This window comes from Medicago sativa, chromosome 5 (genome assembly GCF_051527215.1).
Source record: "Medicago sativa cultivar Bolivia chromosome 5, Bolivia_mono, whole genome shotgun sequence".
Lineage (NCBI taxonomy): Eukaryota > Viridiplantae > Streptophyta > Magnoliopsida > Fabales > Fabaceae > Medicago > Medicago sativa.
Window position 1 is genome coordinate 17,486,357 of NC_140753.1, and position 72,089 is coordinate 17,558,445.

The 72,089-nt window shown below is 35.0% G+C and overlaps 2 protein-coding genes, 2 long non-coding RNA genes and 1 pseudogene across 7 annotated transcripts; 1 reads left to right on the forward strand and 4 right to left on the reverse strand.

Moving 5' to 3' along the window:
* Positions 1 to 10,919: 10,919 nt before the first annotated feature.
* LOC146920647 (putative disease resistance protein RGA3) lies at positions 10,920 to 18,601 on the reverse strand (annotated as a pseudogene). The gene is made up of 2 exons (XR_015011859.1): positions 15,926 to 18,601; positions 10,920 to 11,739 (listed from the first exon to the last, which is right to left on the reverse strand). The product of XR_015011859.1 is annotated as a putative disease resistance protein RGA3 (transcript).
* LOC146920648 (uncharacterized) lies at positions 12,200 to 15,490 on the reverse strand. 3 transcript variants are annotated; one of them, XR_015011862.1, is made up of 3 exons: positions 15,142 to 15,490; positions 12,663 to 14,354; positions 12,200 to 12,553 (listed from the first exon to the last, which is right to left on the reverse strand). It is a non-coding gene; the product is annotated as an uncharacterized LOC146920648 (long non-coding RNA). The 3 variants fall into 3 exon arrangements; XR_015011861.1 differs by having other exon boundaries at positions 12,663 to 14,181; positions 14,284 to 15,490; XR_015011860.1 differs by having other exon boundaries at positions 12,663 to 15,490.
* An 8,854-nt stretch (positions 18,602 to 27,455) lies between the features above and the next one.
* On the reverse strand, positions 27,456 to 38,893 carry LOC146920649 (uncharacterized). Its single transcript, XM_085714092.1, has 10 exons — positions 38,825 to 38,893; positions 38,437 to 38,723; positions 34,779 to 34,991; positions 33,659 to 34,579; positions 32,960 to 33,202; positions 32,677 to 32,868; positions 32,333 to 32,392; positions 31,944 to 32,018; positions 28,718 to 29,151; positions 27,456 to 28,244 (listed from the first exon to the last, which is right to left on the reverse strand). The coding sequence occupies exons 2-10, from the start codon at positions 38,711 to 38,713 to the stop codon at positions 27,636 to 27,638; spliced, it is 3,024 nt and encodes a 1,007-aa protein (XP_085570218.1). The 5' UTR covers positions 38,714 to 38,723; positions 38,825 to 38,893; the 3' UTR covers positions 27,456 to 27,635.
* A 7,207-nt stretch (positions 38,894 to 46,100) lies between these two features.
* Positions 46,101 to 47,123, reverse strand: LOC146920650 (uncharacterized). Its single transcript, XM_085711180.1, has one exon. It carries the CDS (start codon positions 47,121 to 47,123, stop codon positions 46,101 to 46,103), a length of 1,023 nt encoding a protein of 340 aa, XP_085567306.1.
* Positions 47,124 to 62,670: 15,547 nt separating this feature from the next.
* LOC146920651 (uncharacterized) lies at positions 62,671 to 63,649 on the forward strand. Its single transcript, XR_015010729.1, has 2 exons — positions 62,671 to 62,907; positions 63,379 to 63,649. It is a non-coding gene; the product is annotated as an uncharacterized LOC146920651 (long non-coding RNA).
* Positions 63,650 to 72,089: the final 8,440 nt, after the last annotated feature.

A 72,089-nucleotide genomic window follows, 5' to 3' on the forward strand; every position in this document is an offset into this window, starting at 1 on the left:
TTGTGAATATTTATAGGGACTAAAAACTTAATTAACCCTATTTTATTTAACATAAATATCTCAACAACATTTTGATCTTATCTACTCAATATTTTCTTTAAATTTTTATTGAATTTCTAATATTTTATGTAGCGGAGATATCTCAACAAACTACACATAATACTTTCAACAAAGTTTGCATATATGATTAAATTTTTCTTCCTTTTCAATCGATTTTTCTCTCTCATACACATGGGCTACGAAACAAACTCATGACCACATGTTTAAAGGGACCCAAAACTCTTACCACATGGACTAATTCATTATTGATTTTGTTACACTTTTTATTCTTGCATTGGACATTCATCTCATCATTTATATTTATTTTTATTATATTATTATAATTGTAAATTTAAATAAATTCAATCTAACATACTGACACGTGTATTCGTGCATACAAACTTATAAAACTTATTTAATATCTAACCCGGGCAACGCCGGGTCTCTAAACTAGTATTTATAAACAATAGAGGATTTTAGGTTGACTTTTGTTATTCAAACTATACCTTAAACAATTTTGTTTGTTACATTTGAAATTCATAAATATTTATGGTTATAATTTTAATCTATATAAACTTTTTTATATAAAATATCGTTCATAATCTATATGTGTTAGCGTAATAAAAAAAAACGAAAAGACGGCTATGTGAATGCCCGTTTTTCCACACGTTGACATAATGTAAATCAATATTTTTCTAAATTAAAAATAAACAAATTATTACGTGGTGTATCCCGTGAAAATAAAACTATCACATACCTCCCTAAAAATAAAAGAAACAAAAAACTATCACATTCCTTAACAAAAACAAAAAAAAACTATCACACGCTTGAAAAATTCTATAAAAATCCTAACGAATCTTTTTCATTTTTATAACGGAACGAATATCTTAATATATATATATATATATATATATATATATATATATATATATATATATAATGTTAGATATTCTCCAATCAACCTTAATTAACCCTAATCCCGCCCTGGTAAAAAAAAACCCAAATCCCGCCCTTTTTGGCGGGACTAAATATATTTTTTTTTTAAATTGTTTTGGAAGATATATATATATATATATATATATATATATATATATATATATGTTAGATATTCTCCAATCAACCTTAATTAACCCTAATCCCGCCCTGGTAAAAAAAAAAAAACCCTATTCTCACCCTTTTTGGCGGGTCTACACCCTTTTTGGCGGGTCTAAATATATATTTTTTTTAAAATTGTTTTGCAAGGAATTGAACCACCTACACATAACAACACCTTAGAGCTTTTACCACTACACCACTAACATTTTTATTGAAATATAGTTGCTTCTAAAATGGATACGTAAAAAGGCCTTTTTTTTAAGTCACTAACACCCATTTTTATTGTGTTTATTTCCATGTTTGATTAATTTCACATAGTTTAATTTATGACTTTTATTCCAAGTTCATTTTTGTTGATGCAAACTAATGTTATAATTTTTTTTTTTTTGAGATTTTGCATGTCGATCACTCTCAAACATCACTTAGATTCATTGTTTCTATTACTTTGAATGTAACTCTAAAATTAATAATATTGTCACTTTGATGCTTATATAAGAAACTCCACAAAACCCGTACATCGTACGGGTTAGAGTCTAGTTTAAAATAAAATAATTCCACATGATTGTTTAATGTTTTTTTAGGAGTCCTGTTTAAAAATAATGGAAATATTGTTAATCACCGTCATAAGAGCATTTTTTTTTTTACAAACATTATCACAAAAGCATTGTTAAGAAGTTTAAAAGAAAAATATAATTATCTTGAATTTGATGAATTCAATGCCATAAAATTTAGAAGTTTTTTTTTTGTTTTAAGGAAATAAAATTTAGAAGTTAACTTTTTGTACATAGACTATGTCATTTATTTCCTTATTATATATATACTCCATCCGATCTCAAATGTAAGAAACTTTTCACTTTTTAGATTCATTCAATAAATGATGTATGTGGTCTTTATTATAAAACACATACATCATTTATTGAATGAACCAAAAAAGTGAAAAGTTTCTTACATTTGAGACCGGGGTAGTATGTTTCTCTTGACAAAATTTTTCAAACTTAAATTGTTTGAACAATTATTCAAGAGAAACATATATAATAGTTTAAACAATTTTGTTCAAACATTGGTTATCGTTTAAATCCAAAGAAGATTTTTTTGGCAACACCTAAATCTAATAGTTAAGACATATTTCGAGGTTATCTAACTAAACTTCAAATAATTTATAAATTTAGAAACATGTTTCGATGACAAAAAATATGGTCAGTCATTCACATGACAATACAAATACTAGTTCACGCATTTCATCAAAAAAGAAATAAAATACTGGTTCACATGTACACCCTCCGATCACTATTATAAGCAAAAAACTACATTTTATATTCATTCTTTAAATGATGTACGTGGTTCATAATAAAGACCACATACATCATTTAATGAATGAATCTAAAATGTAGTTTTTTTTGCTTATAACAGTGATAGGATGGTGTAATAAACTCCGAAATCTTCAAGAGTTTGATCTAATTAACATAGATATCGATGTAGAAGTTCAAGTTCCACTAATGTCTTCCGAGGAGTGTAAAACTAAATTCATTTGCAAATGTTTTTGTATCATGATTTTTTTCTTCTCTAATTTACAATAATGCATCACAACATTTTCTTTATTTTTTGACTAGAGATAGTTCACACATAAATAGTTCACACATAAAACATCTCTTAGAATAGTCCTTATGAGTTTAGCTCACTTATTCACTTTTAAAATGTGAATTTCTAACAAATAGATTATTTGAAAAGAAAAAAAAAAATCTTTTAGAGTATATCTAGATATTATGACGGGTTTTTGTGCATGCTCGCACACAATTACAACAGTAGTACCAATATGTTTTCAAAACTAAACGTATTTTTATTTCTTTCACAAAAATAAGTATTTTTATTATAGGTTTAAATAAAGTCAGTTTGATATAAAAATTTGGTGTAATTAAAATAAAACGTATTTGGTACAATTAAAATCGAGCCAGATTTATTGGTTTTACCACCAATGTAACTACCCTATGGATGGTTAAATTAAAAAAATACAATTGCACATCAATTTAACTCTTTGGTAGGAAAATCGAGCCAGATTTATTGGTTTTACCACCAATGTACTACCCTATGGATGGTTAAATTAAAAAAATATAATTGCACATGACAATTTAACTCTTTGGTAGGAAATATGACCCTTTAATAATCCTGACAAATCTGTTTAAGTCCGAAGTTATCTATCTAATAAATAAAATCCAAAGAAAGATGGTGAAAATTAAAATAAAATAATTCCACATGATTGTTTAATGTTTCTTTAGGGTATGTTTGGAACCAAAGAGAGTAGAGGGAAAGTGTAACACCCACGACGTGGCTTTCGATATCCCGCCAGTTGGATACGAAAGGTTCCCGCCAGTTGGAACGGGCACTATCCGTAAGGATGACCCCACGTTAATTAGAGGAACCGAATCACATCGGAATGAGAGGGATCCGGAGGCCGTGTAGGTATGGGACTACATGGTTGAAGGAAGACTTATAAGAATTGTTAGGTACTACCCATATCAACAAGATGCATCTTCTTTTCGGTAGCTCATTCCATAAGAACTCCACAGTTAAGCATGCTTGGCTTGGAGTAGTACTAGGATGGGTAACCTACCGGGAAGTTTCTTGGTAAGCATGCGAGTGAGGACAAAGCACGCTGAAAAGACTCGTGTTGGTTTGTGGGGTTAGTCGGCAATCCTAAAAGCAGTCTGAGATGTTACAAAATGGTATCAGAGCAGACCTCTCCCAGTACGGTGTGGTTCGGGGACGAACCAGGCGGAAGCTGGTGGGCATGTAACACCCACGACGTGGCTTTCGATATCCCGCCAGTTGGAACGGGCACTATCCGTAAGGATGACCCCACGTTAATTAGAGGAACCGAATCACATCGGAATGAGAGGGATCCGGAGGCCATGTAGGTATGGGACTACATGGTTGAAGGAAGGCTTATAAGAATTGTTAGGTACTACCCATATCAACAAGATGCATCTTCTTTTCGGTAGCTCATTCCATAAGAACTCCACACGTTAATTAGAGGAACCGAATCACATCGGAATGAGAGGGATCCGGAGGCCGTGTAGGTATGGGACTACATGGTTGAAGGAAGGCTTATAAGAATTGTTAGGTACTACCCATATCAACAAGATGCATCTTCTTTTCGGTAGCTCATTCCATAAGAACTCCACAGTTAAGCGTGCTTGACTTGGAGTAGTACTAGGATGGGTGACCTACCGGGAAGTTTCTCGGTAAGCATGCGAGTGAGGACAAAGCACGCTGAAAAGACTCGTGTTGGTTTGTGGGGTTAGTCGACAATCCTAAAAGCAGTCTGAGATGTTACAGAAAGATAGCTATAAGGACTGAAAGTTTATTGAAATCCGTGCTTCCATAGTTTGGATCCATTTACACCATAGCAAGGAAAGATTGTTTTGGGTGGGGTCCACGCACAAAAGGAAAGGTACAGAAAGGCTGAAAGTCCAATATAGCCATACCATTTTCTATTTTTTTTAATATGTATATACTTTGCTAACAGCAAATCAAAAACATTGTATAAATTATATATTTATTTCTATTGTCTGTCAAATTATATTTATTTCTATTTATTAATATATTCATTTATTTATGTAATAGGTATGTTAATAAAAATATTATATTATTTAATCAATAATGAAATTTATATTCACATATTCCATGTTTATATAGGGATAGTTTTGTTATTTAACAAATATACATCTTTCTTTCCTCTAACTTTCCTTTCACTTTCACTCTTACCAAACAACCCAACAAATCATCTCACTTTCTACTCACTTTCAACTCACTTTCTTTCCTTAACTTTTCATTCCCTATACTTTCTTTCCTTTTACTTTCTCTCCACATCCAAACAGACCCTTAGGGAACCTGTTTAAAATAATGGAAATGTTAGTATTGTTTATTTTTTTTTGGACAAAGTGATAAGAACATTGTTAAGAAGTTTTTAATTTTTTTTTTTATCCTGAATATGAAGAATTCATTGCCATAAAACTTAGAAGTAAAATTTTTCTACCTAATAAGATAACAATAATTTTCTACCTCTAAAAAAAAAAATATAACAATTATTTTCACATTATATTTCTCATGACAGAACTATTCAAACTTTAAATTGTTTAAACATGGTCCGAGGTTATCTAACTAGTACATTTTAAAGAATATTATAAATTTTAAAACATGTTTCGATAACACAAAATGTGGTCAGTCATTCACATGACAATACAAATACTAGTTCACACATAAAGCATCTTTCATAATGAGTAATGATATTTTGACATCCATTTGATGACAACTTTGTTGACAACCTTGTTTTTCTCACTTCTTATTGGTCAAAAACAATGGAGAGAGAAAAAGGAAGAGAGATGATAACAACATCATGTGAGTATGAGAGAGAAAGTTGTCCAAAAGTTGTCAAAAAGTGGTTGTCAAAAAGTCATTTCTCTTTCATAATATACCATGATATTGTATATGACGAATTTTTCTGCATGCGCGACGCATCACAACATTAATATGATTTGTTATTAAAACTAAACATATGTTTATTATAGATTAAAATAAAGTGTCTTCGTACACTTAGCATCATAATATGCAAGGTTCGAGGTTCGAATCCCGACCATTAAAAAAAAATTAAAATAAAGTGAGTTTGATATATCAATAACTCGGTGATTAGTCTTTAAAGATTTTAAGAGCAAAGAAAGTTGAGTAAATTAGAGTATCTTTAAGAACAAAAATATGTAGCTTGTTGCCTACTTACTTTTCATTTATTTGTAATTGTCAATATGTACCACTTAAAAAAAAACTTGCATATTTGTTTCATTTCAAAAAGCATAGCAGTGATATTCACACAATATAAATCGTAAATATAACTTTGAGGGACAAGATTTAAATTCCTCAAGACATTTTCCAACTTATTAAAGATCAATGTTGTAGAAAAAATATATTTATTAGTTATCAAGATATATACAAAAACTGTCCCCCCCTACAAAAAAAAACTTTGTCTCTCTTCAATAACTAAAATAAAAAAGAAAATAGGTAAAGGTTGGTTCTACCATTTTTTTAACGACAAGTGTAAATAACTAGTTTTTAAATTAATTTTTTCTCCTTTGTCCGAATTTTAACCTAGGAGCTCTAACTTCTTATCTCTTACTATCAAAATCCAATTCTCCATTTATTTGTGTAAGTATATTTAAGTTATTGACACTACGTTTATAAGTTAATAAAAAAATAAAATTACTTACAACAACGCAGAGTTTGACTGGAGAAAATTTGAACATCAAAATCGAGCCAAATGCTATAAATCTTCCGTAAAAAAACTCGAGTCAGATTTATTGGTTTTACCACCAATGTGTAACGTATTGATGGTTAAATTAAAAAATAGAGTAGAATTGCACATGACGGTTTAAATTTTTTGTAGGAAACATGACCGTTTAAAATAATCCTGACATTCCTCAAAAAATAAAATAATCGTGACAAAAATGTCCAAATAGTTCGTGGTCCAAAAATGTGAAAAATTAAAATAAAATAATTCTACATGATTGTTTAATGTTTATTTAGGAAACCTCTTTAAAATAAGGGAAACGTTAATGAGAAGAGCAATGTTAAGAAGTTAAAAATAAAAATAAAAATATCTTGAATATGATAAATTCAATGACATAAAACTTAGAAATCAACTTCTTCTACATAAGATACCAATTACTTTCTTCCTTATTAGGTTTCTTGTGACAAAAATGTTCAAACTTCAAATTGTTCAAACATGGTACGAGGTTATCACTAAAATCCAAAGAATTATTTTTGTGAACACCAAATCTAATAATTCAAATATACTATGAGGTTATCTAAGTAAATTCTAAAGAATATTACTCCATCCGTTTCAAAATGAGTGTCGTTTTAGGTGTTTACACACATATTAAGAAATGCAATGATTAAGAGAAAGAGAATGATTATTTTACCAAATTATCCTTATTAACTATTGGTTAGTTTTAAAAGTAAAATTTTGGAAGTAGTGTACAGAGTATTAATTGGAGGGTACAATTGAAAAGAAAAAGTTATTATTGCATTGGAAATTGAAAGCGACACTCATTTTGAAACAAATTTTTTTTACTAAAGCGACACTCATTTTGAAACGGAGGGAGTATAAATTTTAAAACATGCTTCGAAAAAACAAAAGTCAGTCATTCATATAACAATACAAATAATAGTTCACAGATTCCATCAAAAATAAATAAACTACTAGTTCACACATAAACCTCTAAAGTCTTTAATGGTGTGTTTGGATTAAGGGTTTAGGAGGGGAAGGGAGGGTAGTTCATTTTTATTTTTTAAATTACGACCAATGTAAAATGTTTTTTCAAAATAAATTAAGTGTTTTGAAGTATTATACGATCATTTATCATACTGTTAATTCAATTTTCTAAAAATCATTTTATAATGTCCGTAATTTAAAATAGAAAACTAAGCCCTCCGCTCCCTTTCCCTCCTAAACCCTCCATCTAAACACACCCTAAGAGTTTGTTCTACTTTATATAAGACATTACTGTGAAATTTCCAAATTTGAGTTTCCTTAACGTTTTAGATGGACATAAATATAAATTCATTTGTAAGTCTTATTTGAGTCATAAGAGTTTCTCTAATTTGGACTAAATAATCAGATTCTTCTTTATTTTGGACTAGAAGATTATCCACTAATCCTATTTTTTTTTTTATTTTACCAAAAATAGTAGTTCATTAGATAAAGCATTTTTTTTTGCCGGGGTTTGAACCCCGGACCTTACATATATTATGCATTGTCCCTACAAACTGAGTTGAGCGATGCAAACACTTAGGATGGAGTAAAAATGAAGAAAATAAAATGTCATAAAACAAGAAATAAAGATGAAAAAGAAAATGGTATTACTGTAGTATTGATTCGAAAATGTTTTTAAGCCAACAAATAGACTTGAAGAGCAATCTAGGGCTCAAGTAAGGTCATTAAGAGTGTTTGGATAGAGAATATTTTGAGGTTATGTAATTTTTTGAGAGAATTCAAATTCACATGACAAATTCTATTGTTTCAATGATATTTTGAATAAATTTTAAAATGATGGAAATTTATGAAGTATTTTGTTCAAGTTTAATTTAAAGAATTTCAAATGCTAGAAATTTAAATTTATTCTTCCTTATAATTTTCCTGAAGTATGCTTTTTAGTCCTCATATTTTACAAAATTTTCAAATTAATCCCATTAATTTTCAAAGAATTAAAAATTAACCATTAGAGTGTGTTTGGATGAAGTAATTGGAAATTTTACAAAAAATAAAATTTTAAGAAATTAAAAAATGCTTTCATTTTTTAAATATTTTTGTTTACATATAATAGTAAATAATTTCATTGTTATTATTTTTGCGCTACTTTTATAAATTTTGAAATTTTTTACCCAACTTTGAAAAATGAAAAATAGGGTCAATTTGCAAATATCAAACATTTTGAGGAGCATATAAGTAAAAATTTTAAACATGGAGGGGTCAATTTCTAATTTTCAAAAGAATAGGAGTCAATTTATAATACTCTGGAAACTTATTCGGTCAATTTGCAAATTTTAGAAAAAAAATCATAAGAAGGAAGAATTTTGAAATTCCTAGCTCTTAGGTGTTATTTGAAATTCTCTAAATTTAAATTGGACAATGTACTTCATAAATTTCGATCATTTTGAAATTCCCTAAATTTAACTTGGACAATGCACTTCATAAATTTCGATCATTTTGAAAATTCTCCAAATTATCATCCAAACAATGAAGTTACATAAAAGGATTTGAATTCCCACAAAATATTACATTACCTTAGAATATTCCCCATAAAAACACACTCTTAAATATTTTAAATATTGCAAATTAACCCCTCAAAGTTTTAACCTATGAAAATGAGAACTCATAGAAACCTTTACCAAGAAAAATAAGTCAACATTTTTCCAATGATTTGCACAAAACCGATAGTTTGTCAGGCAAGGTATCTGCTTTCAACAAAGGCACCCTTTGGGCCAGATTATTCGGTCATGCAAGTTGTTTTTACATGTTTCAAATCCAGGATTGTGATTGTAATCCTATCCGATTTAACACATAGTCGAGGTAGATCACAAACATTGTTTAGAGCTTGTAAAAAGGTTTTTTTTAGTGTGCATGTGGCTTGAGATTATTTGGAGTAGCGATTGGTTGGATTGATGACTTAAAACTAATACAAGGCAACATGATGATGATAGATTGACCTATGATCCTGAGAAGAAGAAAGGTGGTGGTAGGAAGTCATGGTGGTTATAGAGAATGCTTCTCTCTCAAGGAACTGTCATCGCTCTCTTCCTAATGATTGTAAATTTAAAATATTGAATTATTGTTTTCTTAGCAAAAAACTTAATATTGTTGATTTGAATGCATGTTTTTTTTTTTTTTTTTGAGGAGGCTAAAATGAATTGAATAAACACCAAAGAGGGCCTTCTCAGCACAAGATGTGCTAAAGAAGAAATACCCCAAGTTCAAACAGTTACACGGTAATATTTACATTACAACACCAAACCGCTTCAGCAGAAAAATCAAAAAGAAACACCAATTAACCAATGCCTAAAGTGATGAATGGACAAAGCCACCACCCATGGTAGTTAAGAGGAAGATTGATGAATTTTCCGACTTTATCTTGTCCACAACCTGAAAAATTGTGCATTTTCTATCATTAAATACCCTGTTGTTTCTTTCTTTCCATATTTCCCATACCGTAGCAAACCAAATAGCCTGTAAAATATGTTGCCTCGACTTGGCCACACCACCGAGGAAGCCGAAATGATTAAAATGATTCGGTAACTCGCTATGCATAACTGAAATAATACCTAACCACCTGAGTATACAAATCCAAACAGAACCAAAAAAGTCACAGTGTAAAAACAAGTGGGATGATGTTTCCATTTCCCCACAATCTCCAGTGCAAGTCTGAGCATCAACAGCAATAACCTGACGACGGAAAAGATTGTCCTTGGTAGGAAGTCTATCTCTAAACAGTTGCCAGACAAAAATCACCACCTTAAAAGGAACATTTTTGTGCCACAAAGAAGAGACCGGAACCGGAAGATCAACATTAGGAGTAGCTGATAAAAAATTATAAGCACTTCGAACCGTATAAATAGAAGATGTTTCCAATCTCCACACCCTTTTATCCACCCTATCAACCTGCAAGGAAACATTAGAAAGTAAAATCCTAAGCTCCCCCACCAACTCCTCTTCCCATGCAAACAACCTCCGCCTCCATCTCCACGCACCTCCCTCAACTCCCCACCCCATCGAAAACATACCAAAGATAGTCTCCTCCTTTAATAATGACAATTCAAATAATCTATTTAATCTATCTCCAAGAGTTATTCCTCCTATCCACACATCCGACCAGAAGAGAGTGTTTTTACCATCTCCAACAACCTGAGAGACATTCCCACGTTTAAGACATCTCCTTTATATAAGGATTCTAAAAGGATTCGAACGATTTAAGATAGTACCATGTTTACTTTGGATAACACGATAATGGATTAACTCAAAATGTCTATATCATCTAATATTCATTAGTATAACGGAAACAAGTCTTAATCGATTAATATAAGCGGCCCTAGTCGATTATAAATTGATTTCTATACACTAAAATTCAATTTTTATAACACAGATCGATTTTAACATAGCATAATTTGTAGAAACAACACCAGATCTTATAACATCAACGTCAAACAACACACGAATTACACAAACAAACACATAATCAAACAGATTAACCACAAAGAACACCCAAATAACATACAATCATTCATAACCATAATAACATCAACAATTAAGCAACACACTATTGGAGATGTTCTCATCATAAAAATATGGTCTAATTACACTGTCCCCACAATAGTCTAAGCACAACATTAATGATCAATGGAAAGTAGAACTTGTATTAGAGTCCTTGAGTTGGGTGATCCACAACAAACAAACAAATGATTTGATACACTGTCAACCAATCACTCTTAGAAATGGTGGTTGGGCCTAACACAACCCCACAAAAACGGTGAGGATTGCCCCCACTTATAAACACGATGTCAGACCATCACCTATCCGATGTGAGACTCTTAACAATCACAACTAATTTTTTGTATGACTTTGAAGATATATATAATTAAATTGAAATGTTTTTAATAATTCAAAGATTATGATTGATTGATAATGTAATATTGGGCTCTGCGAACACACAATTGTGGAGAAAATATAGACAGCCATCACCTTTGAGATACTATAGTTGAATGGAATATTGGACAATGCTAGCATCATCTTTTTCCTCTTTGCTTAATTTCACATGTCATCCCTTAAGTCTTGAGGAGTTTTCTTCACCAGTTTATTTTTGATATGAGCAATTTGTGGCCAATCATCACCCGTGAGTGATATGAGTGAGCTCAAAGACTTGAAACCTTGCGGTAGAGACTTTAAAGTAAAACAATCTCTAATGTGAAGTTCCTCAAGTGAAATGAAGTTTTTAAGCCACCTCTCTGGTGGAGTTTGCTCAATACGCTCAATTACCATTGACTTCAATTTGGAAAAGGGTTTTGACACTAGTGCAAATCAGGGATACAAAACCTGTTTTTTTAGAGATTTAAGACCTGTTTTTTGTCGGGGTTATATCAACGGGTGTTGTAAGTTTGAGATACGACACCTGTTTTTTATTAGGTATAATAACTATGTATCATACCTGTTTTTTCTTATAAACAGGTGTGATATGTGTATATGTAACCCCACTTTTGCACAAAAACAGGTGTGAAACCTCACGTATAACACCTTTTTTTAGTAAAAAAAAGGGTGTGAAAAACACAATAGCATGTTAAAAAAAAAACAGCCTACAGCCACTCATCACCTATATGCAAGGGCATAAGGCTATTCGATTCCTATGATTTTTTTTACTTGCAGCAAGTAGCATCTAATAATTCTTCACATTGATTAAAACACCTTTGGTATTTTGATCATTGATTAAAACATAATGAAGAGAAACAAAATTTATTTGTGAAATCAGCATAATAACTTGATAAATTGGTGATCAAATTGACAAGATGAAATTAATAAATTACCAACACAAGCATTAAAGATGAGATATAGAATCTAAGAATAATTTATACAAGTGAAACTTAACTACTTCAACTTTTTGATAATTAAATACCCCATTTAGTAAAAAAAAAAAACTAATTAAAAACCCCACTTAGGTAAAAAAAAAAAAAACCTAAAAACCCCACTTAACCACTTCACTTTTTTCATATACTCCATGAATTCGTATCAGCAAAAGGATCAAATTACTTGTTCGAATCTGAACCTGTTTACTCTAATCATGAGAGCTGGCCATTTGAACATGCATTGTTTACTCTGACACCTTTATTCCTGGTACATTAAGCCATCCAATTACTTATTGTCCGTCATGGTCGATCATGGTTAGAAACTTTTGTTCATTTGGAAGGTGTATGATTTTGAAGCTTATTCAAGAGCTTACCTCAGTTTGTTTTCATTCAACTTTCGGAGCATCGACGGGTTTCTTTTTGTCATCTGTGGATTCAACATTCCTCCTCCTCTTCTTGTCCAGGATCAGAGAAGCACAATGAGAAAAGATCTTGAAATCAAAAAACACAATGAGTCATTCAATGCAAACATCTTTAAATTAAAAATTGTATTAGAATTTCAAGGATTATTTTTTAAGTGTATTTAACATACACAACCGGTAGATTTTGTTCCTTGCATGAAGGATGAGGCATTTGTGTGATTTGGTGAACTTTTCCATCCGTCAATAGACGAACCATTATTTGGTTCAATGACATGATTAGCGTCTTAATGAACACCGCAAAGTGCATAGGACAAGGCAAGTTAGTACCTTGTATGTGATTGAAACAACAAAGGTTGTAAGTAATTGATTCCCACTTAAAGTTAGTACCTTTGAACGTACATAAAGGTGAGCTGCAAATGATTCCACAACATCTTTATCAACATTACTCCAACATTCCAACCCAATGGGCAAAATAATTTATGAAGGAAAATAAATGTATAACAGTTGTGATGGTAAAATCCACTCTCTAATTTCTCACAACCAAAAAGAAAACATATTTTTGTACTATAAATTTCAGCTTTTATCGAGACAATAAGTGATGTATATTCAAGCTCATCAAATTTCATTTGACAAATGAAAATCATACAACATGAGTAAGGGAAAAATATTAATTTGTTTTTTGAAATGTCTTAAAACACAATGTTAAAGAAAGAAAAATCCTAATTCCTAACATTTTTGCATCAATCAAGAGAGAGAAAAATCCTATTCACCAAAAAAATATCAAGAGAAAAAAGATCTAGTGTTTATTTCTTACTTTGTGATTTCGACAACCACATGGCTTCCTACAACCCTGATTAAGAGAATGATATTTAGACCACAATCAGTGATAGAGTTTGACAGTTTTATGAGGGGCCAACATATAAAGAGACATACAATCGTTGAACTAATGTGCAAATCATGTATTATAAGTTGCATGGTATACTATATGTATAAAACTTTGTGGGTGACATGGCAATTTCATTAAACAATCACTTAAGAAGTATACACACTCTCTATAATACAAATCATTTACAAGGAGGGTAACTATATAAGGTAATATATTAGCTACCTGAAAAAGATTGTGGAAGTAAAAAAAGAGCACAGATAAGAAAGTTTAAATAATTTGAAGAGTATGTAACCAAAAAAATAAAAAATAATTTGAAGAGTATATATAGCTTTTATCATGCTATCATGTTTCTATCCATTGGATGTAGTACAAGGATTCATGGATTATGTAACTACACCCAACTTGAAATTTTTATGAAACTTCAATGCAACTTAAACTTAAAAAAATATATATTTAACTTGCAAGATTAAGTGCTAAAATCATAGGAATCTAAAGTAACCACTAATGAAAATCATACATTAAAATTGTATCACCCACCAAATGTAGTGATCGGAATTTATCAAAGCAAAAAAGGTATTCCTGGTTCTGTAAAGACACACAAATGGTTTTCCAAAATCTTCATTAGGATATAAGAAAAACCATATAAATAGTAATTTGAACAATTCATTATGTTGATAGCATGATTACCTTAATATTACTTACTTGTATGCCTCCCTTCTAACATCAGAGATCAAATTTCGAATGTAAATGGCGTGCCACTCAATTATTAAAACAGAAAATGTTCATTAGAAGCAGAATATATCAAACAAAGCAGCAGACAAGTAGATACATGACCACAACAGAGCATGATCCGGAGCGAAGAGGACCGAAGTTGCAAAAAGTTGTGTGTGATTCAGAACTTACGTTTCTTGTGTTTTGTCATTGGATGGATGTGGGTTGCGAGGGCGCACAACTCATAATGATGCCAGCAGAACAAAGGAAAATGCGGCACCAACAAACAAAATCTGAGCATCCGAAGCTTGGAACCAAGAACCACACTTCCACCAACTGAAGAAACACAAACAGCCACACACCTCCCTAACAACATTAAACAAACTCCCTACCAAAAACTAGCAGAAAAAATAAAACACCAAACAAAGCCTACATCTTCAAGCAATCTATCGAATCCCAACACCAATCATGAAACATACAAGGTTACAAGGTGACAAATTCAGCCTAGCCAAAACCATCTCAAAGACAAAACCTTTATCTCCTCAACAACCCAAATCACTCAAATAAAAAAAACTGTTATTTTTCTATGCCAATAAACCAAAAGTTGTGAATTTTTTCACAAAGACATCATTCATAATTGCACAATACAAAGACCATGACCAAGGGAAAACATATAAAGTAAAAAAAAAAAAAACTTGTATAAATCAATTAAAACGTGTAACCACCGAATGAAGAGTAAACTAAATCGTGCATAACAGAATATATAACAAACAAGCACTGATCGGATAAGGAACTTGATCGTTGAATGCAATAATAGATGAATGAATTGAATACCTTAGCTCTGATTGATTGAGGAACTGAATACCGTAGGGACGTGAGATTCGACAGAGGAACTGTAGAATTATTGTGAAATCTGATAGCAATTGTGAAACTGGAGAGTGTGAGAGTTTGATCGAGGAACATTAGACATAGATTGAAGGGTTTGATTGAGAAAGGGGGAGTTCGATTGAAGGCTTTGATGACATGGGAGAGAAAAACCAGAGAAGATCGATTGCTGTGTACATAGAAAAGGAATGAATGGTTGTATCGACTAAAGTTTCTAGGTGAGATTTGGCACTGGGTTTTCCTTCGATCTTTTTTTTTAATTATATAATTATCATAATTATTTGTCATAGTGTTTTTTTTTTTTTTTTGACATGATGAGGGAGTTTGTTATAGATTTTAGTTACAGGAAAATAGTGAGAGTGAGAGAGTTAATGGTGATGACCTGAAATATTAGAGTATAATGTTATTAAGGTCTATGGTTCGATTCTTTCTTGTGTCAATTTTAATTTTTTATTTGGATTTCTTCAACAACAAAAAAAAAGATATAATACTCTTTTTTCTAAAATTAGGTTTGGAATGATATTTACAAGTTTGCCACCTTCTTTTTTCTCATATTTAACACCTGTTTATTTCTAAAATCAGGTTTTGAAGGTTATCACTAAAACTAAATATTTTAATATATTTACAAAATTGCCACCTCAATTATATGTCACACCTTTTTTTAATAAAAAAGGTATGATATAAATAATTCTTATGTCAATTTTGTACTAGTGTGACTTAGTAGTAGTTTCACTACCATCAGCGTGATGCATTGTATCCCTCATTGATCTTACGTTCGACTCCACCAGAACGAGCTCATCATCAAGACCAGGATATAGAGGCATGCAAGCTAATTTAGGACAACATTGGACATTTAGTTTTGAAATGCAACTGAAATATGGTCTATCATTACCCCAAATCTCATTTTTCCACCAACTTTTCAGATTAGGACAATCCGAGATTGCAAGTTCCTTCAAGGATGGAAAAAATAATATTGGTGTAGTAGAGGAAGGGGAATTACAAACTTCATTGTTTTCTGCAATGAATTTCAGAGAGTCCAGTCTTCGAAGTTGGAGAACCTTGAGATGTGGAAGCCGATCCATTGGGGGGAGAAACTCGCATTTGGAACAATCGTTCAAGGTAAACTTAACAAGACACTTGATGGAATGAAGCCAGTTGGACAAGGTTTGACCATTGTACCCCACAATCAATATCGCTCTTAAATTCGGATGTGGCTCAAGACAATCAAGCAACTTTTTGTCTGTATCTTTGACATGGCTTTCCTTCTCCTCCTCCTCTTCCTCGTCATCATGATCCCATCTTAGAGTCAAGAATTGAAGGTGTTGTTTATTTTTCAGAAATTCATCTTGAGCAGCCTTCTAGATGCGATATTTCCAAGTGGCCTCTCAGATTGTTAAGATCCGTGAGTTCTCTTAGTCCTCCAGTGACCATTTGTTTCTTGCTGGCCACAAAGAGTGACAATGTTTGCAAAGAAGTGAGCTTATTTATCCCACTTGGCATGTGAGTTAAGTCCAGGCATCCCTCAATGTCAAGATGGTTGAGGCAAATCAGGCTATTCAAGTCTTTTGGCAATTCCTTGAGGATGTAACATTGTGATAATTTCAATGTTTGCAAGTGGATAAGCTTTGTGATGCAACTAGGTAGCTTCTCTATGTTATTATGGGAAAGATCTAGATACCTCAAGTACTTCACCTCCTCAATAGATGTTGGAACCATCTTGATCCCCAAATCATGTAGATCCAGCACACGCAGGGACTTGAAGGTGTTGAAGATCTTATCGCATGTTGATGTTGTCATCTTCACCTCATGTGGAAGGCGAGGGTTGTTAGTGCTGTACGGCAAAAGAATGGTTCTCAGTTTCTTTGCTTTATCGAACAACAAGTCTAGGATCCCACATGACAGATCCAAAGCGAAATCAAATGAAGCTCGCAACATTCCACCTTTAACTTTATCCCCCATCGAATTCACAGTCATGTTTTCTTCACAGGTGACTAGCCTTGCGAGTTTATGCATTAACCGATTCATTCTATATGAGTGGTTACTTACAACACCTTCTTCGTTTTCTTCCACTTGTTGGAAAACCAACGGAACAAAGTCATTGAAACAAGGTCGACAAAATTGTTGTTGTGGAATGGTGAGAAATCCTTCAGCAGTCCAGAGTTCAATTAATCTCTCAGCATCAATCAAATAATCTCTTGGAAACAATGAACAATATGCAAAACATAACTTGTGAAGCATTGGAAGATCCTTGTAATACATAAACTCCAGCTCTTGTAGAAACTTCCTCTCCACGTCTGATATTTGGTCTGATTCCAAAATTGAAACACCACCACCACTTTGGTTCTTCATCAACATTGCTACGGTCACAATCGCAAGAGGGACTCCACCACAATCCTTCACGAGTTCCCATTCGACGTTGTCTTGTTTGTTGTTGGTTGAAGTTGAAGTTGGCCCACGAATTTGTTGGAATAACAATTGAGATTCATGTTTGTTAAGCCCTTTCAAAACATACCTGGCAACAGAAATATTATCGGCGACATAGTTGCTACGTGTAGTGATGAGTATTGCCCAACCGGTACTGCCAGATTCAGTTAATTTCTGTTTCAACTTTTCAAGATCATGCTTAATCTCAATTCGCAAATCATCAAGCACAAGTAGGCGGCGTATACTTCCGTCAATGACTGTGGTGGTAGCTAGGTTAGCAATGTATTCCACATCAAAGGTTTCATGGAGTGAACGGATCCAAATTGGTTCGAAACCAAAATAAGCTTTGACTTGTTCATCTTCACAAACAAAACTTGCAAGTTTTGTTTTCCCAATTCCAGGAACACCAACAATGACAATAACAGGAACAAAATCATCAGCAGGGTTGTTCAACTTCAGTAGTTGATCTATAATCTCCTTCTTTTCATTTTCTCTTCCAATCAGAGGAATTTTCTCAAAATTTCTTTTGACATTCTTCATGTTACTATTAACTGTTTCTGTTGCTGCTTCTGCTGCTTCTTGAGATATTGACAAACACAATCCCTTTAAATCCACCTCGGTCAAGCGTTTAAACTCCTCCGCGGCTTTCTTGACTTTGAAATGATTGGTTATTTTTAGGCCGAATGCAATGAACGATGTTGTTGAGCCACCGGTAGTACTCTCGTTGTAACGAAGAACCTCCATCAAGTCGTTCAAATCGATGACCACATCTCTAACCTTTTGCAACAAAGGAAGAAGACGTCCTTCACCTATGGAGGAGTAGCTCAGTTTCTGGACTTTGTCATTGATTTCTTTAAGAATATTTTCAAGGTTGTTGATGTGATCTATTCCTGATAGACGATTAGGTAAAGGTTTTAGGGTGCTAATGAGTTGTAGGATGCTGGAGATGAAATAGGCAACCATTGCTACGTTATAGATTGCAGGATGCTAGAGATGTAGTAATGTTCAACAAACGGGGTGGACAAGTGCTGTAATTAGTGGAAGAAGATACTTTCTACTATAGTCACCAAAATTTTCATTTTCAAACCTCTCGATGTAATCAATAGAATACAAAAATATACACGAATTACGATTTTATTACATTACTTCTAGTAGTTGACAGTAAGACAGCAACCTGTAATCAATAGAAGGCACATGGGATGGAGGGAGTACTAGAGATAGTTCACACATAAAGCATCTTTCAGAATAGTACTCGTCGTGAGCGTAGCTCAGCTCGCAGGGACATTGTATAATATATTAAAAATTTAGCATTATAGATGATAGTTCTAAATACTGGGTGATGTGTTTGTTCATTGAGATCTATGATGCATAGGTATGGGCAATTACCGGTACGTAATATGACAAATTTAAAAAAAATGAAGGTACAGGTACGTTGATATAAAACATAAAAAAAAAAAAATTCAAATTCAAATGAATTACTACCATTGTTGTTGTAACAACATGCTTATAAAAAAATCAATTATAATAAAAATATAGTATAATACTATTCTTATTTTGATCATGTGTTTAACCACACTTCTATCATCATGTTGCTTCAAAATCTTACTTTTTTTGTGTACCTCTCTTACTATTTTCATCAAAAGCAAGAGAGAGAATTGAAATACAATCATAAAGAAAAATAATTTTGGTTATTTTTCCACTGCCGGTGCGTTTTTGCTGCATCAACTATAGCGAAACAACTAAGTTAAAATGGGTACGGTTCGGTATGTAAGGTACGAGTGCCATACACGTACCCATTCGGGTGCGTACCCAGTACTGGTACTTTTCCATGTTTGGAGTACCCATGCTTCAGAGATTGAGATGAATTTAAAAACGGCCTTTGATATAATGGTAAGGAATTTGAAGAAACAAGTAAACTTCAATAAAAATATGAAAACGGATTCACTGCCTAGGCAAAGTTTTGTTGCATTCGAGCATTTGGCGCAGTTATTGGATCAACATTAGATGGTCCACATTCCAATTCAATTTTAATTTGAATAAATGATAGTTCACAATCAACATTTTTAAGGTGCATAAGAATGGCTACTGTATATGACATTGCATAAGGTATGTATTTATCCCTTATGTAATTAGGTCTGAGGTTGAAGTCACTCACGGAAATTAAGAAAATCTTATGTATTCTTTTTGTACTATTTTGTTTGTATTTTTGTATGATTTCCTGAATTCTTATAACTGATAAGTAGTTCTATGGACATGAGTTTTGATGATTTGTTATATTATATTATATACTCACTATCCGAATAAAGAACTATAATGTGTTTCATATTTTACTAGATTGTCTTATCTTGCAGAACATAAAGAATTATTGCTCAATAGTATGGATTTAAGTTACTTTACTAGAATGTATTTGTTTTACTTAGGATTTGACTCATAAGATATGAAATCATTCATAAGCTTTCATGCTTCATGACAATTTAATGTTGTAGAATTTGTGCATTAGTATATATAAATTAGATGTTAACTTTTGTAATGGTTAAAACTTAAAATTTTATATTAATCAGAGTATATATCTTAAAGTTGTGAAAGTTATATGTAGGTTCAACATTAAATTGCTGCATACTAGTGTCTATATCACAAAGAGCCATAGATTTTTGGTAACTTCCTCAAATTTCCAATTTCTTGTGCAAGTGGTTTTATTAGTCCCCTTTTGGTGACAGGTCCATAGTAGAAGGGATGGCTGTGATCTTGGTATCAAGAAATTTTGCGGGTTCAGTGTTGTTTTTTGATGCTTGCATTTAAAATCGGTTCTGATTTTTCTGGTATGTTTATGCTCTGTAGTTGTCCTATTTTTTTTTTTTCTTTCCAGATCCTTGCTTCTTTTTTTAAGGAAGGCTTCTAGCTATTTTTGGATATGTACTAGATTTTTTTATAGACTTTGTACTGGATTTGGAATGCAAATGAAAATAAATACAATTATGATACTCTTAGGTTGTTATTTTTAGCTATTTTGTAATTTTACAAGCTTTTAATAATTGGCATGTTCAATATAATTGAAGTTTTATTGTACTATTAAATAAATTCATTTATTTAATGTATTGTATTTAGTTTTTAATTAAATTAATTTTGTAAAATAAAAGTTTATAATGGATGTGGCTAAAAAGTGTGTACTGACATAAAGGAGCCGTAGGTAAAAAAATGTTTTGAATAAGCTCTATACTACAGCTAAAATCCGTAGGTATATATGTCAACTATTGACAACGAAAAAAACAGTCATAGGTATAGGTATTTAGTGCTATACCTATGATAAAATGACATTTACCTACAGTTTCTATGCTGTCACTAAACGTCAAAATTCTTGTATGCTTTGTGCAAAAGATTCACCAATGGAGTTCATTACAGGTGAATGTACAAACATGTTGCAACGGTTTCGAGATTTGAGTGAGCAAGAATCGGAGTCACTGCAACGGGAGAAGCTCCATTGGAAAATTGCACGTAATACGCATTTCAAAGCATTTGAGAGGGTTCCACAATTGAAGGAGAAAAGTTGTTGACGTTTCCACCGACATTACCAACACCGTAAACCATTTTTTCAGTAGCGATGTAAAATAGAGCTAAGAAGAGTTCTAATACCATCTTGGAACAAAATAAGAATCTGGAAAACCCCAAAGAGAAACTCAATCAAGGATAACTCCCTTTTTCCATCATCTTTCCCTCTTTTGAAACAAACACATTGAAAAAGTCCAAGGAACAACAATCTCACAATACATTGAAAGAGTTCTACTTACCCACTCATCAATACATTCATGGCCTAGTGAGAGATCGACAAAGGATTAACGGAGCTTAAGAAGAGAAGCTCAAGGAGGGAGATGCCATTGGGCTTTGAGTTTTTTCAAACGAGTCTTCTTTTCCCTCTTAAATGTCAATAACTTGTTTGTTTGATATGACCATGATTAAATTGAATGAAACTAGGTCATTAGTTGTGAGTTAAATTCTATCATTAAGTTAATTGAGTTATAAATTATGCATGCATACTCTATTTAAAAAAAAACAAAAATTATGGATGCATACTGTTTTGGCACATACTGTATTTTTGGGTTGCATATTGTCAATATTTGCTGAACCTAAGGTTTATATCCCCATATTCATATGCTATCTCTGTCTGTAACTTTGTGTAATGAACCATGAGGAAGAAGAGGAAGCTGACCAGTATGAGCCCACTTGGAACAATGGGCCTCGCCTAAGATCTAAGAGGAACCGGGTTAGGCCCAAGTGGATGAATGACTATGTCAAACCATAAGAGTATTAGGGTAGCAGCTTGCCTAGTCAATAAGAGCCATTTAGAATATGCTTTATGCTTTGTAGTCCTTGTTTGGACAGTTGTAGGAAAAGGCCGTTGGAGGCAGTACATTCCACAGCTGTCATAGTATTATGTTATATGTAATGAAGGGACACTGAAATAAAGGCATTGCTAAAAATTCAGAAAACACTAGAGTCTGCTCCACTCACGGAGTAAAATCCTTTCTTGTTCATTTTAACTCTTTTTACATTCTGCATCCTTACATCTTGGTGCTTTCATTGCTATGGCCTCAATAAACCCACCAGAGCTCCTTGAAACACTTAATCAACTTCTCCTTAACCAACAAAATTTCCAAGCAGATATGACAAACCTAACCACCGAGATGAATCAAATGCGAACAAGACTCGGTCCTCCTGGATTCAACAACATTCCAGGAGAAACAAATCAACAACACAATTTTTCCACCACTGCCATAAAACTCGACATACCCAAGTTCAATGGCACGGATGCACTCAGCTGGATATTCAAAATCAAGCAATTTTTTGAATTCCACCACACTGCAGAAGAACAATGTCTCAGTATTGCTTCTTTCTACATGGAAGGTGAAGCTCTCACCTGGTTTCAGTGGATGCATTCAAATGGTCTCCTTCACTCTTGGACTGCTTTCCTGCATGCTTTGGAGCTGCGCTTTGCCCCCTCCCAGTATGAAGACCCAAAAGGTGAGCTTTTTAAGCTGTGTCAAACTTCCACTGTTAAAGACTATCAAACCACTTTTGAGTCCTTGGCTAACCGTATCACTGGCTTACCCCCCCAATTTTACCTAAGCTGTTTTATATCTGGACTCAAACCGGAAATTCGCCGGGAAGTTCAAGCTTTTCAACCAGCATCCCTATCACATGCTATTGGCCTTGCCAAGTTGCAAGAATCCAAACTCAATGACAAACCTTATCATCCCTACAGCCGTCGTACCGAAACTCCTTCTGGATCTTCTTCCAGATCCACAAACCCTATTTCCCTCACTACTACATCAACTACTCCACCAACCACCACTCCCACACCAGCCACAAAGACACCACAAATCAAACGACTTTCCCCATCCGAACTCCAAGCTCGTCGGGAAAAAGGGTTGTGTTACAACTGTGATGACCGATTCCAACCGGGTCATCGTTGTAAACGCTCATTTTACCTGCTCATTGTGGAACCCGACACATCCGACCCACAAACCGAAGCCCTAACCCAACTCATGCTTCCACCCGAAACCACAATAGATCCACAACCCGAACCCGACCCGCCTCTGCAACCCAATCCACAAATCAGCTTACATGCCTTACTGGGCCATACAATTCCTCAAACACTACGAGTTCAAGGCCATATTAACAACCACCCACTTATGGTCTTGGTGGACAGTGGAAGCACTCATAATTTCATACAGGACCGTGTAGCTAGACAGTTGGGTCTGCCTTTGAGCCCATCCCAAGAGTTTCAAGTCCTTGTGGGAAATGGTGAAGAACTGCGTTGCGCTTCAATTTGTAAACAAATTCCACTGCACTTGGACACTCATGTTTTCCCTGTGGATTTGTTTGTCTTACCCTTGAGTGGTGCTGAAATTGTTTTAGGCGTCCAGTGGCTGAGAACCTTAGGCCCCGTCTTAACAAACTATGATAATCTCACCATGTCCTTCTTCCATAACAATCAGATTATCCAACTAACTGGACAACCCAAACCCATACCTGCTGAAGCTTCTTTACACCAATTCAAAAGATTGGTAGCCACAGACTCTTTAGATACCATCCTTGCTTTACAACTTTACCCCTCACCACCAGAATCTCCCACAAACCAGACAACACAACCCCCCGAAATTCAAGCACTACTGAACAAATATACCCACCTCTTCGCCGAACCGTCAACCCTTCCACCAAAACGACCAACAGACCACCGTATCCATGTCACACCAGGAAGCAATCCGGTGAACGTCCGACCATACCGATACCCTCAATTTCAAAAACAAGAAATTGAAAACCAAATTCAAACAATGTTGAATCAGGGGATCATTCGCTCTAGTACAAGCGATTTTTCTTCTCCAGTTCTATTGGTACGCAAGAAGGATGGCTCGTGGAGATTTTGCGTTGATTACAGGGCCTTGAATGCCATCACTGTAAAAGACAGATTTCCAATACCGGCAATTGATGAATTGTTAGATGAGCTCTATGGCACACGCTGGTTCTCCAAACTGGATCTCCGTTCTGGATATCACCAAATTCGAATGAATGAGTCAGATATACACAAAACAACATTTCGCACCCATCAAGGCCACTACGAGTTCTTAGTCATGCCTTTTGGACTAAGCACTGCACCATCCACATTTCAAACATCGATGAACAGGCTGTTTCAACCGTATCTTCGACAATTTGTCATAGTATTTTTTGATGACATCTTAGTCTACAGCCGTACCTTACCAGACCATCTTCATCATTTGGAATTGGTTTTTGAAAGCTTGCTCCAACAACAGTTTTTCCTTAAGATGTCGAAGTGTAGTTTTGCTCAAACTTCCATCTCGTATCTGGGTCATATTGTGTCAGATCAGGGAGTGGGTCCAGACCCCGAGAAGATACAGGCCATGGTGGATTGGCCGACACCTACCAATGTCAAGCAACTTCGAGGTTTCCTTGGCCTCACTGGGTTCTATAGAAAATTTGTGGAACACTATGCAACCATTGCAGCGCCTCTGACAGAATTATTGCGTAAGGATGCTTTCAATTGGACACCTCAAGCTCAAATTGCTTTTGAAAAATTGAAGAAAGCCATGACGGAAGCTCCAGTTTTGGGTTTGCCCAATTTTGAAGAACAATTCGTGGTAGAGACAGATGCATCAGGTCAAGGAATGGGCGCTGTTTTGTGTCAAGGGGGGCATCCCATCTGTTACTACAGCAGAAAATTCTGTCCCAAATTGTTGACAGCTTCTACTTATGTTAGAGAATTATGTGCCATAACATCAGCTGTCAAGAAATGGCGTACTTACCTTCTCGGCCGCAAGTTTTTGATCTACAACGATCAAAGGAGTTTGAGGGAATTAATGACACAAATCATTCAAACTCCAGAGCAGCAATTCTATCTTGCCAAGTTATTAGGCTACTCCTACGAAATAGCCTACAAACCAGGAGCTCAGAACCGCGTGGCAGACGCACTTTCTCGTATACACACTCCTCCAGCTCAGTGTTTGATAGTTACAATACCTCACTGGGACTTCTTAACTCAGCTCTGTGACTCATTCAAACAAGATGCAGAATTGCAAGCTTTAATTCAAGGAATTTCTCAAGACCCATCAGCTCACCGTCACTTTGAAATCATAAATGATTTGGTTTTCTTTAAGGGTAAACTATATATTCCTTCCTCTTCTCCTTTCAAACAAACATTATTGGAGGAATTTCATGCTTCTCAAATCGGGGGTCATAGTGGCATACACAAGACATTGGGTCGGCTCAAAGAAAACGTATACTGGCATGGCATGAAAGCAGACGTTACAACCTTTATCAACAATTGCCAAACCTGCCAAATCACGAAGCATTCTACACATGCTCCTTATGGTCTTCTTCAGCCGTTACCAATTCCACAAGGTGTGTGGGAAGATGTCTCCTTGGATTTCATAACAGGGCTGCCTTCGTTCCAAAACAACACGGTCATTTTGGTGGTGGTAGACCGTTTCTCCAAATCTGCTCATTTTGGTACACTTCCAACGCACTTTACTGCTGTTAAAGTTGCTGATTTGTTTGCTAAGATGGTGTGTAAATTACATGGCATGCCTAAGAGTATTGTTTCGGATAGAGATCCTATCTTCCTTAGCAAATTCTGGCGTGAATTGTTTCGCTTAAATGGTACCAAACTCAGAATGTCCACCGCTTATCATCCTCAAAGTGATGGCCAAACTGAGATTGTCAACAAGGCTTTACAACAGTACCTTCGCTGCTTTGTTCATTCCAAACCAAAGGACTGGGGTCATTACATTCACTGGGCAGAATGGCATTACAATTCGTCTGTCCACACAGCCACTGGTATCACCCCCTTCCAGGCGGTATATGGCAAACCCCCTCCTTCATTACCAATGTATGTTGCTGGAACGAGTCACATAGAGGCTGTTGATTCGGAGCTCACCAATCGTAACGTCATCTTAGACAAATTGAAGAAGAAGCTCCTCAAAGCTCAGCAAACCATGAAGTTGTATGCTGACAAGCGTCGTATTCCACACACATTTAAGAAGGGTGATTCTGTGTTCGTGAAATTACGACCTTACAGACAGAGTTCCGTAGCAGGGCATCGTGTCCATAAGTTGTCTCAGCGTTATTATGGCCCTTTCAAGATAATCAAGGCAATCAACAAAGTTGCGTTTGAATTGCAACTGCCACCTACCAGCAAGATTCATCCAGTGTTCCATGTTTCAAAACTCAAACACTGTTCAGGAGACCTTACTCCTCCCTTAGAACTGCCTCTGGATGACAAGGACAATCAACCCATTATTCAACCCATTGCTATTCTCAACTGGCAACAGGGGGAAGACACATCGCAGACCAAAGTCTTAGTTCAATGGAGCGGCACTTTCCCAGAAGATGCAACTTGGGAATTGTTGGAGGAGCTGCAGCTATCTTACCCCCAAGTGAACCTTGAGGACAAGGTCCTTCGCGATGGGGGGAGGGATGTAATGAACCATGAGGAAGAAGAGGAAGCTGACCAGTATGAGCCCACTTGGAACAATGGGCCTCGCCTAAGATCTAAGAGGAACCGGGTTAGGCCCAAGTGGATGAATGACTATGTCAAACCATAAGAGTATTAGGGTAGCAGCTTGCCTAGTCAATAAGAGCCATTTAGAATATGCTTTATGCTTTGTAGTCCTTGTTTGGACAGTTGTAGGAAAAGGCCGTTGGAGGCAGTACATTCCACAGCTGTCATAGTATTATGTTATATGTAATGAAGGGACACTGAAATAAAGGCATTGCTAAAAATTCAGAAAACACTAGAGTCTGCTCCACTCACGGAGTAAAATCCTTTCTTGTTCATTTTAACTCTTTTTACATTCTGCATCCTTACACTTTGTTAATGGGCTCAATAGTTAATCGATTAGCACTGTTGTTCATAATCAATTTAAGTATTCTTTCTCAATAATTGATACTGATTTGTGTTTCATCCCAGCAATCAATCAATTAACACACATTTTTCCTAGATTAGCTGAATTTAAAATATATTTCCAATTTATTCCAATATATTTTTTCTCTTGGTTTTCAATGACGTTTTGTAATGTACACCTTGAATCAAGAATGAGAGAGCCAGAAGTTTTGAGATTGAGAATCTTTGTAGGTCATGATCAAAATCCAATTTGTTTAAGAGAAAATCTTAAATCACTAGATTTGGTACAATGTGGTGGACTGCTATTTTAAGTTGTAAAAAGTGAGGAAACTTTTATCCGAAAAGGACTAATATCGAAAGTGACTTTTCTTATTACTTGCTGAAAGGGCTACCACACTCCCTATGTCAGTTTGTCATTTGGGTGTCAAACCAACATAGTATGTAATATTTTTGACAATGAGAAGTACAAGATTATTCTTTCTTTAATGAAAAATTACAAATTCATGAAACAATAGAAGGAAAAACTGTACAATTTTCTGCAATTGCTAGAATCTCTATCGTTCTCATGAGTAAGTATGAATTTTTTAAAGCATACATATTCCTATGCTTATTTTTTTATAGAACGAATGGGATTTTTCCATGTAGAGAGGAGTATTTCATACATGAATCTCACTTGTGATACTACAAGAACGATAATCGGAATACTCCCAAGTGACATGGTTGGTCCTACAATGAACCATTTATAAGTTCGATATCCCTTTAAGATCATTATAATGGCAGCACAAAAAACAACTATCATGGAGCAAACAGAGAGGAAAAGGAACCAAAGAGCGAAAAATAACTTCCAAGGCAAACTCTTGAGGAAGTCTTTCTCAGCATAACGCGATGTGAGGATCCCGATGAAAATCAACACTGAAGTGGCAGATGTGAAGAGAGATGCTGCATCTGCTATGAGAAATATAGTGAATGCGTTATCATGCAAGAAGATAGGCAAACCCGTGTCTTGATTGTTTCCTCCCGGGACTGTAAATGCTGCAGCAAACATGATGGTAGTGATGAGAGTACCTACAATTGTGAAAGATGTTGCTGTCTCTTTTGCCCATTTCTCTCCAGCTTTCACTAACTCATCATGATTTTCGGTGAATATTTCATAAGGTTTCTTACCATCGCTATTTTTGGCTTCCTTAAACTTAGGATGAACAATTTTCTCCACTGCCTGCGATTTTTTAAGCAATTAACTTACAATAAAGAAGCCATAGATGACATATATGTACTGTTAAAAAAGTGCATATTTTGATTGACTAAATCACGTGTCGTTATAATGTTGACAAAAACTACACTTCAGATCTTCAATAAAGTCAGAGAGCCCGATACATGACTCTTAATACAATTGGAGCTTCAACAACATTAAATCTTCTACCTAGAACATTTGGAGTGCTGAATATATGTGGTCAACAACATGTATTAGAATATGCTCAAAGATTATTATCTTAAATTAGTGGAAAGTCGAATTCTAATGTGAGCATCAACCGATTTTTATTGCGCTTGCTTGTATATTGTCTCTTTATAGTGCAAATGTTTCCTTTTCTAAAATTAAATATTGTTTAGATTATTCCTAATGCAATGAATTCTAGCATTGAATGTGATAAAAATATCTTAAATTATATATATTGAGATAAGAGAGCTAACCTTAAACCATTGAATTTCTCTTTGCATTTGCAGAGCAGCACCTGATCTGCTAGTACGATCAGATGAAGGGCCTAAATGTGCTGCCAGGTGCAATATATTATTCCCAAACGTGTCTATTCGATATCTTCTAAATATCTCCTTCCGTCCCTCAAGACCATGCATGAGTTGAAACACGTTTTGTTTACGATACATAATTGCATAAGAAAATATGCCTCTATAGCAGCTATCCACTGCTAAAAGCAAATCAGGATTAGCATGCGTCATTGCATTTATGTACTCGATTATTCCATGTTGGGCTCCATGCAACATGCCTACATATGCCGATGCCTCTTTTAGCTGTGAACTGTTAAATTCTACAATAGCCTGGGAGAAGTAACCTAATACTCCTATCACTTCATAATGAGTATATTTCTTGTCATATATTTTTCTGATTCCTGACACAAATTCAAGTGACTTAGAGTAAGTGTTTGACAATTGTTGCTTAAAACCAATTGGAAATAACCATATAAGTTGTACAAAATTAATACTAATAGGGTCATGCATGTTAATGATTCTACAAATATCAAGTTTTTATTTTGGTCTCAGCGTCATTCGTTAGCAAAACCCTAAGCATAATTATTAATTTTGGTCTCAGCGTCATTCGTTAGCAAAACCCTAAGCATAATTATTAATATGATACAACAATATTTTACATTTGGTTGAACTTAAATGATTTTTTTTTGAATCAGCAAAAATTTATTAAAAATCCGATCGCTGCACAAGACGAACAGAGACTGGTAAAATACAATTAAAAGGCGCGTATATAGGCGGAACACCTGAAACAAAACACCAAAAAAGACACCCCTGCGATCAACAACCCATAAGGACAACACCCACCAAAATAAATATCCCCACCTAAAATTGACTCCTATACCATCGACCACCGGAAAACGGCATCCATAACACCCATCGTCACTACTCACCTAAAAGAACACCCTTGTAAAAGAAGGCCCAATCTTCATCACTCAAACTGAGCCATATCCACCTTTTCTAAAGATCAATTAGCCTCCACCACCGCACAACCTCCGGTCCACCGAAAGAACACCTTAAAAAGCCCAAAACCAAACTTGAACCAAAGAACTGACTCCCAATCTTGAATCAAAAGCGATCGGCCCACCCGACTTCAAGACCAAATCAGAAGGCCGGCCTCCTCACCCCCAATCCACCAGAGAAACACCGAAGCCAGTCTAAACAAGATTGCAGAAAGACACCAGCTCCCGACCTCGAAGCAAAATAACTGGCCCACCAGCATCTAGCACACAAAAAGTAAGACAATCGGCATGATTTGCGGTTGTGCAAAACGTCAATTAACTCAAAAAAATAAAGCTGCTCAGCTCGAAGGACACCCATCTTCAAAGCACCCTAAACACAAACAAGAGAAAGCGGCAACAAATATGGACCCGTAACAAAGAAGGCCGCCACAAGGAATCACCCACAACAACCACGACAAAAACAACCACCTCCTAACCACCCCCTGAAAAATAGTTCTCGTCCGCAAAACGTTTGGAAACCTCCTAACCAGTCCCCACGTACACCGACACAAACCGTTACACCCTCACGGCCACACATCATCGCCGCTACCACAACCACCTCAAAACGATCCACCACCACCCCTCAACAACACCATCACCACCACCAAAACTATCCCGCCAAACCGCCTCATCAAGAAACAGATGGCCACACAAACACAGATCTAGAGGAAGACAAAAACCAACAACAAAACACTGGCAGCGACGCCGGTTTGAAGTGGAAACACAACCCAGATAATATAAACGCGGCCGTCGGTGACAAGGAAAAAGCACCACCACCATCACACATCACCACCACCACATCACCGCGCACCACCACCACTATGCGTTACCACCACCACCAACTCACCACCACACCACTCCTTCCATCCGTCGAGCACAAATAAACACCCAAAAACATCACCACCACTTTTTTTAGCCACCACAAAACATCTTATGCATCATACAAGACTCCGAACCAAAAGAACCACCTCATGTTACTTTAAAAATTGACCGTGACACTATAGCATGCCTGACCCTATGTTGCAACAATGTTCCAATAACTTCCTATACTGCAACCGAATCCCTCTTCCCACCCACGGAGCAAACCCATCATACCATGCTTTGTAATTTCCATCCATAACCTTGAATAAATTGAATCAGATCTGATTGCTCAAACCCTCCAAAATTATTCACGTTGTTCACATACTTGACCCAGATCTACTCTGAAAAACATCGTTCCACGGCGGCAAACATCGACGATGAGAAGGAATCGATCAAAAGGAAACCCAAAAATCAAGATACAGTAAACAACAACAACCGCGAATAGATCTACAAGGACCCAGTTACGATGACGAGGACCGAAACCGTCGTCGGACTAAGATAGGATGCGCCTAGAACCTGATATTCCGATGAACCACCGCCGAAAGGACAGGGATGAGAGGCGGTGCGGATGGTTTATCCACCCTCGCACCACCAACCACCACCATCTACATCTTGTACAACGAGATTTGGATCAAAAGGGACGGTGGTGTGGTTGGGATCTAAAGAGAAGATAGAGAAATTATTTTTTTAGATAGAGAATTTCTTTTTCTTTTTTTTTTATCTTACAATGTTGAACTTAAATGATTAATCAAGTTCGGGTAAAGTGAAAACAATTAGGAATACTCGAGTTCTATCTGAAATAACCTTGATTATAGATATACGTTATTTTTTTATTAACTTGATATTTAATATCATAAACAATGTTTAGAATGTAATTTAAAGCTTAAACAAACATATTCTAAATTTCATGTCCCCATGTAGGTTAAGGGAATAATGAAGGGGATGAGTGGAACTATTAAAAATGTAAATTTCTTTTATATTTAGTATGTATCTTTTATATTTGGTAACATGATAGTCTAATAACGACTTTGGTAGTCAAAACAACAAAGAATTGGATTTTTTTTTTTTTTTTTTTGAAAGAGGTAGTAAAAAATTCTGTTGTATGTAAAATATATATTTTTTATATATTTTGTGAACTAAATGTAAAATATTGTTATATCATATTATGTACACACACAGGTTAATATAATTCATCTGAAACAGAGCAATAAGCAAGACAAATATAAAAGAGACATACTCAATATAAAAGATATTTAAATATTCTAAAAGGAACTTCTGCATTTGATTTTACGTACCAAAGATATTAAGGCATTTGAAACTTTGAACGAACAAGTATGCAGCTTCACGGAATACTATACGAAGTAGTAGACCTGAACAAATCCACAAATCAGAAAATGTTGCTGGTGTATTATACATGCAAATACTCCAAGTACATATATTAAGAAATCAAGTATAGAAATAGTGTATCAAAACTTGTAGGATCAAATTTTTTAAAATGTTTTTTTAATATAAATTTTCGGACTTAAATGCATCTTTGATCCAATATTGAATCTAAAACACGGTTTATGTCTTTAAATTTATAAATTTGGGTTTTTGATCCTTATTTTAACCCGTTGCAATTTTGGTCTGCATCCATATTTTTATTTTTAGCAAGTATCTAATAAACCTAACAAACACGACGTACCCAAATGCTTCAGAGGCCAAAAGAGAAATATCCAAACCAGTAGTGCGGAGAAGAGCCAACCTAAAGAAAATGTTTGAGCCATTTATGATATATGTATTCACGTATGAAAGTAACAAGTAGAAGTACTTTTCTTTGTCGACTAATGAACTAAAATAATTAATTATTTATATGAGAAAACTTATATGCAGTGTGATAGGTGCTGTTTTTGTTGTTTCTCTAAAAAAATAGTTTTTTAGTTTTGATTATAAAAAGGCGTAAAAAAACCCGGGTTTTAAATATAAATAAAGAACATCGTATAAATTTTGTCCAATATATGACAGTAAGAGAGAAAGAACATAACATACCGTAAAGCATTACAAGGTAAAGAAAATCCAAAACCTTTGTGCCGATGCCACACGACCGGTCTACGTCTATGGAAGAAGTCTTGAGTGGTCTTTCATCATCAACAGCAGGTGTGTCACGTGTTACCTGTTGGACGAATTTTGCAATTTCTGGCATCCCATAGTTGTCTCCAAAATCCTTTTCTACGCGCAAGACTGCAGAATACGGATCCTTATTATTCTTCACACGAAACTCGTGCTCTCCTTTTTTTTTTATAATGATATTGAGAAAAGGGCGAAAACTTACTATCATAAATGAATTGTTCTCTACGACTGAATCGGGTGCCACTTGGGAAAGCTGAAGGCATTTTAGCCAATGCAACTAGGGCTGAGAATTTATCAGGTAAGGGTTGATGGAGCGGATCCGGTTCTAAGATTTTGATAGGTAATGATAATGATTCCCTTAGCAACTTAGGGACGGAGAACTCGTATATTGATAGTGATTCCTTGGGTAGATCATTGAAACGTCTGAGTAATCTCAAAGCCACATCTGATAAATAAAATAAAACCACATAGAAAAGAAAGAAAAAAAATGTTAGCAAGTATCTTGAAACATTTGTATTATATTAGAAAGTGTCACGACCCATAATGAGAAAATCTACCTTCTGAGGAGTTCATACAATACATGAGAATGGTATTTATTTTTTTTGGTTTCCTATAGATCTCATCTAGCAGAAGTAATCTTATTTGAGCCTTGCCCAACACTAAATATGAATTACCTTGACCTCTAGACTCAACTAATGAAAATGGTATAATGGCGAGAATACATTTTAAAAAGTAATTATTATTTTTAATTGTATTTACGATACAGGTACTTTTTTCATACAAACTACTATAAAAAAATTTAAAGTTTCCCAAAATGTTAAAAATATTTGACTTTTTTTTTTAAAAATCAATATTTTTCACTTTACACAAAAATATGCATAGCAACTTTAAATTTTCTTACCAAATATTTCGGCAGTGATACATAGTGAAAGAAGCAAAACTCGATTTTGTGAATTGGTTCCGTCAAACACATTGGAGGGAGTTTTGGAGTAGAGATACGTAGTCAATTCTTTGTATCCATTAGCAGCAGCCAGAAGAACAGGTACTACATTTTCTTTGTTCTGCATTTGAAGTAGTTTTTCACGTATCTCCACCTTCTTGGTCTCTATTATGGTGTTGTTTGCTAGATTTTCTGTTTCTACAATGCTACATTTTTCTTGTTCTACCGGTTCATGATTCTTCTTTTCTGTCTCTACCGTGCTCTTTCTTATATTTGGTGCTGGTACCCGTTCACGAATCCTCTTTATTCTCTTTACAGTACGGCTGTTTCCTAAATCTTCACGGAATCCCTTTTTTGTCTTTACCGAGCTCTTTGCTAGTTGTTCACGGGTTGTGGGAATGGTACTCTTTGCTAAATGTTCAAGAAACCTAAGAAACCTCGTTGTTGTCTTAACCATGTTCTCTGCTTCTAGTTCAAGAAACCTAAGAAACCTCGTCGTTGTCTTAACCATGTTCTCTGCTACTAGTTCACGAAACCTCTTTGTTGTCATTACCATGCATTCTGATTCCTCATCACGAGGTCCGATTTTTCTCTCTACCATGCACTTTGCTATATTGGTGTTTCCAGTATAACGAGCAACAAGAGCAAGAGCTGTGTCACCTTGATTGTCTTGCATATTTACTAACTTGTCTTTCCCTTCTTTCACCAACTTTTCCACATTTTTCAAATTTCCAGCGATTACTGCTACGTGAAGAAGAGTCCTACCAGAAGCGGATTGTATATATATGTCTGAATCTGTATCGATGTTTCCAATGTAATCACCTCTCTCGACCCTCCTGAATAGTTCCTTATGTTGTTGGCCAAGGCTATCGTCCAATACAGCTGTCATTTACATTCAAGAGTTAAATATTCCTGTCATATTCTTTTTTACATTTTAGGTTTAAATGCACTTTTAACCCCCTAACTTTACATATTTTTTATTTTCGATGTATACAAATAACATCTGAGTAATTTATTATATAAAATTTCTTTTGCTAAAAATACATTTGATTCAAATTTAAAATAATGATTAAATATGTACCTTGTTCGGCATCTGCGCTGGCTTTTAACTCGTCACCATACGATGTCATCAAATAATTCCAGGCATCTTTGGCTGTTTTGAAATGACTAATCTCATCAACAATCTCTCGTCCACATGAGAGTTGAATGATATGCAAAGCTTTTTTCTCCTTTGTTGCCCATGATGATGGAGTTTCAACTTCTGAAACACACCGGACCACATCACCCCACATACCTGCCCCCAGCATATCAATTTACACTTAACCACAAGTATTTAGAAGGGAAAATAAACATATATATATATTTAGGAGAAATACGTAGTTGGACAGAATCCATTCATACAAATGAAATGAATTAAATTAAATTAAAATAATATAGTTCCATTAATTAATTTTTTTCTTCATATTAGTGTATATGCTTAAACAAATTTCAATTGAGGTTGTGCCCGTGCAAGTGTTGTTCTGCATTTGGAGTTGGTCTGCTCTTTTATCTGGAGTTAGAAATAAACAAAAAGCCAATTTGGGTAATGATACAACAAATCATAAATATAATTGGTTATTCTTTTAAATATACTCCTTCCATCTCATAAAAAGTGACCTTTTTGTGAAAAAATATTGTCCCAAAATAATTGATCAATTTCATTTTTCAATGCAATATTAATTACATTTTTTCAATTATAACTCTAATTAATATTATTTCATCACTCCCAATTCAATATACTCCATTTTGCATTTATGATAATGGAGAATGCACTGATACTTGACAAGAGCACTTAAAACCATGAGAAGACCGTCTTAAAAATCGTGGTTGGGCCTAACAAAACCGAAGACTGTCTTAGAAATCGTGGTTGGGCCTAACAAAACCCCCACAAAACCGGTTGGTGTGGTGAGGATTACCCCCACTTATAAACACATTGTCAGGTCATATCCTATCTGATGTGAGACTCTTAACACACCCTCTCACGCCTAGGACTGGACATTTGGAGCGTGGACATAAATGGAGGGTGACCTGATAACGGAAACTTGATAGCAGATGGCCCAACGGATCATGGAGGAGACTCTGATACCATCTGAGAAATTGTGGTTGGGCCTAACACAACCCCATAAAACTGGCTTATGAGGCGAGGATTGTCTCTACTTATAAACATATTGGCAGACCATCTCCTATCCAATGTGGGACTCTTAACAGACCGTCTCAAGGAAATCATGATTAGAATGAAACATTGGAAGGTTTTGGAAATCAGTGTTAAATGAGGTTAGTGGTGACAAATTATAAAATAATATAAAAAATTACATAAACTTTTTTGATAAAGTTCATGTGAGTTTAGCTCAATTGGTAGAGACGGTGGGTAAGCCAGAGTTCGAACATGAAAACACTCCATTTATTTACCTAAAGGTGAATTAATAACCTATAGCTCTTTAAAAGAAATGCTTAACAAGATAATGAGTAAAAGATGGGAATGGATCCTCTCCAGTGACAGGAGGGTTCATTTAAATCTCAGCCTTTAAACAAATATAAATACTTGAAAATCTAAATGTCAAAAACTTGATATTATGAGAGATAATAATTAAATTTAATGGTGTGGATTCCCACACTGTAGAAAACAGGAGAAAACACACACGGAAGGAAATCCCCTCCCGTAAAAGATGGGTGACTTGACTCAATAAATAAGAGTAAGAGAATGTCTATAAAATGCGCATCTATAGCATTTCTCTTAACCATTTAAAATACAACATTAACAAACAAAAAAGTACTAATTACATACTCTCTGTCTTAAATTATATGATGTTTTGGACATTTCACACGTATTAAAAAATGTAATTAATTTTACATGGGAAAGATATATTATGAATTATTTTACAAAATTGTCGTATATAAAAAAATATGAGAAAGTTAAATAAAAGAACTGAAAGAAAGAGTCAAAAATAGTTGAAGTTATTATAGAAAAAATAACATTAATGTTTTATTGATATTGTAAAACAATTTTTTTCAAAACGGCTTATAATTTAAGACGGAGTATTAATTATAAAAGTTACCCCCATTTCCTAGTTTCTAGTCCTTTATGGCACAAATTACTAATTAATTAGCTACCAATTATTTATTACTCCCTAATTATAAGTTCCCTTTGAAAAAAAATCTAGTCCTTGAATATAAACCCATATACCAATTACTAAATGCATTTATTATTTTTATCTAAACATACTCATAGTTAATACTACTAACTTGCATAGAAATATGAAAAATCAAATTAAATACACATACCAACAAACAACAATTTCATAAAATTCACACATAAACTAGACACGCATTAACTACATAATCAAGTGGAATATGGAAGTACTTATGGCAGAACGGGTCAATCTAGTCTTTCACAATAACGTGATAGGTGGAACTGCCATTAAACGACTTATTAGCAGATTAATAGACAGTCAAAGGTGCTTCTAGTAAGAGACAAAGGAAGTATTACCGCCGTTGATCAGCTTTTTTTGTTCGACTTTTTCTAGGGGTTGCTTGACTTTCTTTTCTTTTATTTTTATTATTCCTTTATTATTACTCACTCCGGTCCTTTTTATAAGAAGAGAAACCAAAAATCATCAAAATCAAGACAATCATTAGCTGTTGGAATTTTTGAATATTTTTACAAATATACCCTCATAAAAAATTGTGAAGTATTAAATATACCCACTAATATTGAAAAAACCAACATTAAATGAGGGTTAGAAAAGTCTTTTAAATAATAAATGTACCTTAAAAGTTGTGACTTTTTCTTATAAATAGGACCAAGATTTTTTTTTGAAAATTTTCTTATAAATAAGACCGGAGGGAGTATTATTATTATAATTATTATTATCATCATCACCATCATCATTATCATTATCATTATTATTATTATTATTTAATATTTAATTTCAGTTTTTCTAAATACTCCATCCGGTCCTATTTATAAGAAACATTTGACTTTTTTGGTTCATTGTATAAATGATGTATTTGGTTTATATCCTAAACAAGATACATCAATTACTCAATGAATCTAAAAAATCAACTTTTTCTTATAAATAGGACCGGAGGGAGTATTACTTAAACTTTGTTTCAACTAAACTTCGGAACCGGGATGGAACCAAAGACTCTGCAGTTGAGTACAATTGACTTATTATTATTACTCCGGTCCTTATTATAAGAAACAATTGACTTTTTAGTTTCATTATATAATTGATGTATTTAGTCTATATTTATAATGATACATTAATTATTCATGAATCAAAAAAGTAATTTGTTTCTTATAATAAAGACCGGAAGAAATATAATATTGAGAGAGATCTGTTTAGCAATTCTTTACCACTAAGCTATATGACTCAATTTGTTTGTTGCACGCAACTATTGAGAGAGATGTGTTTAGCAATTATTTCAGAACATAGAGGACAATAGTAAAGTATCTTTGTAATTTTGAGTACACTACAATTTTTTTTGGATATATATTATTATAATTATTAATTAAATTTCAAACGTTTAAACTCCTAAACCACAAACCTGCAAAGCCATTGACTCTTCTTTTTTACTTATACATTTGAATTTCAATAGATTATATATATAAAAGAAACTATGAATATATATATATATATATATATATATATATATATATATATATATATATATATATATATATATATATAGATTGGCACCTTGCTCAAGATCTGGGATGGTTTTTGACTCGGTCTTGTTTTGATTAGTGAAGTGATTCCAGCTGGATAGTTGAAAAACATGCAAAGCTTTTCCATTGTTCATCTTTTTGGAAGCTGCCTGGTCAGTATGATTAGCATCAACATTCTTGATGACAACGTCCCATAGACCTTGCCCCTGCAGATAATTTTGCATAACAATTTTCCATCTTTCGTAGTTGTCTTTGGTAAGTGCTTGATGAACTATTCCATCGGAGGCAACACCTGTTGATTTCATCATACTTCCAAATCTGAAAAAAAACACCAAACAATTCAAATATTAAAACTGATCAGTTCTGTAATTAGTTCAAAATAGAGTAAGATTCATGGATAAATAATATTCACTATATACCTGACTGAAAAAGTTTGGTTATTAAAGAATTTAGTAATACTCTATTTATAAAGAAGATGGAGGTACAGACTGTAAGTTTATACTATCTTTTAAATTCATTTTCTTAAATATCATTTTCTAGTATGAAAGCTCCACAACATGAACTTCAAGTTGAAGGACTTACGTTATCATTCTTATGTCATCATTTTTCTTTTTTATAAACAAAAATGCTGTTTGCTAGGAAGAAGTATTCAACGAAATGCAAGAATTGCTCTGACTTTTAATTTATAAATACATTTATATCCACCATACATTTTTATATTACCATTGTATGGTTACTGTTTCACTACTTCGTCAAATTTCTTGTGGAAAGTGTTCACACCAAATATCATAACTCTTTTAATTTATATATCTCATTCTTATGTCATCATTTTTCTTTTTTATAAACAAAAATGCTGTTTGCTAGGAAGAAGTATTCAACGAAATGCAAGAATTGCTCTGACTTTTAATTTATAAATACATTTATATCCACCATACATTTTTATATTACCATTGTATGGTTACTGTTTCACTACTTCGTCAAATTTCTTGTGGAAAGTGTTCACACCAAATATCATAACTCTTTTAATTTATATATCTTTTCTCCCCGCACCAAATTATTTTTAGTTATGTCGTTTTAAGATTATTTACACATATATTCATCAGATTAGCATCAAACTTCTAAGCCTCTTAATCGTGTCTCCCTCACCGGAGCATTTTTATAGCCCAGTTAATTAGGTTAAATTTTTTATGGGCACGAGGCTTCGTGGCCCCCTCTCATTTTTTTTTTTATTTTGGAAATTTTATAATTTCATCAAAATATATTTGATAAAATTATTTTCTGGAAAAAATATTTGTTTTAAAGCAAATAATTGTTGTGAACAAGATAGTTAGGAAATGCAAATCTATTGCAAAAGTAAGACTTTCCTAATACAAGCAAATCTATTGCAGAATAGAATTTCCTAATAAAACTACACAAAGAGTTCCGCCAAATAAAACCATTAATTACTACAAAAAGTATTACAATACCTATAGACATGAGAAACCTTGAAAAGAAACCCTCTAACGATGGCAATGTAATTAGTCCATGTACTTTGAAGCCAAGGCACAATTATTGGATTGGTGAAAGCTTGAACCACCACCAACAAAGAATCATATTGAAGACAGAAGTTAAACTAACCCCTAGAAAGGGCAACCTCAATAGATAACATTGGTGCAATCAATTCAATATTCAAAGAATTTGAAGCGCCAATTTAAGAAGTAAATCTAGCAACAAAAGTTTCTTTAGAAACCCTGAAGATTCTTGCACGAGAAGAAAGACTAGGAGAACCTCTGGCTGCACCATCAGTGTAGCACTTGATCTTAAAAGAGAAGGATATATCCAATTGATTCGAGTAATATTCTTAGGAAGTATTAGGAGCATGGCAAGTAGCCCTAGAAATTTTGTGCCTTTGGAAAGATTACTAGAAATCAACGAAACATTTTTTTATCATAGATAAGATGTTATAACAATTCAGCCTATCATTATCAAATTTTATTTTGTTCCTACAAAACCAAAAAATCAAGATAATGCTATAGTAATAGAAAATAGAATTAAATTTTTCAACTGGGAGCTCCATCTATTATTGAGAATAACTAGAATGTTGATAGAAGTGAGACCAAAGGCATCCCAAGCACAAAAGAAACTATAGTTCCAGAATTTAACAACAAATGGACACTTAAGGAATAAGTTATGTGCATTTTCAAATGCTTGATTGCACATACTGCAACATGACACCATAGTAAAACCCCTCCTTGCAAAGATTTTCATTCGTAAGTAACACATTGTGAATAAGTTTCCATATAACCAAATTTTTGGTACTAAGAGGAGTCACAAAAGACCAAATAGTTTTGCTATAACAGGTTTGTTGATAAGGATGTCCTTTATCAGTAAGCTTCCTTGAAATACAAGTCTTTAGAGGTTGAATGATCAAAAACAAATTGATCAGGAGCATGATTAACGGGAATGATCATGTTATTTATGTCATTGATTAAATTAGGATGAGTCTCAGAAATCCAATATGGAAAACACTAAGATTTATTGCGAAAGAAATATGTCACCTTAAATGACAAGCAGGACCTGACAATACCATGGATATTTAAATCTTTAGAAATTATGCTTGATTTCAATTTATTTGTCCAAAAAGAAATGTTTGTGCCATCTCATATTTTCCAAGTGTTGTTATTGTGGATCATCGCAAGAGTTCTCTTCATAACTGGCCAAATAAATTATCGAAATGTATGCTTCAAATGGTTTTTAGTTTCTAAAAACCCTAGATTTAAGAGCGCATCCCATTTCCGATTTGATTGGATCACATCTCAACAAAACTTCATATGCAACCAACTTCTTTGATCTTCGAAACGCTTCTTAAACATAAACCATTTTCATGTAAAGGAGTAAAAACTTTGTTTGAAGAAAGGTTAACCAATTTTCTAATTTCAATGTAACTTGTCCAGATTAAAGTTTTTTTTATCCATTGATCAATTTGTTTAAGAAGTATCTTAGGCCTAAGATATATTATGAAGCTTTAAATAAGCATGACATTTACGACAGATTGAACAAGTTGAGTTCTTTCCATTATTATGGGTAAATGACCTTTCCAAGATATCAATTTTGACTTAATTATAACAAATAATTGTTTAAGAAGTATCGTAGACCAAAGATAAATTATGAAGCTTTAAATAAGAATGACATTTACCACAGAATGAACAAAGTTGAGTTCTTTCCATTATTAGCTGTAAATGACCTTTCCAAGATATCAATTTTGACTTAATTATATCAATAAGAGCAATGCTATATCTCTAGAAAAATAACATCAAGAATTCTTCAAGAATAAAGAATAGCCAATCACAATGCACTATTTGCCACAATTCAAGGAGGTGTGGCTGAAAAATGGGAAGTGGACAAATAAATCATCCAATTAAAATTTGCCAACTGTGTCTTGAAAAATTCTTGAAGCTATTTTTCTTGAGAAGTAGCATTTTCCTATCAATAATTGGTTGCAACTTGCAAGAGTATAATCCTAGGTTTACCTTTAGAGCTATACTATTTGTCCCGACAAAAGACATCCCGAATTTATCACGAATTATTTCCAGCCTTTGGATCGTCCGCTGCACACAAATCATGGGTGCTGTAATATTAAAAAGTGGAGCAGGTGTATTAAGGAAATACCATCGTGATGCATGTCGTGATAAACTTTGTCGCTACATTTAGAGTTTCCCTTACCTTTAACGATTGGAACAACATTATAATTAAAGGGGGGATTACTTGTTGCAAAATCTAAGATATTGATTTCATTTAAAAAGTCCTTAAGATATTGATGAGAGTAGAAATCCTAGAATAAGAAATAACTCATACATAAATCTTACATTTAGCAGGACTAATGTGCTGAACAAATGCAATGCCATAATCTGAAAAAATATTCTGAACACTTTTTCTCACCGACTTCAAATTCCCTTTGCAAAAGAACCGTTATATCATCTGTAAAGCGAACATGCATGATTTGGTATTTTATAACCTCTAGGGCCTTTCATACACTATTGAGAAAGTGAAACTGTAACAGAAAACAGAGAGAAGGAAAGAAATATTGGAGAAAAATGATGAATATTATTGAATGATTGGGAATACAATGCTTACAGTTATTTATAGCTCAACTATGTGAGTACCATACTAAGCTAGCATGTACATCACATATGTGATTGTACCCTAAGCTCTAACTAACTCTATAGTTTGTTACAACTATGAAAACTAGCCTAGGGTTTACTTAGCTTGCGCTGCAAGTTACTAGTGTGTAGAGTGTTCATCTTCCTTATCTTTGATCATTTGTGTTTCTATACTTTCCATGTTATTCTTCAATATCCTCCCACAAGCTGGAGCATGATAGATATTGATCATGCCAAGCTTGGAAACAAAAGAGTGAAACTTTGGAGGTGGCAAAGGTTTGGTGAGGAAATCTGCAAGTTGTTCTTCAGTAGGTATAGGAAGCAACCTGAGTATTCCTTTTTGCACCTTTTCTCTGACAAGATGGCAGTCTATTTCCAAATGTTTAGTCCTCTCATGAAACACTGGATTGGAGGCTATATGAATTGCACTCTGACTGTCACAATATAACACAGGTTGTCTGACACAAGTGATTTGTAAATCCTTCAAGAGATAAAGAAGCCATTGTAATTCACATGTCCCAGTGGAAAGTGCTCTATACTCTGCTTCTGAAGATGACCTTGAAACAGTTGTCTGTTTCTTTGCACGCCATGAAATCAAGGATGAACCCAAGAAGAAACAGAAGCCTGTTGTTGATCTTCTAGAGTCAATACACCCAGCCCAGTCAGCATCAACATAACCAAGGATTTGTAGTTCAGATTATCTAGGAAAGAATAATCCAAGTCCAGGGTTTTGTTTTAAATATCTAATGACTCTACAAGCAGCTTTGTAGTGTAAAACAGTGGGAGCATGCAAAAACTGACTCAGTTGTTGGGTTGTTAGTGTGATGTCTGGTCTGGTAGTGTTAAGATAAAGGAGTCTTCCAATGAGTCTCCTGTAACAAGACACATCAGCAAAAGGTTTGCTATTGTCTTGGTGCAATTTGATTGAAGTGTCCAAAGGAGTGGTAGCAGGTTTAGAAGCTAGAAGACCAGAAGAATCCAACAGATCAAGACAGTATTTCCTTTGTGAAATAGATATTCCCTTTTTGGAATGAGCAACCTCTAAACCTAAGAAATACTTTAGAGTTCCCAAATCTTTGATCTTGAAATGAGTGTCAAGTATGTTTTTGATTCTAGTGAATTTTGTGATAGATGAACCAGCAAGAATGATGTCATCTACATAAACTAACAAAGCAGTAAAATCAGAACCCTGCTGAAAAGTGAAGAGGGAGTAGTCTGATGGTGACTGTGTGTAACCTTCTGCTATCAACAAAGAGGTCAGTTTCTCATACCACTTCCTACTTGCTTGCTTCAAACCATAGAGACTCTTATGTAACTTACAAACCTTATTTGGTGCACTAGAGACACCTTCAGGTATGGTCATGTAAACATGTTCTTGCAAATCTCCATGGAGAAATGCATTGTTTACATCTAATTGATGTAAATTCCAGTTCTTTATTGAAGCTATGGCAAGTAAAATTCTCACTGTGGTAAGTTTTGCTACTGGGGAGAAAGTATCAAAAAAATCAATACCTTCAACTTGATTGTACCCCTTGGCCACCAATCTGGCTTTGTATCTTTCTATACTGCCATCTGCTTTGTGTTTGATTTTGTAAACCCACTTGCTACCAATAAGCTTCACATTGTTGGGAAGATCAACAATGGACCAAGTTCCATTCTTAGCTAATGCATCTAGTTCAGATTCCATAGCTTTTAACCAACATTCAGACTGACAAGCTTCTTTGTAGGTTTTTGGCTCAGTACATTGTGTGACAGACATGGAAAAAGACTTATGTGATGGTGATAAATGTGCATAAGAGTGAAAGGATGCAATAAGGTAAAGAATACCTGAAGATTTTGATGATGGTGCAGAAGAAGTTGATGAATTACATACATAATCTTCCAGATAAGTATATGTTTTCCTAATTCTAGTATTTGTTGATGATGATGATGAAGGAGCATGTGTAAGGTCAGGAATGGATTGAGTATCATCATCTATGTTTAGTGGTGCTTGTGTAGGAGAAGTATGGAGAGAATTTAGGTCAGAAGAGGTAAGATTATCATGAATAGAGGGATTAAGATTTTGGTTTTGATTTGAAGATGTAGGAGAAGTATTAGGATAGTACTTCCATAGAGATGGTGATGAAACAGGTTGATAAGGGAAAATATTTTCATGATGTCTAATGTTTCTGGAAACAAAAATTTCCTTATTATGAATGTCAAGTAAAACAACTCCTTTCATGCCATGTTTATATCCCAAAAAAACACATTTTCTTGCTCTAGATGCAAGTTTGTTTCTGTTTGCTTGTAAAGTGGAAGAAAAAGCCAAAGAACCAAAAACTTTTAATTGATTTAGGTCAGGTGACTGTTTATGTAAAAGAAAATAGGGAGTGTTATTGTCAATTATAGGACTGGTCACTCTATTCATGATGAAAACAGCATGAATAGCAGCATAAGACCAAAAATGTTTTGGAAGATTTGATTGAAAAAGTAAAGCCCTCACTATGTTTAAAATGTGTTGATGCTTTCTCTCAACTCTAGCATTTTGCTGAAGAGTCTCCACACAACTTCTTTGATGTAAAATTCCTTTAGAGGAGTAAAATTTTGGGATGAGAAATTCAGGGCCATTATCACTTCTTATGATTTTAACTTGACAGGAAAACTGATTTTCAATGAGAGTAATAAAGTCAATAATATGTTGTCTAGTTTCAGCCTTTGTTTTCATCAAAGTTAACCAGGTATACCTACTAAAATCATCTACTGCAGTAAGAAAATATGAGTGACCATGTATAGATTTAACATAAATGGGACCCCAAATATCAAAGTGTATTAGCTCAAAAGGCTGTTTAGCTTTATTACAACTGGGAATAAAAGGGAGTTTTCTATGTTTAGCAAAATGGCATGCATCACAAGTAGCTTTGCTATCAACATTTACAAAAGGAAATTTGGAATGTAAAGCATTCATTCTAGAAAAGGAAAGGTGACCTAATCTGAAATGCCACAGGGGACTATCAGGCAAAGTAGTGAAAGGTTTGTCAATGGTACTTGAACTGCAAGCAACCTTATCTGGTAGAGTCAAGTAGTATAATTCATCCCTCCTTTCACCAGAACCAATCATCTTCTGAGTATTCTGTTCCTGAATAATACATGTGGAACCATAAAAAATAACAATGCAATTTAGTGAATCAGATATTTTTGACACAGACAACAAATTGAACTGAAATTCAGGAACATAAAGCACATGTTTAATTGAAAAATCTGAACTAAACCTAATGGTTCCAGCATGTTTAGCTATTGCATAGTGACCAGTAGGCAATTTTATATGCATGGGAGTGATTTCATTGTAAGAATGAAACCATTGAACATTTCCACAGATATGATCACTAGCTCCTGAATCAATGTTCTAGGAGTTCAGAGCAAAACTATGACAAGTTAAGGAAAATATGGAACTAGTACTGTGCTTACCATTTGGTGTATGACCAGATGGCATGGAAAAAACCTGATTTGCAGAAGCTTGTGCAGGCATTGAATCTTGTTTAGAAGATGAAACCTGAAGTAAACTCATTAACCTCTCATACTACTCAGCTGTAATAGATGTAGAAGCAACTCTCCCAGTCTCATCAGGAGTGGAACCTTCAGTCTCTGAGGATGCAGCATGATTAGCATAGGAAGAATTATTAAAATTTCTTTGAAGATGAGGAGGGTATCCATGCTTTTTGTAGCATGTTTCTATGGTGTGATTGCTTCTACCACAGAAAGTGCAAACCCTATTCTTGTTGAAAGTAGAACCTTGATTGGTATTCTTGTACATATTTCCTGAATTACCATGCTTAGGTTTACTAGAATTCACATCATTGATAGAGGGTAAAGAATCTTCAACAACTTGTACAAAATTACCCTGTCTTTCATGCTGCAACACCATGGAAAATATCCTATTCATTGGTGGAAGAGGATCCATGAGAAGGATCTGAGACTTAACCATGTTGAAATTTTCATCGAGACCAGTAAGAAAGCGCATAGCATACAACAAAATGTGATTTTTCCTAGCAGTGCGCATAGCCTCACAAGAACACTGAATTCTGCAACTACAACTAGGCATAGGCAAGTATATCTCTAGTTCTTCCCATAACACTTTCAGTTCAGAGTAAAATGTAGTAACTGATTTAGAATCTTGTTGTAAAGAATAGATTTCTTGCATGAGTTCATAAATTCGTACCAAATCACCTTGAGCAAAACTCTCCTTGAGATCATTCCACACATCCATGGCGTTTTCCATGAAAACAATAGATTGAGAAATTGAAGGATCTACTGAATTCAAGATCCATGAGTGAATCAACATGTTGCACCGATTCCATGCACGAAAGGAAGGATCAAACGAATCTGTAACTGGAGGAATGGTGCCATCAACAAACTCATACTTGATTTTTCCCCCAAGAGCTCTACGCATCGAACGAGCCCAAGAATGATAGTTTGAACCATTCAACAATGGTGTAACCGTTACAGAGGATGGACCATCACTAGGGTGAACAAAATACGGGCTGGTTTGATCAAGAGCAACCTCATATGAAGAACCTGCACCATTGTTTTTGCGAGGTGCCATGGAAACAGAAAAACAGGGGAGAAAAACGAAGAAGAAGATGGAAAAACGTAGCGGAAGAAGAAGCTCTCTTGAATCAAGAGGCTCTGATACCATATTGAGAAAGTGAAACTGTAACAGAAAACAGAGAGAAGGAAAGAAATATTGGAGAAAAATGATGAATATTATTGAATGATTGGGAATACAATGCTTACAGTTATTTATAGCTCAACTATGTGAGTACCATACTAAGCTAGCATGTACATCACATATGTGATTGTACCCTAAGCTCTAACTAACTCTATAGTTTGTTACAGCTATGAAAACTAGCCTAGGGTTTACTTAGCTTGCGCTGCAAGTTACTAGTGTGTAGAGTGTTCATCTTCCTTATCTTTGATCATTTGTGTTTCTATACTTTCCATGTTATTCTTCAATATACACTCTAATCTACCATTGGAAACCAAACAACAATCTACAATTTTGTAGGATGAAGAATTAATACAATGACAGAAAATATCATTGAAACCAATGGCTTAATGTACTTGAATAACAACGTCCCAATTCAAAGTATCTAAAGACATATTAAAGTCTATCTTTAGAGGTAAGTTACCACTGAACGATTTTTTGTTCACAAGATTGAAGCAGTCTAAAGTGATACAAATACATTCCACGATTTGTCCTCCATGAATAAAACCCCTTTGATTTTCTGAAATAATTTCGGTACAATGATTGCATGACTATTATAAAAGAATTACGTGATTAAATTGAATTGGAAGATAGCCTCATCAACTTTGGTAAAAATAATCAATATATTCGCTTTCAAATTAGGAAAAAATCCATCTATCAGTGAAGAAATGCTGGTAAGTACACAAGTGCACGATTTTATCGCAAAATAGAAAAATCGATTCCAAAGGGAATTGCGACAATTTCAAAGTACTTTCCTAAGGTGTTTAGTTAGAATGATTAAGATTTTGATTAAAAGTGATGACATTTGAACCTTGAAATCTATAACAAAAGGAATAATTGGAACTATGGAAAATTAATCATTGGATTACTTACAATAATACCAAGACAAAAAGAAAATTTTATTGAAATTCAAAGGAAAATTACAACAGTTTATCTAGAGCAGAAAGGTTAATTATCCAAACTGAAGATTTCATTTTTCACCTCGTCAAAGAGGGAGAATTATTACTGATAAGTCCAGAAATCTCACACAGAGAATTATCCGACTATTATTGAGTACTTGATCACCAGCAAAAATCCTAGTGATGCCTTGAGATATCTGCCTAATTGTTGTAATTATGTGAAAATAGGTGTTGTTCCTATCACCGTCTTCAATCCATCTCACCGTCTTCAGATGAAACTTACATCAATGAAACTTTAATCCATCTCAATCTTACAACAATGAAATTTAGATGAAACTTCAAATATCAATGGCAACCAATAACCAAAAATAACGATAAGCAACAACAAAAGATTAATCTAGCAACCAAGTGTAACAAAAAACCATAACCGAATCAAAGAATAACAAGATAAAGATTGTAGAGTAAAGAGAACAATAAAGAATTGTTTACTCGGTTCGATCCAACAATGACCTACTCTAGGGGAGAGAGATCTCTCCACTTCACTATTCATGAGTTGTTTACAAATAGATACAAAAGGGTTACAGGAAATTAGTTTCAACAAGCTCTCCAAGAACAAACATAATTTATACCAATTTTCCAATCCCTTCCCATCAACAACAGACTCAAACTCATAAGGTGTTTCCCAATTATTTCCCAACTCTAGAATCTAACCCCAAAAGAGAACTAACCCTTAGCCATTGAATTCTTAAGGATCTTCACTTTTGGTTTCCAAAGTTACTCACAAAAGGCTCTCCACTCATTTGTTTCCCAACCCCATGAACCTCTGTCCAAAAAGCACCAATCCTTTCCAATAGCCCCTTCTTTTGGTTTTCCAAGATTCACATTTGGACATTTTGAATCTCCCTAAAGGTTCCCTCTTTGGTTTCCAAGAGATTCACAATCTCACTCAACAAATGGGTCAAATGATACTTATATATAGTGTTCAAATCCAGACAAAATCATGTTAGATTTGCCCATATATTGCGTCACGGATAAGCTCGTAGTATTGCACTACAATATGATCAAAAAATTGTGCTATGATTTCGACATCGTGTCACGATTTTCAAGAAACAGCAACACCCATTTTTTCAGAATCACCAAATCGTGTCATAATTTCTGCAAATCAGGCCACAATTTTTCCAAAAGCACAAACATCAAATTTTGACTCAAAACTCAACATTTTTTGTTGCCAATATTTGATGTTGAAAGTTCAAATCCTTAACCATAACTTTTTGTACACTCCTTTCTCAAATATACCATGCATTAGAGTACCCAAGAGTAAATGTTGGATTGAATGGAATTTACATAGCTTGATCAACATTACCCCGCACATCACCAAATATATCCTTGTTCCATTTTCTATGAATAGATTTAAAAGGTTTGAGTTTTTTAGCAGGTATATACATAACATAACCAAATATAATCTTATTTCAATGATCAACAACTCTTCTACAATCATCTTGGAAGATCCACATTTCTTGAAATTTAAAAGGGGAAGCTGAATAGTTACCCCAGAAGTAAGGTTTGTCAAAATTGGGTGATGATTTTTTTTTTTTTTGAACAAATAAAATTGGGTGATGATTATAATGATTGTTAGGTAGAGTTCGTAAAGCCACAAAGTTCCAAGCATCTAACCAAGCATGGTTAAGAACAACTTTATATCTAGTCTATATTGTGAAGTGTGAGCAAAACCTTTTCTTTCATTAGACCAAGTAAGCTGAACTCTTGAGTTGTTGAGACGAACAAGATTATTGGAATTTGTCCAACCCTGGAAGTCATCACAAGATGTCTTATTTGGTTGATGCCTTGCACTCTTTTCATGAGAACGTATGATAGAATTGAAGTCTCTCATGAAACACCAAGGTCCAACAAATCTTTGTTCAAGATAGTTTATTTTCATCCATAACTTTCTTCTTCCTACATGAGAAGTACAAGCATATATGGATGTGTGACATGTTTTATCACCAATTTTAAAATTAAAGAAAACTTTATAATCATAAATGCTTAACACCGAACGAATCAAATGCTCAGCACAAAATCATCTAAGGTTAGGCAAATGATGGTTTCTTAACGCAGTCGGAAGCATAGGCTAGCAAGCGCTAGACCTAGATTGAAAAGAAACAAGTTTGCAAACGACAAGCTTGTGAAAATAGGGTTTCGGAATCCATCAGAAATTGAGAAAATTCTCTAAAGTCTAAAATATTATTGAATGAATAAAAGTTGATTCTTAGGCTACAACTGTTAAGCTTAAATAGGGAAATAACAAAACCTTAATGGGCCGAAAATTTAAATAGGGAAATAACAAAACCCTAATGGACAGAAAATAACAAACTGAAACAAAAACAGAAAACTAGAAAGCACTAAACGCCTAAACCTAGATTGAAAAGAAACAAGTTTGCAAGCGACAAACTTGTGAAAATAGGGTTCTAGAATCCACCATAAATTGAGAAAATTCTCTAAAATATTATTGAATGAATAAAAGTTGTCTCTTAGACACTACAACTATTAAGTTTAGATAGGGAAATAACATAACCTTAATGGACCGAAAATAAAAAACAAAAACAAAAACACAAAATTACTAAAATTAAGCTAAAATAAAAATACTATAAAATTACGAAGGAAACCCTCCTACTTCATTTCTCATGTTGCAAAAGAAAGACCTAAGGCCAAGTTTTCTTCAAAATTGCGATGTAAAAAATTCCATAACACATTCAAGGCTCAGATGCAAAAACAAAGATATATATGGCCCGTGTTTAAGACATAGATTATTAAGAACCAACCATTACATATATCTCTATCATTCCTGTAGAGGCACTGCATATTGATTTAAATTTATGTCTTGTTTTATACCGGGTATTGTTCTATCCTTTCGAGTATTGCCTCTTAATCTTCTTTTTATTTTTGTTTTTCTAGTATGAGTTTGTGGCTTTTGAACTTCAATTTGTTCTGGAGCACCAATGTCAAGAAATTGGTTAAGTTTGGTCTTACACAGTGGATTCTTTCAATGTGGAAAAAGGTAATTTCATACTGCTCCTTTGTAGTATACGGTCGCTAGCAGTCAAGTTATGACGCCGAAGATGGTATGACTGTAAAGAGTAAAATAGCTTCACTAATTATTATGCCACCCAAGTCAACAAAGCCAATGACCGTTGGAGGAAATCTCAACGAATGCAAAGCATTAATTCAATGAATCAAAATCAAACAATTACCATAATTGTTGAAATATGATGCACATTTGTAGATATTTCTAGAACACATTAGAGAAAACTAGAATAACATAAAGTTGCTACATGTTTCTAGATTGTTCTATTAATGTCTAGGTTAACTTAAAGCCTAGAAACATCTATAATAATCTTGTGTGGATAAGGCAAACAAAGGTCTAGATTATTATAGTTCTAGAAACATCTACAAGCATCTATAAATATGCTCCTCACTAACGTGTGTCCTCTTGTCCATTTTACTAAACACTCCACCACTATAGCTCCCTCAACTATATATTTTTTCCAACAGTGGTATCAGAGCTGCGTTTGGTCGTTAACTAGGCGTAGCAAAATATGACCTTGTGTTACCAACTATATATTCTACCATCCTAAAAAACTAGAAAATCCAGTCTATAACTCAAAACAAAAAGGAGTACATGTAGCCATAAGGCTCTACTCCGTTTGAGTTTAAACCAGAAACTAAGAAGGCAATAGAGGAGTTCAGGTAGCATAACAACCCGATTCTCTTAAGTTCAGGTCCAACTAATGTCGCAAGCTATGGTGAATAAGGCTCAGGTTCAGATAGAGCACAATTCCAAACAATAAGTAAAAATGGAGACCTGCAACCTCTGATGCTCAACTTGAGTACAAGCCTATGAAGAAAAATGTAACTACTAAAAGCAAGAATTAGTCCCTGTCAAAAATCTACTACATGAGTGACAAGGAGACTCAAAGGCAACTATGAAGCAAGAATGCTCCCTGTAAGAAATCTTCAACAATGTCAACCAGGAGATTCACATGCAACTAAGCAGCAGAAGTGATCCTTGTTAGATGTCTTTAACAAGACCAACAAGGAAAATTACTAGAGTACCTAAGGAGCAAGAATGGTCCATGTAAAAGTCTTCAACAAGACCGACAAGGAGACCAATAACAAATATTATGGCAAGAGGTGACACAAATTTTCTATCATGGTGGAGGTAACACCTGTCAAATTGATCAACTATGAAGAGTATCAATGCAGAAGGAGATGATGGCACAAATCTATGTTTGAGCAACTACGTACTACATTTGAAGTTTTCGAAATATGCATCAAGGAGGAGTGTTGAAATATGATGCACATTTCTAGATATTTCTAGAATACATTAGAGAAAACTAAAATAACATAAAGTTGCTACATGTTTCTAGATTATTCATCATTTCCCACGACATTGATGAAAGCTTCAACACGTTGAAATTGAACATCGTCGTTGTCGTAAGTTTGTTGGGTCTGCGTTTTGTTTTGGTTAAAACCCAGATAACATGTGATTAGTCTTGTGAATAAGGAAGAAGTACTAAACATGATCTATGGAGGGGATACAACTTATTTAATATGGAAAACAATCCATGATCAGTTGTTGCCTAACACTGAAGACAGTGAGGCTCAGTTAAAAAACAACTTATACGGCTTATCAAAGGGAACCTTGTCGTTGGACAAATACATACGAAAACTCAAGGAAATATTTGATAAACTTGCAGAAATTGGCAAACCTCTCTTAGATGTGGACAAAGTGTTTCAAGTCTTATGTGTAAAATGGCCAAAGGGTACAACTTGTAGTGGTTGACCTTGTACTATAAAGGATAATCATATGTTGTTGCCAAGGGTCCAAAAATTTGTTAGTGAATTGGAGATGCCAAGTTCTAGCTAGGGTTTGTTTTATCTTGGTTTTCGGGTGTCAAACATTGATTACGTTTGAACCTTTTAACCGGTGATATCTCATTTTTTCTTGGGAAGGGAAAAAGTAAGAAAAACCCTTGAGAGTCGAGGTCCGGGAGTTGTTTTCGCTACGGGAAGGTGTTAGGCACCCATAACGACTATAGTATCCTATAGGAACCGTCCTTATTTTCTACGCGCGCGCTTTATTTTTAAATGCTATTTTGAAAATGTTTATTTAAACCTAAGAGTTTACTAAGTCAAGAATTGGAGGGAGAAGAAAATGTTTGAATTTTTGTTTTATTTGAATTGAAGGAATATTGTCCTTGCCTACGTACCGTTTTAAGGGATCAAATCCATCGTAGTTCTCTTCCAAAAAATGTTTTTGTTTTTGTTGGTTGATTTTAAGTTTGAAAATTGGAATTTGAAGAATGAGAGAGAGAGGCCTCAAGGGCATAAGATTGTGAAATTGTGAAGTTTGATTAGTGATTTTGCAAAAAAGTCAAAGTATGATTAAAATTCATTGAAATTTTGATTAAGAAAATAAAAGAGAAAATCAATGGGATTTTGATCCCAAGGTTTATTTAGAAAATGATTTGAGTGACGTTATTCATGTTTGTTTGAAAAAATGATTTTTTCTAAGTGTAAATCCTAGGCATTCATCTAAACATACAATCCTAAACGTACATCTAAACATGCATAGCCTAAGCATATACCTAAGGATATCTACGTGATGTGTGTGCATGTGTCGGTGTACATCATTAGAGTCCATTGTCCTTTACATCATGCCCTAGTTTACATTCTATGGTCTTGCAAGAATTTAAAAGCATTAAGAAAATTACAAAATTCCTAGGCCAAGAAATAAGAGATGAAAATAAGATGTGAAATGCTATGGAAATGAGGCATGAAACAAGAAAGGTTAGTAGCACACATGAAATAGAAGCTAGTATCAAAATGCATAATAAGCTATTGTAACTTGCAAGGGAAGTAAACTAACAATTTTAGCAAAAAAAAGTGACAAAAGGACTTGAAATTCAATATAATCCTAAAGCAAGCTCAAGACCTAGATTCTCACAACATTAAGACATTTCAAGTGATTCATTCCAAGGGAACAATTATGAGAACCAAGGAAAGTTAACATGCCAAAAATTATAAGATTTTCAAGCTTTTTATGCACTTTTATTTCACAAAAGATTTTCACATTATTTACCAAACACAAGGTCCTCAAGAACTAAACCAAAACAGCAAGCAAACACCACATTAAGAGGCAAATTCACTTTAAAAGTGACATGTTCAAAGCCACAAGTATGCACCAAAACTCAAGAATAAAATCACATCACAATTTTTACACGAAACATAACAAAAAGTACACAAATTCACAAAACACGAACGCATATATTTTGAAGCAAGTTTCAACATGTAATTGCATTCCAAAAACAAGTATCAAGTGCCAAAAATTGATCACAACAACTTCACAAAACTTTAGAAATTCTTATCAAGATTTGAACAAAAATTAACACATGGAATTAATAAAAGACCAAAATATTTTTCACATGTTGTGATCAAGATTTAACATGCAAGATACATTAAAAATTCATCAAATGACGCAAGAAAATTATTAGATTTTTTGTGAAATTTTCAAGAGGTTTTGAACATAAGCAGGGGTGTAGAGAACAAACTTGCAGCATACGAATAGCAAAGAAATCCTCAAAAATGAAATCAACAACACACAAGGGCCCAAGCCCAATCCTAAGAGAAAATCTGGGTCAAGATTATGGGTATGGATCGGTCTAAAGAAACTGGAGCGGGTCAACTAAGCTGGATTGGTTTAGAGAGGGAGTATAAAAGTCATATTGCTGGTTTTTTCCTTCATTTTCACTCATCGTTTCTCTCTCTAAGCCGATCTCTCTCTAAGCTCTCTCTACAAGAACACAACACCAGAAAAACATAAACACGCCAGAAAGCTCATAGTTCGCCGGAAACTTCATCTTCTCCGTCGAGAAGTCCAGTTTTCCGGCGAACACCAAACTTGTCCGACCTCAAAACTTTTTAACGATTTCCAAATCCTTTTTCAATTTTAAGCACAAATCCGATTTCGAAACTTCAAAAACGAATCACATACTCTCCAAATCTAACATTTAAGTTCCGAGAAACACAATTATTGAGTAGATCTACGACTGTGCATCACAAATCGTTCAAGAATAATACCTCAAATTGAATTGGAGACAAAGTGATTTCCAGAACGGAAAATTTCTTATTCTTCTTCTTGATTCCACGCGATTTTGCTTCGTTCTTGTTTCTTCCTCTTGCTGCTGCGATTCTGATTTCCAGTTCAGTTTTGGTTTAGAAAATCATCCCCAATTTGTTCTACAAAGAGCTTCTCATGATCAAAATCGTGAATTTGCCGCATGAATCTTAGTGTTCGAGATTCAACAACTGAATCGCAATGACTTGGGAGCAGAATTGAGCAATGTCGATTGATTAGGATTCAGATTGCTCGAGGAATTGATTGAATAAAAATGCGAAACGAATCGGATCGAAGGAATTGGGAGAATTACGGTTTTGGTGAGTGAGATTGGAGATTGAGAAAGAAAATGTGAATGGTGGTTATGGAGGTCGTTGTGGTGGTTTGTTTGGAGGTTGTAGGTTGTTATGGTGGTTTTGGTGGTGGTTACAGTTAGGGAAGAAAAGAGAGAAAAAAGAAATTGATTTTTTTGTTATTTTTGTGTATTTTGTGAAAGATGATTGAAAAAAATTGGTGTTGACCCTTGACCAATGGGACCCTATTTATAAGATGTCATGTGTAATGCTTGCCCAATGATGTGATGCCATGTGGCACTTGGACTTGTAACAAACTTTGACCAACTTTGACCTGCAAAAACAACAAACTAAAAGGACCAAAATGCAAATAACAAAACTTTAAGGGCTAAAATGCAATTAGTAAAATTTTTAGGACTAAAACGAAAATAAAAATAAAATTGAATTAAAATTGGTAAAATGGAAAATAACGTAAAGTGAAACGATTAAAAATGACAAAACGGACTAAAACGAACCAATTACTTAAATGAGGTACTTCAAAGTAACCTCTCTCTGTCGAAATTTCGTGTGAAATGACCAAAATGCCCCTAGGGACTAAAATGACTCAAAATGACTCAAATGCAATTTTAAAATGGTTTTTTAACAGGGAATAAAGCAAGAGTTTATACAAGCAAATTAAAAGACTCAGAGACAATTTTTTAGGGATTAGAAGGAATTTTAACACAGGAAATGACGAAAATGCCCCTAGGGGCTAAACTGACTCAAAACGACTCAGATGCAATATTTTGAAATGGATTTTGACATGACATTAAGGGTGTGTTTGGTTGTGAGAAGAAAGTGTGAAGAGAGAAAGATGTGAGAAAGAGTATGAAAAGAGAGAAATAGATGAGAAATATAGTAGATTTGACATATTGTTTGGTACAAGAGAGAAAGGAGAGAACTAGAGAAGAAAGAAATGTGTTTACTTTTTGTAAAGACCATAATATCCTTATACTAAGAAAGATAGTATATATACAATTTTATCAATGTGAATTTAATTTCAAATAAATATTAATGTCTTTTTATTCTAATTTAATTAAGAAATTAAATTATTTTTTTCTAAACAGGAGTAAATTATCACTTTTTTACTTAATTATTTAAAATATTTTAAAATTTAGTCAGTTAAAATAATCCAATAGTTAACTATTTCGTGAGTTACCAATAGTTTATTTTACTATATGTAATAAATAAGCATGAGGGAGAGGCAAAGATAAGTTGTTTTTGTGGTATGTTTGTTCAGCTTTCATTTCGGCATATGCTAGAACAAAAATCTTAGAAACATAATATGTTAAATAAAAAAAAATAAAAAAAACACTTTGCATGCATGTATGTCATCCATAGTCCACACCAGGGAGAAATATGGAAAATAAAAAAAGTATCACACTTCCACTCCCTTTCTTCGCACCTTAGAAGAGAAATGGAACAGGCGTGGGGCCCACAAGATTTTGTCTCTCTCATCAATCTCTCTTTTGAACCAAACACGAGAGATTGCATCTCTCCCCCCAACTTCTCTCTCCCCTCTTTCTCTCTTTCATATTTCTCCTCTACCAAACACAGTGTAAACAAAAACTCATTCAAACCGATTGAAATGACCCATGTACAATTTCTCAAGGATTGAAAGAAGTTTTAACATGGGAAATGACTAAAATGCCCCTAGGGGCTAAATTGACTCAAAATGACTTTAATGCGATTTTTGCAATGGATTTTGACATGAGATTGAAACAGAGACTTATTCAAACCAAATGAAAAGACTCAAACAATTTTTCAAAGATTGAAAGAAATTTTAACATAGGAAATGACTAAAATGCCCTTTTTCATGAACTTTGCAAATAACATTGAAATAAGATGCAGAGGAAGATGCAATTGATCAGAGACAAATTCAAATGACTTGAAATGCAAGAAAAGGAGAATTGAGCTAGTATTTTTAGGTCCAAAATTAGGGTATAACAGCTGCCCCTATTTAAGTTTCTTTGTCCGGAGAGTCAAGAGACAAAGTCTTTGATTTGACGGGACGAAGATACTTAAATATTAACATTTGCACTGTTTTTGGACGTAAAAATACGCTCTCAGATTTTTAAAATATGAATGTCATGCAACATTTTGATTATGAATGCAAGACAAATGAACTGGAGTCTACAGAGCATGTCATATCACTGGGGATCTAGGTAGACATTGACAGGGTAGACAAACCAAGGGACAAAAGAGAGGTACAAGCTGCTCTTTGGATCGAACTCGCCACTTGACCATGGAATACAAACAAGAGATGGGTACAAGCTGTTCTTTGGATCGAACTTGCTACTTGACCAGGAATAGAGATACAAGACAGGTACAAGCTGTTCTTTGGATCGAACTTGGCACTTGACCGGAAACATAGACATAAAGGAAGATACAAGCTGTTATTTGGATCGAACTTGTCGCTTGATTGAAGATACAAACATATAGGAAGATACAAGCTGTTCTTCGGATCAAACTTGTCGCTTGATTGAGATTGTAAACAGATAGGCAGGTACAAACGGTTCTTTAAATCGAACATGCCATTTGACCTGGAGGCATAGACAAAAGGATGATACAAGCTGTTCTTTGGATCGAACTTGCGGCTTGATCAGCATCACAACATGTAGATAGGTGCAAACTGTTCTTTGGATCGAACTTGTCGTTTGACCGATAACAAAAATAATCAGCGTACAAACTGTTCTTTGGATCGAACTTGTCGTTTGACCGGAAACGTAGGCATATAAGAAGGTACAAGCTGTTCTTTGGATCGAACTAGCCACTTGACCAATAACAAGATACAAATTGGAAGTTGGATTTAGAAAGATACAAATTGAGAGTAAGCTGATGTTGACTTGACTTGGGAATAGATGTGACCATTTTTGTTGGCCCAAAAGCAAATTAAGAGTGGATTAACATTGACAAAGACATTGAATTGAAAGTTTCAGATTGAAAGAGGGATTGAAAATCGAGATTAATCAGAGACATAGACATAGACATTGAATTGAGAGTTGAATATTGAATTGAATTGGAAATTGAGACGGAGTTAAATTTGACATTTGAAATTGAATTGTATTGAAATTGAGATGGGATTGAAATTGGAGATTGAGTTGAATTTGACATTTGAAATTGAATTGAATTGAAATGGAGATTGGATTGAAATTGGAAATTGAGTTGAATTTGAGAGTGAAGATTGAGTTGAATTGAAATTGAGATTGGGAATGCAACATGTATGTATGGTATAACAAGATTATTAAGTGTATGGGCACATAAAATGCATGGTTATGCGTGTATGAATGCTTGAAATGCATGATTGGTTTGTAGTTTGACAGAGAAGTTTCACAGAGGCAGACGAAACATTGGAAGATTGGGCACGTGTTGGCTCGTTCTATAACATATTCACATGGAGATCCTCTTTGGAGAGACCGTCGTTGGAAGACGTATCAAAACCATGGCTGAGGGCAATAGAAACTTGTAGAGGAGGGAACCTTGGGAGGTTCTTGGATACAGGTCGCCGTTGTCAGGTGTGTCAGTGTTGGGTAAACATTGGATGTTCGCATCTGTGGTCAATGCTTTTCATTCTTTCATTCTTTCATTTTTTATTTTTCAATCCCATTTTTGCCTGAACCGCCCTTTCGGGTTTTCGATTCACCGGGGAATAAAACTCTTTTCATTGCCCCATTTTTGCCTGAATTGCCTTTATAGGTTGTCAATCAGCGGGGTGCTCATTTTTGCCTAAGCCGCCCTTTCGGGTTTTCAACTTAGCGAGCTTTTATTTTCATTTTTTTCAATATTTTCATTTTCATTCTGTTTTTCATTCTTGCCATTGACCATAGATCATCCTGAGGAGTAACCTGCTCGTAACATGTATTGAAATAGACATTGATATACATTTATTCATGCATGTTTCATTGAAATGTACCTTATTGCTTAGGTTTGCTTTCAAAATAGACAGGAAAAGATTTTTTCAATTTTCAAAAATGTTTGTTTCATACATTGACATTATCAAATAGAAAGAAAATATTTTGTATATAGCACTGAAAGTAGAAAGGAAATAGAATTTCAAACAATAGCACAGGCTCAAATTGATGTAGAAGAGTGAAAGTCAGCCAAAGGCATGACTTCACGGATTTACAAAGCTTGAAAAATGGTAATTTTATTGGTTGGTGATACATTGAACATGATGACCGCTACATTTCATAGAAATTTTGAATTCACAAGTACAGAAGCTTCGGATGAAGACGATCATTGACAGTTGTAGATGCCCCAACACTACAAGAAAACAGCTTTTTAGCTTCAGATTTTAGAGTCGGCCCCCGACACCGACGCTAATAGCGTCTTCTTAGAGTCGGCTTAACCCACGCTATTTGACTATTTTCTTTTTCTTTTTTATTTAATAATTTTAGAGTCGGACTAGCCAACTCTAATCCATATTATGTCAGACGTTCAAGTTTTTGCAACATTGATTGAATATTTAGAGTCTTCCTATCCGACTCTATACCTTTTATTGGTAATTCACATAAAAAAAAAAAATCATCTTTTCCCTCCCACTCACTCACAAAAAATTCAGTCATACTTTTTCCCCCTTTTTTTTCTCTTCCACTCACTTACCAAAAAATTAAATTACTCACCAACAAAATCTCCCATTCACCCGTAAACCCTTATTCACCCCCTTTCAGAACCCACGGTCTCCATCTCTCGTTTCATCGGTTGTTGTTTTCTCACTCACCACCACCACAACCACCAGCAACACCATCCTTCACTTACTCACCACCGACACCAACCACCGAAACCCCCTCGGATCCGTCACACATGAACCGTTTCAATCACAAGCTCTCTCACGAACCCTTTCACTCACTTTGTAACGTAAATCTCTTCCCAATCCCTCTTTCTCAATTTCAACCCTAGTTTTTCAATTCCTTTTGCATTGTTTACAAATTCAACTCAACATTTCAAATTGATGTTCGTTTTTGCAGCATTGATGTAGAAGAGGGGCTGGGTTAATCAACAATCTCGTGATTTTTCATCTTACAACAACAAAGCAAAGGTATATCAACTTTTATATTTTTTTTTTTAATATTGACAGATGCACGTGACAGTGTATTGACAGCTTCTAGCAGTGATTTTTTTTATATTTTAATAATAGCTAATATATTTAGGTTTTGAGATTTGATAATGAAGTTTGAAACTTTAATTTAGGGATGGGTGTGTTGAAAAAAAATTAAGTTCATGGATAGTTGGTGAATCTTGTGATTCTACTGGAATTAAGAATAGTTTGTTAAAGGGTCATTGATGGTTTCATCTCTTGTGAAGTAGTAGTTGAGAAAGAGTAAGCCTAATGGATAGGAAAGGAAAAATTAATTAAGGATATACTTCATTAACTTTTAGATCCTTTAGAATGGTATGATAGTTAAGTGATTTACCAATGGTCAGAAAGTATTTTGGTAAGGTAAGGTGAAGTTGTAGTTTATGAAATAAGACACGGTTGGATAGACTACCTTATTCATAAATTGGAAAATAAGAAGGATCAGTGTGATCAGGACTCGAACCAAGTAAATTTTGTTGAAAAAGTTTTCGGATTTAGCAATAGTGAGTAAGCTCTGGATGTTAGTAGAAATTCAGGGGGTGATTCTGAAGAGGAATCCTAAGAATAAGTTATGTTTTGAACGGAAGTAGATTAGATGGAATAATTGAACCAAAGTGAGGTGACTTGAAATAGCATATTACTTACGCCTGTTCGAGTTGCATGGTAGACAAATTTCTTTAAGTAGGATGTGTCGAAATGTTACACCTTAGAATGTGACGAAAGAAGAAATTGAGAAGATTCATTTTACTCATTAGGTACGTTAAATTTCAGGGACAAAATTTCTTTTAAGGGAGGTAGTAATGTAACATCCTGTTTTTCGTAACTTGATAGATTTCACTAAACTTTAGTTTTCTTTATAACTCAATAGTTTTGAGAATCCTTAATATTTTTCATATCGACAAGTTTTCTATTTTGATCTTTGAAAGTGTTTGAAATGAGCTATTTTTTTTTTTTTTTTGAGAGGAAATGAGCTATTTATTTATAAGAAAAATAGTAATTATTTTATTGTACTAGAAGTAATATTTACCCAAGCTATTTATACTAGTTTATGAGATCAAAATCTTAGGAAGCTATAAAGGTGATAATTATATATGATTTGGTTATAAGTAGATATTTTCTATTTATTGTTCTCCTTTTACGTGTAAGAACATTCTACAACTATTATCGTTCTTTCTCAACCTGATATAGTATATTTAATTTAAAAAGCTATATTATAGATATGAATATTATATACTTTTACAAGAGTTTTATTATCAAGTTATCATGGTTATTTTGAGTGACCACATTGCCTTATTTTCGTTCCATTTACTTTGGTTTATATGTATTAGTTATTAAGGAAATATTAAAAGAGTCCTTTATACATAAAGATGATAAATCTCTACTTGAATACTTATAATTAAGGGATTGGCTAACATTTATATTTATAAACTTATCTAGAAAAATATATACGTTTAGATAATTAGGTAGATGTATATTATACTACAATTGACATATTAGATACATATTTGGTACATAAACAATTCACGCAGCATTATTCTTTTTGGTATACTTCAATGGTATATTCTTACTAAAACTAATATAAAGTAATATGCCATTCTTCATTATTAAGAAACTTATCAAATTATTACACCTCATGCTTCTGTTCTCTTTTACGTTGGAAGCATATAGTTGATCCACATCCATGAGCCATTTACTTATCATCTCTAAAGTGTGTAATCGAATCCACCTCCTGCTTATAAACTCTTAGTATCTAGAAAACGTGGCAATTGGCAGATAAAAGCTTCATGAGTAAGTCTTAAGAAAACAATTGTTTATTACTTCCAAAACTAGTATAAATATGGGAGGTTTGATCCCATTTTCATTCATTCATTCAGTTTTCAAAACATATATTTCGTATTGTAAAAATGAGAGTCTATCTCTCTTAAGTTTTGAGTAGTAACAGGTTCTTTTGTTTTGGTTCTATTTCGATCAAGTTTAAGAGTATCGTTATGATGTCGATCTTTTCGGAGCATTATCGTTATGATGTCGATCTTTTAGGAGCATTTAAGTTTGCTTCCAAAATTTATCGAGGATTATCATCGGAGGTGCCGTCCGAGGCAAAACTTGAAGAGCAATACTAAAGCTTTTGTCCACAACAAAGGTGGGGCAAGATTCCGTACACGTTGGGACGGTTAGCGTAAAATAGTTTTATATATGTGCGTAGGGTGACCTAAGCCCTACAGAATATAAATTGGGATGAGTATCCTTGACAGCGTCTGAAGGCCTGAGTCAACATATATTTTAGAATACATAAAAACACATATGTTATGTTTGGGGATAAACTTTGAGATATAAATAGTAAAGTTGAATATGATGGATAAAGATAGCTAAGTTGAATATGATGGATAAAGATAGCTAAGTCTATAAATAGTTATGTTTGATGTAAGAGATATACTTGAAGATGATAGATATACTTCAGGATGAGAGATATCGATCAAAGGATGGTACGTTTGTATGACTAGTTGTGTGTTTCATGTATATATTACTGTTTTAAACCCATCCCCTCTGTTAAACCTGTATGTAAATCTTAGCTCCCATGTTTTCTTGTCTTGTGTTTTATCTATGTTTTTAGATCGTGGTAAAGAGGAGTTCAAGGCTGAAGACAGAGTGTTTCTTTCTACTCCTTATGCAGCAGGCGATGTAGATGCCATTATCGCATGGCGAGTATGGTCTTGTTTGTATAGCCAGTGTGTCTTTTGAGGTCTTATCTTTTGGGTCTTTTGATTTATGATGTATTCTGGATAATTGGTTTCACGAGTACCACGTGGTATCTGATTGATCCGCAGACACCTTTGTATTTATGACATAGATATATATAAATAATAAAAGATTGGTTCTATTTATGTGTACTTGATGTTTATGTATCTAAGTTTTAATTCCTCTCTAATTTTCAATAGAGAGATTATTAATATAAATGAGTTAGGATGGTCATTAAGGTTTCACCGAGACGTTAATTGGGGCGTTTCAGTTTATGAGTACAAATGCAATGGATCATTGGATTCACATTTATATGGTGATTTCTCTTTCTCCCAATACTAAATTATCTCATGATAGAAATATATATTTTTAAATTTGCCTTGAATAAAGTCATTCAGCATGCAATTTTAAATCTAGTCCTTATCTGTCTAGGTTTTTTTGTTTTTTATATTTCTAACCATCATTAAACAATTGGAAAATGGGATTAAAGCAGAGTATGCTAATATCATTATATTCTCCACGATACATTTGGTGATTGCAATATGATATTTTAAGCACTTTACTGTCATTTACTCGATTGCATATTGATCGAATACTTGACATATTTCAGGGCGGCAAAGGGATCCATTAGAATGGTCTGCACGGAAGAAAATTGTTGTTGGAGCTGCTCGTGGGTCAAGGTATCTTCATGAAGAGTGCAGGGTAGGTTGTACGGAAGAAAATTGTTGTTGGAGCTGCTCGTGGGTCAAGGTATCTTCATGAAGAGTGCAGAGTAGGTTGTATCGTCCACCGTGACATGAGGCCAAACAATATTCTCATAACTCATGATTTCGAACCTCTGGTACGTTAGTTCTGCCTTCTTTTTGCCAATAAAAAACACCATTATCATTACTTCACTATTGCATATTCATCTGTCTATATTTCTTTCAATAAAAAAAATCAATTAATTTAAGTGGATGTGGACATATTTTAAGTTTACTTACCAAAAGATGAAGGGCGTGAATCTGAAGTGTGTTTCGAGGTGCATCAAATGTGTACTTCATTTTCTAACAGTATTGAATTGTGATGAAATATGCAAGGTTGGTGATTTTGGACTGGCGAGGTGGCAGCCTGATGGAGACATGGGTGTGGATAAGTTAGTGGAGAGCTACCTGAGAGAGTTACAAGTTACGAAGGCGTGTTCTATAATTACTTCACCATATAGGTACTTTGATCTATACAAGTTATGGCATGATGTATTATAAATACGTTTTTGTTTTCCTCCTCTTTTTTTTGTGTATCTATCATGTAGAGACAAATGTGACAAGTTTTTTTGGCTTAGGGTGTGATGCTATGTGTTGTGTTCAGTCTCACATCTACGTATTAGCTACTTTCACTTGTTTGTGAAAACAGATAGAAATAATGATCTAGAGTCCTCTAGATACTGGTATGCAGTCAAAGTTGATTTGGATAGTTCTAAGTTATAAATGATTATTGATATCTAGTTAATTTATAATTTTTTTTAAAGTTTAAATTGGAGTATGAGTTTCGCGAGATTTTTCGACAACTTCCTAGAAATTCATTCATGATTGGCCATCATTGTTTTTAAATTAATATGTAGGCAATTCTTTAGGTAAGGTTCCTCATTCCTGTTGCTGCTCTGCTGAAGCTCTTGATTCCAAATTTTGCCTTTCCATAGGAAAAGCATAGATACTTATTTATTTACATTGTGGGCTTGTTCATAGATCATTAATTTACGGTTATGATTTTGAATTGTGTTAGGAAAGGATGAACTATTATGGGCTGGTTCATTTATAGCTTATGGCTGTGTATGAATTACATCACAAATAACCAAGGTTATAGTTAGGATGTGTCTGAATTCAGCTGGAATAACCAAGGTTATTGGTTACAATTGTTTAATTACTGCACTTTTTAGATGCTTATACTTTTATTTTCGAACTTTTCAAGTCCAAATTAATGAAACAACTGATTTGAAGTCTTAACCGGTTTATTAGCACAATAGGGAAAATAGGGTATAAAGAGCAAATAATTTACTTATTAAATAAACATTTAGCGTCGGCCTGACCGACTCTAAAACTTTTTGTTGACTTTTGAATATTGACTTTAGCATCAGTGTGGCCGACTCTATAAAATTTTCGTTGACTATTGAAATATTGACTTTAGAGTTTGCCAATCCGACTCTAAAAAATTTAATTAGCATCGGTTCAGCTGACTCTACTTAATTTGGTTGACTTTTCTAATGTTGGAATTATTAGCCTCGGCTCACTGTAGAGTCGCTATTATACTCGGTGTAACCGACGCTACATTAGCCTCGGAGTCCAGAAATCCGACGCTACCCAGTTGCTTCGAGTTTTTTAGCATGCCCCCGACCCAGACGCTAGTCCGACTCTAAATCAGTGCTAGCGTCGGTTTTTACCCTGTTAGAGTGGGTTTCCGGCCGACGCTAAAACGTTGTTTTCTTGTAGTGCAAGGAGTGATGGTGATTTGCCAAATATAGTTACTTGTCTTTTATCGACCTCATTTTTGCATGAACCGCCCTTTCGGGTTTTCGGCTCATCGAGGCGCTCATTCTTGCCTGAGTTGCGTACAATCTCAGCGAGCTTTTTCATATTCATTTTTTTTTGTCCCTAACTTTTGCCTGGATCGCCCTTTCGGGTTTTCGATCCACCGGGAAGCGCATTTTTGCCTAGGCCGCCCTTTCGGGTTTTCGACCTACCACGCTGTTCTTTTCTTTTTAGACAAAGTATTTCTTGACTATATCGGCATTAACAGGATTTGGGAGTTCAACACCATCCATGTGTGTAAGAATCAAAGCACCACCAGAGAAAGCCTTCTTGACAACATAAGGACCTTCGTAGTTAGGTGTCCACTTGCCCCTTGGGTCGGGTTGCTGACTTATCCTTCTTTTCAATACAAGATCGCCTTCCTTGAACTCTCGAGGTCGGACTTTCTTGTCAAAAGCATTCTTCATTCGCACTTGATACAACTGTCCATGAGCCATAGCATCCATACGTTTCTCTTCAATTAAATGCAACTGATCATACCGACTTTGACACCATTCAGCCTCAGTTAATTTTGCTTCCATGATCACTCGAAGGGATGGAATCTCCACTTCCAGAGGGAGAACTGCTTCCATACCATATACAAGGGAGAAAGGAGTTGCCCCGGTTGAACTGCGCACCGTAGTACGGTAACCATGCAAGGCAAAAGGTAGCATCTCATGCCAGTCTTTGTAAGTAGTGACCATCTTCTGAACAATCTTCTTGATGTTCTTGTTAGCGGCCTCAACTGCACCATTCATCTGAGGTCTATAAGGAAAAGAGTTGTGATGTTCGATTTTGAATTCTTCACATAAAGCTTGCATCATACTATTGTTCAGATTGGAACCATTGTCAGTGATGATCTTGTTGGGAACACCATATCGACAGATGATGTTACTCTTGATAAACTTGACAACCACTTGCTTGGTCACATTTGCATAGGAAGCAGCCTCAACCCACTTGGTGAAATGGTCAATTGCCACTAGGATGAAACGATGTCCATTGGAAGCCTTCGGTTCAATTCTTCCGATCATGTCAATGCCCCACATAGAGAAAGGCCATGGGGAAGATATAACATTGAGAGCATGCGGAGGCACGTGAATCTTATCAGCATAAATTTGACATTTGTGGCATCTCTTAGCATGTTTGTGGCAGTCACGCTCCATAGTTATCCAGTAATAACCGGCTCTTAACAGTTTTCTTGACATGGTGTGACCCGAAGCATGGGTTCCAAAGGTGCCGTCATGTACATCATGCATCAGTTTCTCAGCTTCTTGCTTGTCAACACATCTCAACAAGACCATGTCATAGTTCCTCTTGTATAGGATTTCTCCGTCCAGAAGGAATTTGCTAGCCCATCGTCTCAAGGTCTTTTTATCCCTGTTGGAAGCACCAGGTGGATATTCATGACTCTGCAAGAATTGTTTGATGTTGTAATACCAAGGCTTTTTGTCATTCACATCTTTATCAGCTTGATCTGGCATATTTTCAATAGTAAACACATGAGCGGGTCTATCAAGACGCTGCACTTTGATCACGGGCACATCATTCCAGTGATTGATACGAAACATGGAAGACAGAGTAGCAAGAGCATCAGCCATCTGGTTTTCATCCCGAGGAATATGGTGCAGCTCAACCTTGGTAAAATATGTCAACAGACGTCTGGCATAGTCACGGTAAGGGATCAACTTCTCATGATGAGTCTCCCATTCACCCTTTATCTGATTAATAACAAGTGCGGAATCTCCATAGATGTCAAGGTGTTTAATTCTCAGATCAATGGCTTCTTCAACGCCCAAGATGCATGCTTCATATTCAGCTATGTTGTTTGTGCATTCAAAAGTTATTCAAGCAGTGAAAGGAATGTGGTGCCCCTGCGGAGTTACAATAATGGCTCCAATCCCTTTACCATAAGCATTAACAGCACCATCAAACACCAATCCCCATTTGCTATTGGGGTCCGGTCCTTCATTGATCAATGGCTCTTCACAGTCTTTCGCTTTCAAATACATAATCTCTTCATCAGGGAAATCAAACTTAATCGGCTGGTAATCATCAAGAGGTTGACAAGCAAGATGCTCGGCAAGGACACTTCCTTTGATTGCTTTCTGAGCTTTGTACACAATATCATATTCTGACAACAACATTTGCCAACGTGCAATCTTTCCAGTAACAGCAGGCTTCTCAAAGATGTACTTGATTGGATCCATTCGAGATATCAACCAAGTTGTATGATTCACCATATAATGACGCAGACGTTTGGCAGCCCAAGCTAAAGCACAACAAGTCTTTTCAAGCATTGTATACCGAGTCTCACAGTCGGTGAACTTCTTGCTCAGATAGTAGATAACATGTTCTTTCTTTCCAGTCTCGTCTTGTTGACCGAGGACACAACCCACTGAATCATCTAACACTGATAGATACATAATCGAAGGCCTTCCTTCCACTGGCGGGACAAGGATAGGTGGTTCCAACAAGTATTCTTTAATGCTATCGAAAGCTTCCTGACATTCAGCATTCCATACAACATGTTGATTCTTTCTGAGCAATTTGAAAATTGGTCCACAGGTAGTAGTCATGTGAGATATGAATCTTGAAATATAATTCAGACGTCCGAGGAAACCTCTGACTTGCTTTTCAGTTTGAGGGGCCGGCATCTCTCTGATGGCTCGGACTTTGTCAGGATCAACTTCAATGCCTCTTTGGCTGACAACGAAGCCTAGCAACTTTCCAGATCTTACACCAAATGTACACTTATTAGGATTCAACCGCAGCTTGTACTTTCTTAATCTTTCAAACATCTTTTTTAAATACACAACATGCTGCTCTTCATCACTTGATTTCACAATCATGTCATCAACATATACTTCAATCTTTTTGTGAATCATATCATGAAACAGAGTTGTCATACCCCTTTGATAGGTTGCACCAGCATTTATCAAGCCGAACGACATCACTTTATAACAGAATGTTCCCCATGGAGTGATGAAGGACGTCTTTTATCTATCTTCAGGAGACATTCGTATCTGGTTATAGCCAGAGAAACCATCCATAAAAGAGAACACTTTGGACTGAGCAGTACTGTCAACAAGCACATCAATATGATGCAATGGGAAGTTGTCTTTTGGACTGGCTTTATTCAGATCTCTGTAATCAACACACATTCGAACTTTCCCATCTTTCTTTGGTACCGGTACAATGTTGGCAATCCACTCGGGATATTCAGCTGTCATGAGGAAACCCGCATCAATTTGCTTCTGTACCTCAGCCTTGATCTTAAGAGCCATGTCCGGACGAGACCTTCTCAATTTCTGTTTGACAGGAGGGCATTCAGGTCTTGTCGGTATCCGGTGTTCCACAATCTTGGGATCTAGACCCGGCATATCTTCATAGGACCATGCAAAGACATCTGGATAATCATGGAGAAGCTGAGTGATCTTCTTTTTCACTTCTGGCTCGAGTGCAGCACCAATCTTGATCTCTCGCTTGTTTTCTTCAGTACCCAGGTTGATAAGCTCAATCTCTTCCTGGTGAGGCTGAATGGCTCTTCTTTCTTGTTCAAGCAGTCGAGTGATCTCATACGGTATCTCTTCATTATCCTCCTCAACTTCAGCTTCATATATAGGGAATTCAAAATTTGGAGGAACCATAGGGTCACTGTGTTCAACGGGTTTATTGTGGTTCAATCTGCATAATATGATTGGGATGATTTTAGAAAAATGTTTTTCATGCAGATTTTTGAAATTAATAAGAAAATACAGATGTTTTGGTTTTTTCTGGCATTACCATTATTTCCAAGAAAAAGGCACTAAAAAGTAAAAAAAACAAAGAGTCGTGAGAAAGACGACAACTTTTATTGATAACGGCAATGCCGAAACAAACATGCCCTTACAATGATATCACTTTCGCCTTGGGCAGAGCGAAATGATTGTTATTTTGAAAACAAAGAAAAACATGAGCAACAAGACACATTACATGGAAGCATGCATGACTAAAGGAACATCAATGGCCTCCCAATTTTTCACAGTGCCTCCTGGTACAACAAATGTAGGCCCATAACTACTCTCAGCAGCATCTTCAGCAATAGCATTGATAAACCCAGCACTGTAGAAAGTTCCTGTTGAAACGCCTGAGGTTGGGGAGAATCCAAGGCCCTCTTTACGCTTGTTTTCCAAAATCTGTATCACTTTGCCCCAGCCAGCAGCTTGCCCTTCTCGAACAGCCTTTTGGGCATCTTTCAATGAAGCCATAGCAGTACCAGCTCTCTGGGGTTCTGCACCTTCAACAGTCAAGCCGTGAAATGACGTCCCTTCAATGGACCCTGCTTCAACACAAGAGAAAGATGACACTTGGCTAACCAGATATGCTTCTTCACCATGTACAGTGACAAGCTTACCGTTCCTCATAAACTTGAGCTTTTGATGCAAAGTAGAAGTTACTGCCCCAGCGTCGTGAATCCACGGTCTTTCGAGGAGACAACTGTAAGAAGCATTGATGTCCATAACCTGGAAAGTGATCTGAAATGTCTCAGGACCAATGGTAATTGGCAAGTCTACTTCCCCAAGAACATCCTTGTGAGATCCGTCGAAAGCCTTAACCAAATAGCTGCTTCCCCTCACAGAAATTCCATGATGACTCAATTGTCTTAGTGTAGACTCGGGCATTACATTTAAAGATGATCCAGTGTCCACCAGCACATTGGATATCATGTCAGACTTACAGTGTACTGAGATATGCAGAGCCAAGTTGTGGTGTTTCCCTGCTTCGGGGAGCTCATCGTCACCAAACCTCAAGTTATTGCAAGCAGTGATGTTACCCACTATTCCATCGAACTGATCCACAGAGACTTCATGATCAACATAAGCTTGTTCTAGTACTTTCATTAACACTTTCCTGTGAGCTTCTGAGCTCAAGAGCAGAGACAAGATGGATATCTTTGACGGAGTTTGCAGCAGTTGGTCTACAATCTTGTAATCGCTCTTTTTGATTAGTCTCAGAATTTCGTCCAGATTAGACTCTTCAATAGATTGGCCTGTTGGGCCGGCGTTCTTGTCAACAGGAGGAGCAACTGGTGGAGTTATTGTGGCAACAGGTGTAACCACCTTCTTTTGAAACAAGGGTGGACGGACTTTCCCGCTTCTCAGAGCTGTAATTTCTCCGGCAACATTATCAACCGTAGCTGGGGATACCAGAGGTACTTCCACCCCATTCTCAATCATAGTTACATTATACTTGTAAGGGATTGCCTTGGTAGAGGCATAAGATAATGGACCAGGTAACCTGATCACTAAGGGTTCAACGTTCCTTGTCTTAGATGCACTTTCAGCGGGAAATCATGAAACACTGGCACAATCACGCAAACATCACTGGCAATCAAGTGCTTGTCATCCATCAGGCTCTGTATGTCACCTTGCACCACACAACAACCCATAGGATTTTGAAGACATTCTGAACAAGAAGCATGATTGTGACTGAACAAAGAAGCCTGGAAAAGTTTGACATGAAGCGGTACCAAGGGAGTAGCAACATTACGGACATCCAACATGGGATCCTCTTGATGGACATGAACTCTTTCAAAAGCCTCGATCATGTTAACTGCGGCATGATTTGGAAGGGGGTTGTCAAGAACATGAGGAACACTATTTTCAAAAGTCAACCGTCCTCTGTCCATCAGATCCTTCACAATATATTTCAGGGCATAGCAACCCTCAACATCATGGCCTTGAGCACCCTGATGGAATTCACATGTGAGATCCAGTCGGAACCTGGGAGGCAATGGTGTAGGCGGAGGCTTGCCTGGTCTGGTGACGCAGTGGCCCTTAGCAAGTAGAGTTGGGAGCAGATCGGCATACCGCATTGGTATTGGTGGAAAATAAGTCTTGGGCCAAGGACCCTGTTGTTGCTGCTGTTGTTGTTGAGCAGGAGGCTGTTGTTGTACTTGTTGAGCAATGGCATTAACGGGCCCGGGTGGTTGACCCGGTGGTAGAGGATACTGCTGGTAAAATGGCGGGAAGAAAGGATGTTGAGAGTACTGCATGTATTGGTA

What these genes read in the sequence shown, in the direction of transcription:
- LOC146920649 (XM_085714092.1), bottom strand. Translation starts at nt 38,713, where the DNA reads ATGATGAAATCAACAGGTGTTGCCTCCGATGGAATAGTTCATCAAGCA. An exon ending in AGAACAATTCATTTATGATA is followed by an intron (nt 32,869 to 32,959) that starts GTAAGTTTTCGC and finishes CGTATTCTGCAG; the next exon opens with TCTTGCGCGTAGAAAAGGAT. An exon ending in CAAATGCCTTAATATCTTTG is followed by an intron (nt 29,152 to 31,943) that starts GTACGTAAAATC and finishes AATTTGTGTCAG; the next exon opens with GAATCAGAAAAATATATGAC.
- LOC146920650 (XM_085711180.1), bottom strand. Translation starts at nt 47,123, where the DNA reads ATGGCACCTCGCAAAAACAATGGTGCAGGTTCTTCATATGAGGTTGCT.